Genomic DNA, 72,089 nt, shown 5'->3' on the forward strand with positions numbered 1-72,089 from the left:
CCTGCAGTCTCTATAGATGATGTTAGGATTTTGTCCTAATGCTGAAGTTTCAGGGGCCTGCTGCATTATAGAAGCCTTCCATGAGATACTTATGCTGGTTTTGTTTTACTTTTTTTTTTTTATTAACAAGAATTTTTTTTTTTTTTTTACAACAAATCTGGGCCCATTTTAGCCAACATGGACCCTAGGTAGTTGCCTAGGTTGCCTAGTGCTGGATTTGGCTTTGGTTATAGCTGAGGCTTTCTTTGGAGACACACACACACACACACACACACACACACACACACACACACACACACACACACACACATACACACACACACACACACACACACACACACACACACACACACACACACACACACACACACACACACACACACACACACACACACACACACACACACACACACAGCACCACAACCTCCAGCACATCCCACCACCCACTGAACCTAGCCCTTTCATGCATTAACACCCATCACACAAAGACATTATCACATTACCCCTACCCTTACCTGAAATTTTGGTTTTAGTACACCTCAGCACTGTCACTCAGATTGCAAGCTCAGGAAGAAAGAGAGGGCTTCAGTAATGTCAGGGGTTTATAAAAGGCAGCAAAGGCAAAAAAAATAAATAAAACACAGGAAAATTCATGCATTCTTATACCAGTGCTGGCCAAATCATTTCAAAGCAGCATGACAGGTAATAAGCTAGAAGTTCTTGTTAGACACAGCACAGGGTTTTCAGACCAGGCATTGCCAGGCAGTGAGGATCAGATCTAATGCAGCACAGGGTTTTCAGACCAGGCATTGCCAGGCAGTGAGCATCCGATCTATAACTCTTTGTTACATAGAAGTTCTTGTTAGATGCAGCACAGGGTTTTCATGCCAGGCATTGCCAGTCAGTGAGCATCAGATCTAACGCAGCACAGGGTTTTCAGACCAGGCATTGCCAGTCAGTGAGCATCCGATCTATAACTCTTTGTTACATAGAAGTTCTTGTTAGATGCAGCACAGGGTTTTCAGACCAGGCATTGCCAGTCAGTGAGCATCCGATCTATAACTCTTTGTTACATAGAAGTTCTTGTTAGACGCAGCACAGGGTTTTCAGACCAGGAATTGCCAGTCAGTGAGCATCCGATCTATAACTCTTTGTTACATAGAAGTTCTTGTTAGATGCAGCACAGGGTTTTCATGCCAGGCACTGCCAGTCAGTGAGCATCCGATCTATAACTCTTTGTTACAGTTTAGGAAAGTTATTTTATCAGTGTGAAGACTTTTTTAGTCCTCAACACTCTCTCTGAGGTTGTCTTTCTTGGTCCTGAACTTTGAGGACTTTTGTTTTTTGTCTATCTGGTGTGCCAAATAGGGACATGCTGGGGGTGTAAAACTGCCATGCTACAGCTCTATCTTCAAACAGTTGTGTCAGTAAAACCCTTATTCTAACAACAAGGGGGTCTTGGGACAATAAACTGCTATTGAAATATTAGGGTTACCAGGACTAGGTGAAGTGGGTAACCAAAAGCAAATAAACAAACAAATAAATAAGCTTATATATTCACAACTAGTTACTAGATTTGCAGTCCAGGGGACCATTAAGGAGCATCACTCAAAACTGCACTTGTCCCCAAATATTGTCTAGTTAAGTGACTTGCTCAAGGTTACATAGTAGGCAAAGTATATCACAGATCAGGTGCTCTCGGATATATATCTGTGATATATAGCAATACGTAGTCTGTTTTTTTTTTTTTTTTTTTGCTTATTTGTAGTAGTTATTGCTTATTATACAATGCCTCCTCTAAAACGTGCACGCTGATTGGCCAGCCCAACCAGCGTGCCCGTTGTAAATCCCTCAATATACTAACGGAAAAAGGTCCGGTCGCCCGGACTTTTTCCGTTAGTATAAAATTGTCTCGCTATGTTAAAAGAGTTTAACATAGCGACACAGGTTTAAAAAAAGCAACGCAGATCTCCGTTGCTTTTTTTAAAGCTGTCTCGCTATGTTAAACTCCTTTAACATAGCGACACAGTGTGTAAAAAGTAACGGAGATCTTGCGATCTCCGTTGCTTTTTTTTTAACCTGTCTCACTATGTTAAATGAGTTTAACATAGCGAGACAGCTTTAAAATAAGCAACGGAGATCTCCGTTGCTTATTTTAAAGCTGTCTCGCTATGTTAAACCCATTTAACATAGCGAGACAGTAAAAAGCAACAGAGATCTTGCGTTCTCCGTTGCTTTTGCCCACAGCTCTGATGTACTGCGTAGGCATGCGCAGTACATCAGAACTGCCGCGGAACACCAGACAGCTGTGGAAGGGCAGCAAAGAGGCATTATACAATGTCATTATTTAAGAAAAGTAATTATTTCTTTTCTTAAATAATGTCATTGTATAATAGCAATAACCCACTTCTGGGTGTGGGTAATGCTGGATTTACCCATGGTTGTCTTTGTTTGGTCCCTCGGGCTTCGCCCTGAGGACCAAACCACGCCAACCGTAGGTAAATCCAGCATTACCCACACCCAGGCGTGGGTTATTGCTATATTCTAGATATTTATAGCAATTTTATTGTATACTGCGTATTGGCTCACTTGTGATAAACATTTCTATAGTGTTTTCTGCCTAAAATAGTTTAGGTCGTAGCTGTAATATTGTCCATATTCCTGATTGTGTTTGTGATAAACATTTCTGTAGCGTGTTCTGCCTAAAATAGTTTTGGTAGTAGCTGTAATATTCTCCATATTCCTGATTGTATTGTGAGCCTAGTTGTTTCTTAGAGGCTGTTTTCTGAGCTCATTGTCCAGGCCATCATAGCAAAGACCATCCCCCACTTCAGTGAGAGTTTAGTGGTTATGGTCATTGTCTAGTTGGGTTGCCAGGTCTACGGCTTGAAGAAAGCACCTCATTGGTTCTTTTGTGCTTTTTTTAAAGTTGTTTCAGGTTTCAACTTTATGTTAAGACGTTAACTTGAGTGTTTCAGCCATTACACACAGAGCTATCTGAGGAGGAGCACCTGATCTGTGATATATAGCAATAAGTAGCCTGTTTTTTTTTTTTTTTTTTTGCTTATTTGTAGTAGTTTTTGCATATTCTAGATATTTATATTAATTTTATTGTATACTGCATACTTGTACTGCATTTCATAGCTATTGACTCACTTGTGATAAACATTTCTGTAATATTTTCTGCCTAAAATAACTTCCTACCCTCCGTCCCTACTGGCATCTTGTCTTTATACCTGCTGGCCTTGCAGTTTTCCGCCCCTACTCTAAATTTGATCTTGGACACTCCTCCCAGTCAATTGTCATTAGTTCATTCTGCTTAATACAGAGATAACATCTGACAAGGCCAACCCACTTAGTTTCTATCCATCTGTTCCTCCTTTCTCTCTTTCTTAAAAAAAAAAAAAATGCCTGAATTTCCTTGTGTTCTGACTGTGCTTCTCAAACATTTTGGAAATATAGAGTATATTTTAGTGCATTTATTAAAACTGTATTTGCCTTAATATTGCTACAACTCAAGTGCTTAAGGATGCACTGCATCTGAATTGTTTTAGTGTGTTTTAGCTGCTTTTCTGTATATATAGACATTTCTGTATATGTAGACTAGCTATTTATTCTACTGTATTACTGCCTCTTAAATCATTTTTTAGTTGTGCACTTGCCTTGCTTCATTTAAAAAGTTTTAAATTGCTAATTTTGTAGAGTTTTAATTGTATTTACTGTTTAGGGCTATATACTCATGTGTTAGCCTTCTCTGTGTTTATTTAGTGTATTATTGCATTGTTTAGCCTGTTTTAACCAAAAAAAATGTATATATAGTATCTTGTTTGCTCGTTTCCCACCTTTCCTAGCTAGTATAGTCCAGATCCTAGGCTTTGCTGGTTTCAGGACTTTATTTTCTGTGTTCAGAGCTATCCAGACCTTGCTGTGGTAGAGGGAAGTCCTACCAGGCTTTGCTGGTTTCAGGACTTTATTTTCTGCGTTCATAGCTATCCAGACCTTGCTGTGGTAGAGGGAAGTCCTACTGCTTACCAGTGGGAGTGGTGAGCATTGTACTGCCTACCTAACACTAGAGGAGTGGTTTCCAGCTCTGATAATGTAATTTTATTAGCCATTTAGGGCTGATTTCTATCCCTTTCAACTTTCTAGCTTAAAAACGTGCATGTTTGCACATTTTTCACATCATGCAGCACCGTGGGGCTATGGTTAAACTATTCCAGGTGCCAGAAAGTCTGCTCTTCAAATTTTTCCTTAGAACTAGCTGGTTTGTCAGTAGTAGCACTAAAATCTGAACCCCTGTGACCAGCACTTGCTCTAGAACTTGCTGGAAAGCACTAGGAAGCCTTAAACTGATACAAGCACTCAACTCTCCTTGTTAATAAGGAGAAGTTAATCATAGGCACTAAACAGCCTATAATTGCAAAGAACCTTGCAAAGGTAAGGGAAAACAGCTCTTGTACATTACAACAAAGCACCTAAACAGGCATGCCCAAGGGCCAGCTTCCAGTGATTTCTCTTGTCCACCTGGTGAATCTGGGCATACTAGGGCAATGCAGCAACTGCTCATGTACACAGACAACCCTCTCCTCCTACCACCCAACACTACAACCTGCGAGAGATGCACTTACATAGCCAAACTGAAAGCAAAGCTTTCTCCAGCCAAGATTGTGCTAGACAGTCAAGAGAAGAAGGTTAACACCTGCACTACACCTCAAGCAACACATAGCCCTTCAAAACCCACACCATCAACACCCACATATAGCAACACTAAACCCAAAAATGCGGAGGCCCTTAACATTAACCTGCCCAAGCAACAAGGACCTCCGAGGCTGAAACGCAAACACCAGTCACAACGAAAGTGACACATAGCTCATAACATCAGTGTGCCACCCAACAACAGCCCCTAAGGCAAGACAACGTACACAACACTTTAGTCATAGGTGACTCTATAGTCAGGCACACTGATGTCCCACTCACCAGGCTGAACAAGGAGAAAATTACAGTCAGCTGCCAGGATCCACCACATAATGCATGCACACAAGTCACTCCACAACAAGTACAAATATGACTCTGTCATTGTCCATGTTGGAGTGAATGACTTGAGACGTACCTCCCTGGACTACATGAAAAGAGACATAGAAGAGCTCTCTGATCATGTGGCCCAGGCAGGTATGACCCTAGCCCTGAGTAGCATCCTGCCTTCACCCAGAATGATACCACAGTATAAGGACAAAATGATTGACTTCAACAATTGGCTATGCTTCTGGTGTCATTCAAAGGTGATCCAGTATCTGTCTGCATGGGACGACATGATCGACAAACCACAATGCTTTGCCAGAGATCGTCTGCACCTGTCACCCCTGGGATTCAAGTTACTGGCTAAAGCTTTTGCCACCCCTATAGTGCCTTTTTTAGGCAAGGTTCAAAGGACAAAACCACTACTGTAACATATACAAGCATGCAAAATCTTAAGGTAATGCTACTCAATGCTAGAAGTCTAAACTTCAAAATGCATTCTCTCGAGGCACTCCTAAAAATGGAGAACATTGATATCTGTGCAGTAACTGAGACATGGTTCAAGGATCCGGAGAGCACTCCTGCAATACTAGGCTACAAATCTTACCACACGTTTCAGCCACCAAACCAAGACCTAAACACTAAAGGTGGAGGAGTGTCCATATTCACCAAGGATATTCACACCTCCAGGCTAGTTGCCCAACACAATGCATCTGACATTCTCCAGGTGCAACTAACACTAGGTAAGACTGCAATCCAAATTGTAGCTTGCTACAGATCCCCCACTATGCCCCAAGATTCTCACTGCACCTTTCTAAACATACTGAAAATATTAAGATACAACCAAATACCTTAATACTGGGTGATTTCAACTACCCTGCCATTAACTGGGAAAACTACTCGGATACCAACACCTTTTCCCAATGGTTCTTGCCATTCATAAATTCCAATGCCCTGGCTCAACTAATCCATTGTCCCACCAGAGGCTCCAATATCTTAAATCTGGTCATTACCAACATGGGAGATAGATGCTCCACACCAGTGGTCACCCCCTCATTGGTCAGGTCTGACCATAAGCAAATCACCCTTGACATCCACATCCCACCCTCACCCCCCAGTAAGGAAACCTCTGCAAAAAACTTTTTCAAAGTCAGCTTCATGCTACTCAAGTCAGCAGTGACACACCTCGTGACACCCATGCAGACGGGAGCTGAAAGTTCGACTGCTGAATCCTACACTAAGGCACTGTACGAACACATCCACTCGTGCATGAATCGTGCCATCCCAAATAGAACTAAGATGCTCTCCTCCAAAAAAGGAAGCCAATCTGTCAGTCCCCTGCCATAAACAAACTATACAACAGAAGGAAGAAACTGTTGCAGAAAAGAGGAAAATCCCAGGATGCAAAAAACTCCCTTACCAACCTCAGTAAGAAGCTGAGATCCCTCATAAAATCCTCCAAAGCTAGTTATGAAAATAAAATTGCCAAAGATTCCAAAGACAACCACAAGGCATTCTATAGTTATGTCAAGAATCTAAATGGCAATGCTCAGATATGCTCTGAGCTACAACAGAATGGCATTAAATGTACTGATCCCAAGGATATTGACAATGTCCTGGCAGATCGTTTAGTGCTAACTTCACCCCACTCTCACCCCCTACAGGGCCATCTCAATACCAAAAGATTGCCAAATTCCAGTAATCACGGCCACACAGTTAGAAACCGCACTCTCCAAAGCTAAGAATACAGCATCCATGGGACCAGATGACATCCCGGGCTGTGTACTACATGAACTACAAAATGAACTGGCACCTCACCTAAGTGTCATCTTTAATCATAGCCTCACTTCAGGCTTCATGCCCACTGAGTGGAGCACAGTTACAGTTATCCCACTCCACAAGGGGGAATCCACCTTGGATCCCAGGAACTACCGTCCCATCAGTCATATGAGCCTGATCTGTAAGGGCATGGAACACATTATCATGGAACTTATAAACAAAGACATTGGCAACCTTCAAACACTGGACCCCCCCCCCCCCCAGTTTGGGTTTGTGAAGTGCCGATCTTTTCTCCTGAACCTGACTGACTTCTTCGAATCAGTCTCCAGAGCTGTGGACGAGGGTAAGGCTGTCCACACAGCCTATCTGGACCTCGCCAAAGCCTTCAACACCATCCCACACTCTGGAATCATAGAAAAACTTACTAAGCTGGGCATAAATCCCTACATCACTCGATAGGTTGCCAATGGCTCTACTTCACCCTGTTGAAGGCCAACAATACTGTAGCTGATATTGTCGACACCAAAATGTCGAAAGCGAAAGTCATCGCGTGTGTAAATGGAAATCTCCGTAAGGGGAGATTTCTATTTACTGCAATGTATTGCAATCTCAGAGTTGGTATATTTAAGTAGCAGGGGTGTGCAGGGCGCAGCCCCCCATGTGGAGAGTGCAGGGAGACTTGCCCCCCTACATAGAGCAATTTTTGTTGTGTTTGGGTGTTTTTTTTTTTTTTGTGTGTGTTTTCGATCTTTGGGGGGGGGTTCGACATTTTCATGTTGATTATTACACTGTTGATAGTTTGAGTTTTTGACAGCGTAATATAAATGCATTGCCAACTGGCTTATTGACAGAACCCAGACTGTAAAAGTAACCAACTCCAAATCTAGCTCCAGACTAGTGACAAGTGGAGTACCTCAGCGTTCAGTCCTGGGACCGCTCTTGTTTGGCATCTACTTCTCTGAAGTACAGGCCAACACTAAGGGACTCTGGCTAACAAAGTTCGCAGATGACTGCAAACTGGGAGCCATTACTGAGTCCCCAAATGATGTGGATCTTCTACAAAAGGGCCTTACAGAAACAGATGCTAGGTGCCAGAGCCATGGGCTCAAACTTAATGCCAAGAAATGTATAGTTATCCCTTTGGGAAAAACATGTACCCATGAATTACCACATAGTTGGCAGTACACTAAACACCGAAAGTGTGATGAGATACTTAGGGACATAGATGGACAGTGGTCTCACCTTCGATAGTCACATTGCCACAACAGTCAGGAAATCCTTCTATGTGGCAAACCTCAGCTTTGGCCGGCTAAGAACTTGCTATATTCAACTGGACATATTAGAGAATTTAAGTACCTTTATCTGCTCTTTTTTTTTCAAAAAAATACAGTATTTAAATTGATTTTAACTGTGTGGAAGGAATATTAGCTGAACTGGAAGTTAATCAGTGGTTGCTAAATTTTGTTATTTGCTAGTAATTACAGGTGTGGGGGTAGTCACATTCTTTGATTTCCTGTCCTTGCCTATTTAAGTGGTACAGTGTGAAATATTTTCTGCTTAAAAACCTCAGCTTTGGCCGGCTAAGAACTTGCTATATTCAAATGGACGTATAAGAGAATTTAAGTACCTGTATCTGCTCTTTTTTTCCCCCAAAAAATACAGTATTTAAATTGATTTTAACTGTGTGGAAGGAATATTAGCTGAACTGGAAGTTAGTCAGTGTTTGCTGAATTTTGTTATTTGCTAGTAATTACAGGTGTGGGGGTAGTCACATTCTTTGATTTCCTGTCCTTGCCTATTTAAGTGGTACAGTGTGAAATATTTTCTGCTTAAAAACCTCAGCTTTGGCCGGCTAAGAACTTGCTATATTCAACTGGATGTATAAGAGAATTTAAGTACCTTTATCTGCTCTTTTTTTTTCCAAAAAATACAGTATTTAAATTGATTTTAACTGTGTGGAAGGAATATTAGCTGAACTGGAAGTTAGTCAGTGTTTGCTGAATTTTGTTATTTGCTAGTAATTACAGGTGTGGGTGTAGTCACATTCTTTGATTTCCTGTCCTTGCCTATTTAAGTGGTACAGTGTGAAATATTTTCTGCTTAAAAACCTCAGCTTTGGCCGGCTAAGAACTTGCTATATTCAACTGGACGTATAAGAGAATTTAAGTACCTTTATCTGCTCTTTTTTTTCAAAAAATACAGTATTTAAATTGATTTTAACTGTGTGGAAGGAATATTAGCTGAACTGGAAGTTAGTCAGTGTTTGCTGAATTTTGTTATTTGCTAGTAATTACAGGTGTGGGGGTAGTCACATTCTTTGATTTCCTGTCCTTGCCTATTTAAGTGGTACAGTGTGAAATATTTTCTGCTTAAAAACCTCAGCTTTGGCTGGCTAAGAACTTGCTATATTCAACTGGACGTATAAGAGAATTTAAGTACCTTTATCTGCTCTTTTTAAAAAAAAAAAATACAGTATTTAAATTGATTTTAACTGTGTGTAAGGAATATTAACTGAACTGAAAGTTTTCACTCTGCTCTTCAGTTAGTCCCACGCACCCTCCCTGTTTTTGTTTTGGTGTTAATCTTAGTGGCCTTGCAACTGCCCGCCCCTCTTGTAAATTTGTGTTTGGATACTCCTTCTGGGCCCATCTCATTTGCTCACTCAACTGAGTGCAGTGAGATCATATTCTGATTTCAGGCACTCCTACTGTGTACAAAGAGAGCATCTGGGAAACAGAAAAAAAAAAAAAATTAAGCTTGTTTCCTGCCTTTCCTGTTAAGTGGTATAGACTATTTGTAGGCTTCTGAGCCCCCAAGCCCTTCTGTGTTGGAGGGAAGCCTTCTAGCTTAGTTTTTTTCTTATAACTAGCCAGTTTTCTAGTTTCAGCACTCAAATCTGTTTCTTTGATCTCAGCACTTGTTCAGAAAAAAAAAAAAAAAAAAATTAATCTGCTTTTACTGTACTTGTGTTTCTACCTACTTTTTTACTTTTGCATCATCTTAAAAGTACTCAATTGTATTTATTACTACTTGGTGTAACTCATTCTAAGCCTTTTGGTTTAAACACTTGGGCTTCGGACCAGTTGTTTTGCACTGAGGGGGTTTGTGGTCTGCACTGTAGTGGCAGAACAGGTAGCTTACATCCTTCTAGGTTGGCAACTGCTGATTGAGGGCTCAGTGTCTGTTATTCTAAAAGTGTATTAATTCTGGTTTAAGCACTTGGGCTTTCAGGCCAGTTATTTTACATTAAGAGGGTTCGTGGTCTGCACTCTTGTGGGAGGAGAGGCTGGACTCTGCCCTTCTGAGCTGGGAATTTCTGGTTGAAGGCTTATAGTGCATGCATATCTGAACTGCTTCTTACTGAAGTTGGTGCCTTGTTTGCTGTGGCATAGACTGGATTCGGGCCTGCTGGATCTAGCTTTGTTTGTGGAACTTGAGCACTAATCCAGGCATTCTCTAAAGTATTCAATTGTATTTATTACTGCTTGGTAGTAACTTGATTAAAGTGTAGCTATCATTCTAAGTCTTTTGGATTAAGCACTTGGGCTTCAGACCAGTTGTTTTACATTAGGAAGGTTTGTGGCATGCACTGTGGTGGCAGGACAGGTAGCTTTCATCCTTCTAAGTTGGGAACTGCTGATTGAGAGCCCAGTGTCTGTTATTCTTAAAGTGTATTAGTTCTGGTTTAAGCACTTGGGCTTCAGGCCAGTTATTTTACATTAAGAAGGTTTGTGGTCTGCACTCTTGTGGGAGAAGAGGCTGGACTCTGCCCTTCTGAGCTGGGAATTTCTGGTTAAAGGTTTATAGTGCCTGAATATTTGAACTGTATCTTACTGAAATTGGTACACCTTGTTTGCCGTAGCATAGACTAGATCCAGGCCTGCTGAATATAGCTTTGTTTATATGCTTGTTGTTTGTTTGCTTGTTATTTCCCTGGAACGCTAATTCCACCTAATACGTGGCTTCTCAGCACTTCTGTGGATCACTAGTGATATCTGCATTGCTTACTGTACTTATTTCCTTGTTTCACTTGAAAGAAATTTACTGTTTGTCGTTTTTGCATTTAAGTTACCTGTAACACATTGCACTTAAGTTACCTGGCACTTGCTCACTAAAGCAATTATATAAGTCAGCACTAAAAATTAAAAGCCCTACACCCTCACTCCCCACTGGCCCTGGTTTTCAATTATTAAGGAATTCCCAATATTATTCTAGCATGTCCAAAGGTCAGTTGTCAATCTCCTTTCCGGTCCAGCTGGTGAATCTGGGAATCTTGAGGCAATGTTACAACTGCCTCATGTACACAGACAACCCTCTCCTCCTCCCAACAAATTCCAACACATGTGAGAGATGCAACCATATAGCCAAACTCTCAACTCAGTACTGGCATAACCAGTCAGGAGGAGAAGGAAACCACACTCACTACAATTCCAGTCTCACATAGACCTACCACGACAGCAAACCAAACACATAATCACACAAAAACATACACGGAGGCTCTAAATAAAGATCTGCCAAAGCAGCAGAGACCTTCAAAGCAGACACCCAAGCAACCGCTACCCCAAAACAAAACACGTGCAACACATATCTCACAAAGCCAGCGTGCCGAACAGTCACAGCCCTTAAGACTAAACACACCTGATGCACTTGTAATAGGTGACTATCATCAGGCACACTGACGTCCCTCTCACCAGGCTGAACAAGGAGAGGGTCACGGTGAGCAGCCTGTCGGGTGCTAGGATCCGCCACATAACACAAGCACTCAGGTCACTCCAAGGCAAGTACAAATATGACTCAGTCATTGTCCATGCTGGTGTGAATGACCTGAGACGTACCTCCCTGGACTACATGAAAAGAGACATAAAGGAGCTCTCTGAGCATGTAGCCCAGGCCGGTATGACCCTGACCTTGAGTAGCATCTTACCCTCACCAAGAATGATGCCACAATATGAAGACAAGATGATCAATTTCAACAATTGGCTTAAGTACTGGTGTCATTCAAAGGGGATCCAATGCCTTTCAGCTTGGGATGATATGCTCGACAAGCCACGATGCTTCGCTAGGGACGGCTTGCACCTGTCACCCCTGGGCTTTCGGATATTGGCAAAGGCTCTTGCTAGCCCCATAGTGCCTTTTTTAGGCAAGGCTCAAAAGACAAACCCACCTCCATAGGTATCACAAGGGATAAGAAACTAAGAGTAATGCTACTCAATGCCAGAAGTCTAAACCTCAAGATGCACGCACTCGAAACTCTCCTTAGCATGGAGAACATCGATATCTGTGCAGTAACAGAAACCTGGTTCAGGGCTCCCGAGAGCACCCCAGCACTACCAGGTTATACCTCATACCATGCTTTTTGGCCCCAAAACTTGGACCGAACCACACAAGGAGGGGGAGTATCGATATTCATTAAAGATACCCACACCTCCAGGTTGGTGGCAAAGCACGAAACATCAGAGACTATCCATGTGCAACTAACAGGGGGTAAAACTGCCTTCCAGTTTATAGCCTGCTAAAGACCACCCTCCCAAACCCAGGAATCCCACTCGGCCTTCCTGAGAACACTGGAAAATATGAAGGTCTCTCCAAACACCATTATATTGGGCGACTTCAACTATCCAAACATAGACTGGGAGCATTACTCTAGCTCCAACACCCTAGCCCAAAGGTTCCTAGAATTTATAAACTCAAATGCTATGGAACAACTTGTTACCACTCCCACAAGAGGGGAAAACATACTGGACCTGATCATCACCAACATGGGGACTCTATGCTCCAGACCAGAAGTGTATCCCTCACTGGTAAGATCAGACCATAAACTAATCTCACTGGATATTCACATCCCGACCCCACCCCTGCCCAGAAAACCACAGTGAAAAACTTCTCTAAAGCAAATTTCACACTCCTCAAAACTGAGTGGAATCCTTCAAAGCCCCCGGGCCTGTGGAAAATACGGCCCAGACCGCAGAATCCTTTATAAACGCATTCTATGAACACCTTCAGGAATGCATGGATCATGCGATCCCAAATAAAACCAAGACCCAATCCTCTAAAGGAAGACGTCCTGTCTGGTGGACCCCAGCCATAAACAAACTATACAATAGAAGGAGGAAGCTACTAAATGATAGAGCAAAATCCCAAAAAGGGAAGGCATCACTGATCAGTATTAGCAAAAAACTACGGGCACACATAAAATTGTCTAAGGCCAGCTTCGAGAGAAAAATTGCACAGGACACTAAGGATAATCACAAGGCTTTCTTTAGATATGTTAGGAACCTGGGTGGTAATTCCCAGATATGCTCAGAATTAGTCCAAAATGACAAAAAATACACCAAACCCACAGACATTGCCAACATCCTAGCTGACAGGTACAGCGCAAACTTCTCCCCGCCCTCCCCACCAAAAGGGCAAATATCTATCCCAGCAGAGTGCTGCCCCCCTGACATCTCAGATGCTTAGGTAAGAGCCGCCTCTCCAAAGCAAAAACACAGCATCAATGGGACCAGATGGTGTCCCGGGCTGCGTCCTACATAAACTCCAAGAAGAGCTAAACCCAAACATAAAACTACTGTTCAATCTCAGCCTTACTACAGGATATGTGCCCAAAGAGTGGCGTACAGCAACAGTGGTCCCTCTCCATAAAGGTGGTGCCTCAACGGATCCTGGAATCTATCGCCCCATAAGCCTGACTAGCTTGGTCTGCAAAGCTATGGAAAGGATCATCATGGACCTCATAAATAAAGATATTGGGGACCTACAAACACTGGATCCTACCCAGTTCAGCTTTGTTAAGAGCAGATCCTGCCTCTTAAACTTGGTTGATTTCTTTGAAATGGTCACCAAGGCCATTGACGAGGGGAAGGTGGTCCACACAGCTTACCTGGACCTCGCAAAAGCCTTCAATACAATATCCCACTCGGGCATTATAGATAAGCTCACCAGCTTAAATATAAACCCCTATGTCACTAGATGGATTGCAAACTGGCTCAAGGACAGAACCCACATGGTTAGAATTGCTGGAGCCATGTCAGACTCCAAACCAGTTACAAGTGGTGTCCCACAAGGCTCAGTCCTGGGACCTCTCTTGTTCGGTATATATTTCTCGGAGGTACAGGCCAACACGGAAGGACTGTGGCTGACCAAGTTTGCAGATGACTGCAAACTGGGCGCCATAATCGACTCTCCAGCCGACACAAGCATCCTCCAAAAGGGCCTCATAGAAACAGACAACTGGTGCCAGAGCCATGGCCTCAAGCTAAATGCCAAAAAGTGTATAGTCATCCCCTTTGGCAAAAACAAAGTGCCCACAAATTACCACATAGGTGGTAATCCATTAAGTACGGAAGGCGATCTGTGCCTGATGTATAAAGCCATGTCCAACCCGGAATTAATGGACATGCTGCACCTCAGAAAATCCAAATCCCATTGAGCTACGCTCGAGAGACTTGAACCTCAGCACTGAAATAAATAGGACATGCTGGAGGGACAGATTCATAACCCAGAGGCTCCCTTCACTCTGGAATAAAATCCCAGTCCAGGTTAGGCAGAGTCCCTCATTGACTCTCTTCAAGAGGAATCTTGATGAGTGGATGGGAGATCGTAGGTTTACCCCGGGTATCACTTCTGTGTCACTGTTAGACAGAGGCACAGTATACTAACCTCGAAAAAGGGCATAGCAAAATTCATTTAAAATGGGTGGCGAAAGCCAAACATATTCTGGCTAGGCTTATAAATGCCCTAGGGCAGATAGCCTAGTATGAACCTATGAACCTATGAACCTATGAACCTCATCACTAAGGGCTTTTCATTCAGAAAAAAGGAAGTCATTGTCCCACTGTACTCATCCCTCATTAGACCCATTACAGAGTACAATGCCCTGTTTGGTATGTACCTCACAAGTCATCTGCAATGGCTGGAAATGCCGCAAAAATACCTCCCTAAAAGAATCACAGGCTTAAAGCAGATGCCCTGTGCTGACCATCTAAAAAAAAACTCCAGCTATACTCTGTGGCATATTGTCTACTCAGAGGTGATCTCTGCTTAACATACAAGGCCATGTCAAACCCTGAGCTGTTGGACATGCTCCACTTAAAGAAATCCCAATCCCTCAGAGAGACACACTCCAGGGATCTAAACCTTGTCATCACAATGAACAAACCATGCTGGAGGGATAGATTCCTGCCCCAGAGACTTCCCATACTCTGGAATAGACTGCCCATACATGTCAAGCAGAGCGTCTCCTTGGCCCTCTTCAAAAGTAACCTTGACGATTGGATGGGAGAAAGGAAATTCACCCCGGGGATCACATCAGTCACCCTGCTAGACAGGGGTGAGGGAAGTAAATAGTGTGGGAAGAAATAGCCAGGGAATTGTTATGGCTAGTCTTGTATAGGCCCTAGGGATAATAGCCTAGTACCAACCTATGAACCTATGAAATGGGGGCAAAGGGAATCAAACACAAACAGACAAATAAATAAATAAATTAACAAAATACCTCATCTGTCTCTTCAGTCCTTTCCCACTGATGGATAGAATACTGGCCAACTTTAAGTTCTATTAAAATGGCAGTCAACACCACAAAACGGTTGGTAAGTGGCCAGCATTAAAAAATAGATTTGGGTTTTGGTTACTGGCTGAGTGAAGTCTCTGAGGGTCTCTAGCTTTTCTAGCTACAGCTTAATGAGCCCCCCCAACAACAACATATGTAAGATGCAGTGCAAAGAGCACAAATGGGGGGGGGATAATGAGCCACAAGGACTGACTGGGTAGACCCACAAAGGACTGTATTTGGGTCTTCTTTTTTGGCTGATCCCAACCTTTTCACATACTGCTTAGGCACACCCCCACCCACAACATGTCTGAGACACAATACCTTGTTCAGGACAATGAACATTTGACCAAGTTGGCTATTAGCTTGCCAAACCCAATGAAGTTAAGCATTTCCTGTGCTTTAAGTAGGTATGATTCTCAGTCCAGACTGAATCTAAGTATGCTGTTGCATAATGGATATGTGGCCATAGTAGCTTATACTCTCACCACCTAAAGACTGCACAGCATCCAAGTAAACCATACAGGATGGGTGGAAATAGCAGTTTGTACTTCCACCACAGGAATAAAGTATATTGAAAGACTCTGACTAGTATATAAAAATCTTTGTTGATTTGTCTTTGAGATACTGCCGCCAGGAACCATTTGATCGAATCGTTATTGTGATGTAACTGGTAGGACCTCACCTTTTACTTAGTTCATCAGCTGGTGGCATTGAGATAGGAAATTCATTTTAGCTGCCAAGAGTCATCACAAAAGCATATAACCCTCATGTCACTTGAACAACAGCAGAATCGAATTACTGCATTCTCTAGTGAAGTTTTGAGTTACTCCTAGAGCAAGTATTTTATTTTCTTCAGCACCACTATTGTCACAGTCAGCCTCACAGGTCCTGTAATTCTGGAACTTTGTCTATATTCTTTTCTCATTCACTATATGACTTGGTGAAGTAGTTTATTCTGATGAGGAAAAAACATATTTATATTTATGGATAAACTATTTTATCTTCCCTATCTGGTGAAAAGATAATGTTTCCCTTACAATTGTAATTCTGCATCAAACCCTATCAACTGTCCCACATAGTGAGCACCACACTCTCCCTGTCATACAAGTACTTTAGAATATTCATTTGGTAGATATACATATATATGTGTGTCTGTACATATATATATATATATATATATATATATATATATATATATACACACACACACACACACACACACACACACACACACACACACACACACACACACACACACACACACACATTTATTTTATTTATTTATTTTACATTTGTTGACCAGGCTAGTCCAACTGGATACATGTCCATTTTCAGTAGAGGCCCGGGGAGAAAAGCTCCAGAAAAAAAAACGTGCAAAAAAATTAATAGTAACACAGGTCTACAAAAGGCATCAATATACAATATTACAACAATCGGTTAAGGTTTACATTAAAAAAAAAAAATTGTAGAAACAAATTAAACAGTCAAATATGGAAAATAGTACTTGAGACTCATAAGCATTAGTATTTAAGTAAAAAAAAATAAGTTAGTTTATAGAGTGTAGGATATAGAGGATTTATAGGTAGGAATATAGTGGTTATAGAGTGAAGCAGTCAGTGAAAGGATAACAGTTAGTCAGGATTGGTACAAGAACATAACCAGTGGTTGGTGAGAAAAAGTTTTAGATTAGTTTTGAATTGTGGGAGAGAGGTCTGAGAAGTAAGATCATGTGGTAGTTGATTCCATACTTTACCGACAGAGTTAGAGAACAAGGAGTCACCTGCAAAGTTTTTTGATAAGGTAGTATTAATCCACATTTTGTTTGAGGAACGTAGATTCTTTAGGCTATTATATGGTATTATGAGGGCAGCAAGAATTGGAGTGTTGCTGGGTTGGTATAGGGCTTTATGGGCTATTGTAAGTTGGTTAAATCATAGTTGGTTAAGGAGTTCAAGCCAGCCCAGTAGTTTTAGATTCAAACAGTGATGAGTCCTGAAAGGTGAATTTGTTGCAAATCTAGCAATATTGTTATATGATATAGCTAGTTTGTTGAGATTATTTTTAGAAGGGTTAGTATATATGGGGGAAGCACAAAATAGGGTAGAGATTAAGTGGGTTCTAGCTATTGCGGTCCTGGCTTCTGGTGTAAGGAAAGGTTTGATTCTGTAAAGGGATCCTAGTTTTCTGTTAATTGATTTTATTGTAGTATTTATGTGGGTGTCATAGTTTAGGTGATTATCAATTGTAATTCCTAGGAGTTTGGTGGTGGGGTCAGGAGAAATAAGGGTGCTGTTATTCAATGTAAGAGTGAAGTGTAGAGGTGTAGACATATGGGTAGGAGTAAAGAGCAAAAGTTTGCTTTTTTGGGGGTTAAGGAGAAGACAACAGTTAGAGAACCATAGTTCTACAGTGCTGAATGCTTTTTGTGTAAGATAATGAAGTTCGGTTTGGGATGTGGCTGAACAAATTATAGTAGAGTCATCTGCATATTGAATGCAGGTGGAGAGTGAAGTGGATAGATGAAGGTCATTTATAAAAATGGAAAACAGTAGAGGGCCTAATATGGAACTCCGAGGAACACCTAGAGAGATGGGGAGGAGATTTGAAAGATGATTTTGCCAGAGAACTGCCTGTTGTCTGTTTTCAAGGTAGGATGTGAAATAGTTCATAGCAAGGCTGTCAAGTGAGAGGGACTTCAATAGGTGTAGGAGGAGTTGGTGGTTAACCATGTCGAAGGCTTTCAATAGGTCAACAAAGAAAGCAGAAGAAAGCATATTATTGTTGCGATTTTTATTGATGCAGTTAGTGAAGGATAACAAGGCTGTAGTGGTACTATGGAATGGGCGAAAACCATGTTGACAGTTAGCTAGTAGATTGTGATGGAGAAGGTGGTTAAGTAATTGTTTGTGGATATATTTCTCCATTATTTTAGCAAGTGAAGAGAGTAGAGCTATGGGGCGAAAGTTGGAGAAATCATTGCAGTTTCCACCTTTGTGAAGAGGAATTATGTAAGAAATTTTCCAAATAGATGGGATAGTGCTTTCTTTTATGGTTCTATTGATCAATATGGAGATGGGATAAGCAATAGCCTTAGCTCCTTTTTGCAGGAATTCTGCTGGGAGTTTATCAGCTGAGGGGGTAGTAGGTTTTAGTTTTTGGATTAGGGAACAGATATAGGATGTGGGTATTGGTTCCAGGTGGAATAATGGGGGAGGAATGGAAGTAGGAATAGGCAGATTAGAGGTGTCAGGGGATAGATGGTTTGCAAGATTCAGTATAGAAGTAGTAAAGAAAGAGCTGAAGGCGTTTGCTGTTTGTGTTGGGCAGTCAGGGTTGGAGCCTAGAGGATTGGGTGTGGCAGTTTTGCCTGGATATAGAAGTTTGTTAATACTAGTCCAAAACAGAAAAGGACAATAAAAGGAGAGAAGACATATTTCAATCGACTGATACAATATATTCATCCAAAAATTAGGGAAAAAGTTCAATAAATCTAAATATATATATATATATATATATATATATATATATATATATATATATATATATATATATATAAAATATCAGGCTTTAAGATATTAAAGCTAGCCTTTCCCACATTTTCTATTACTTCATAAGTCCCCTTCCAATAGGTCACTGTTGAACCTGATGAAGATGGCAGCTTAATCCATTTTCTTAAGCCATTAGCAGAGATTTATTGAACTTTTTCCTTAATTTTTGGATGAATATATTGTATCAGTCGATTGAAATATGTCTTCTCTCCTTTTATTGTCCTTTTCTGTGTCTCCCAGTATTCATGACTCAATGGAATCTACTCTGATGTCATAGCTTCATGTCATCAAATGTGACACAGAAACATGGGAGGAATCTTTTATACATGTGTGCAACATGGCGATGAAAGAGTAATTTTAGCTGCAGCAGGGACATTCAAAAACGGTCTGAAAATAAGGCTAGCTCTGTTTTTTCTCTATAATGTAAATGGAGATAAAGAAGGAGTGACAGCAGAAATTTTGCAAGTGACGTAGGTTACAGGGAGGATGACAAAACAACTTGTGGGGGACTCTAATGTAATGCCAGATGCTGAGTTAAGCAGGCAGTATTTATCAGATATATTCTTCAGGAGTGGCAGAGACAGTTTAGGATAGCATTAGCTAGGGCTACATGAGTAAATTTGTGTAGGTCAGCTACAGTGATGGCTGAATACTTGACATTTTTGAGGGACCTTAGAAGGCAGGTAAACAGTTTAGGTTGCAAACTGAGTAGATCAACAGGTAGCATGCTCATCTTTGATATAGAAGGCCGCGGGTTGCATTCTTTACATTATGTATTCCGTGTGTAGTTGCATTCCGTGTGTAGTTGTATTCTTTGTGTAGTTGCATTCCTTGTGTAGTTGTATTCTTTGTGTTGTTGCATTCCTTGTGTAGTTGCATTCCTTGTGTAGTTGCATTCTTTGTGTAGTTGTATTCTTTGTGTAGTTGCATTCCTTTTCCACTGTTGACACCGTAGTACAGTGTACTGCACACATGAATATGCCATCCTTCAGATGAAACATTAAACCTAGGCACCGTTTGCTTGATTGGTTGCTCAAGTGAATGGAAAAGATCTCATACTGTTTATCAAACAAGAGTAGGAGAAGTGCCCCAGTGTCCTGGCCAGTTTTTTTCTTGTCAGCATGAATTCCACATTGGGCCTCTCCTGAAAAGAAGCCATTGGCTTACTGGGAGTAACTTGGTTAATAAAAATTAAATTAATAAATTGTTTTACTTTGTGGAGGATTAGTAGTGCTAGAAGCACAAACCCAAAACAGAAAATTCCCAAAGGACAAGCATAACAAACAAACCAAACTAAAAATCACAGGCACATGCAAAGAATGAACAGAACCGTTAAAGTCAGTTCTGTTTGTTCTTTGTAGCTGCCAGTGATTTTTACAGTTTAGTGCTAGAAGCAGTAGCTAGGTGCTTAGATGATGATGGAGGGGGGCCATTCAAAAAGGAGGTGGAATCCATAACACTGGAATATGCTGAGAGACAAGGAAATGGTTGGAATAAGAGAAAAACTTGGAGTTATTCTGTTCAACCTATTCAGAAACGGATGGTAAGCTATTGTTTTATTTCTTTATTTATCTTTGTTTACTGGGAAACTCTGATATGGTAAAGTGATTTTTCAGAGGTGGCCCTCAGTGAAAAACTCCACCTTACATCAATTTGTACAATGAATTAACAGAACTAACATATATTTTAACAAACATGTAGATACCTTTTAACATGCAAGCTTTATATTTTATAAACTATGTAGATTATTCAGGATGTTTTAAGAGAATGCACATTCTGCATGGCCTAGCAATCGTTCATCATTATCATCATCAACCTGCTTTTTTCTCATTTTTGCATGGATAGTGGGTGTCATATTAACATTAATCAATGTGACCAAATTACCTAGGGCCAATGTAATATTGCACATACACTTAACAATATAAGAAATGGATTATATGGTTTTGTAGATAATTTTGTTTTAATTGCACATACCCTAAATTTTAAGCTTTCACTTATAGCATCTACATAAAGAGAATAATTGTAGGCTTTTGGTAGTATATGCTACAGACAGTCCAGTTATATAGAGGAGACAGGATTTGGAACTATAGATGTGTACACATATTTTTTGCACACATAAAGCAACTATTGTGTCTAGATAATTTTAGGGGAAATGTTGCCTCCTCCTATTCTCGGTAAATATGAATGACAACCATTGCAATGACAGGATCAAGACAAATTAGGGCAGTGAGTGGCTACAGGCTATGTTTGTTAATGGGAGCTGCTAAGTACTGACCAATGGTGGGTGAAGCAGGTTAAATTCATGATGACTACAGAAATGGGTATGGGGGAGGTGATGAAGTAGCAGGAAGCTGTGAGACAGGATGTGATGCTTTTACAAGCATTAAGAGGGCTTGTTAAGGAGAAGGAGTCCCTTTGGGGATCATTACTCTGAGAGTGGATAAAGGGTGGTCTCCTAAGTATGTCATACTTTAAATACTGTATTAAGGAGGATGTGAGAGGAATTAAGAAGGGACTCAGACAGTGATAGAATGCAAAGTGTCAACAGCATATGATTGTAAGCTGGCAGTGTTGCCCGCAGCATAAATAATAAGGGACATTGATAATGACGTGCATGTGTATGTGTGTGTGTGTGTGTGTGTGTGTATACAAGCAGTGTCTCCCAAATATGCATATATTAATTAATATGGTCAGAATTATTGCAACTGTGTTTTAGTCTTTTTTTAATAAAAGAAAAATATTGCAACTGTTATTGCTGTTGTGTGCACCTAGTAAGAAATCTGCATACATACTTGACCATCTGGAAAATCAAATACAAATGTACTTAAAAAGTTACCTTCACAGGACTGCTGCTAACTGACCAGGAATTTCTTTTCATCATTTGGTAAAAGCGCTAGCACACAGTCCCCATAATGAAACTCCATGTAAATGAGGGCTTGAACTTCATGCATTTTGATCATGTGCAGCATTACAAGTGGGCACTATAGCGTCTAGTCTGTCCTTCATCTTGGCCATCTTGCTACACCAGAGATTTGGAGGTATAACAGTTCATTAAATATGAACAAATTGTTAGTCAATACTAGCTCTGATAATTCACAAAGTGCAATTTCTCTAATGGATAGGTCACTGTTATGCTTTAGGAACCCACGTATAGCATCTAAGCCATAGTCATTAGGGATGACTGTAAACAGAGAGCTGATGTCCAACGTAACAAACAGAAAGTCATTATTTCCCTCATTGATATGTTATTGATAGAATTTTGTTAAAAAGTCTTTAGTATCTTTTATATAACTTTCTACTTTAACAAGATATTTACTAAGCACAGACTGCAGGTAAAGAGATAGGGGCTCAGTAATCCATCCCCGCCAGAAACAATAGGGCACATGGGGAGGGGGGTGGGTTGGACTCTTATGAATTTTAGGCAGCCACAGAGGACAGGAATTACAGGACAGGATACAGTAAAAAAAGCTGAATAAATCAATAGTTATATCATTCATAAGCTGTAAGTCATAGATAGTCATGTTGATATTACTTATAAAAATCACCACACTAGAAAATTCAATTCTCTTAAAAAGTTCTCTCTTCTGCTAGGAACTCATTCATGAAAGATATATAGTAATTTTTATCGAGAATGACAACAGCACCCCCTTATCGGCCTGTTTAATAACGATGTTAGTGTTATTTTGTAATTTAATAAGAGCTTCATATAGGTTCATAGGTGTGTACTAGGCTAATGGCCTTGGGGCCTTTAGAAGCCTAGCCCATAGAAGTGCCCTGGCATTGTGCCGCCCATTGTTAGTTCCCACTGTCTCTGTTGAGTAAAGCCACTGGAGTGATCCCCAGGGTGTGAACTTTCTATTTCCCATCCACTCATCAAGATTTCTTTTGAAGAGGGCCAGTGAGGTGCTCATTAGTAATAATTCGCAAGGTGTTTCAGCTTCTCTATTGGATAGGTATCCATTGGATAATATTCAGCATGTGTCAAGTTGTAAAATCTGTCTTTGGAGCCTTGTTCATACAGTTCTTGTTCATGTGTTCACGACTATGTATCTTTCATGGATGTGTTCCTAGCAGATGAGAAAACGTTTAAGAGAATTGAACTTACACTATTTACAAATACTTACTCTGCGATTTTGTATCTCAGGGAAGGGGGAACTTCTCTGAAATACAGCTATCTCATGCCTCCTACATATCCTCCCAAAGGCACTTAAATTTTCACTACTCTGATCAGTGTACTTAACCTTCATGAACTTAAAGTAGGAACCCACCTGAAATAATTACTGTGGCATCAAGGGGAAGTTAAGGTTGTATAGCAAAATGTCCTTGATGCTGAGTCATAATCAAACCTATAGCTTCATAGGTAAATACTAAGCTAACTGCCCTTGTGGGCCATTTTAAGGTTACCCAATTTCCCTTTTAGTGCTGGAATTAGCCTATCTTATTTGGTTAAAGACTGGCCTTCCCTCATCCCATGGTCGATAATTTGATATTAGCCCTAATGATTATAACTGAGATTTATTTATTTTTTATTTATTCATTTTTTTGACCGGTTTAGTCCCACTAGGTTAGTAGTATCATTTCAGGGGAGACCTAAGGTGGTATTTATACTACTAGGGACATTTGGCGAAAGCATCAGGGAACTTCTGCCACTACGACACTTGCAGAGTTTGCGGTGGATGAGTGAGACTACACAATCCCTAGTGCAGTCATGGCCAAGAGAATGGCATGCAAACATGGTGAAGGAAGACTGAAGATTAGAGATGAATGCCAACTCTTTGGAATTTTTTTGGATAAGGAGGTGGAAATATATGCCACACAAGTTCATGACAGTGACCAGATAGAGGATTCTGAAGATATTTTTCAGTGTAATTTGTTTAAGGAATTGATTACAGGAAGATGTAATTATTGCAACACTCCAGTTGGGAGGGTTGTAGGATGATTTATTAGTGCATCTAGTTGATCAGAATGAGCCAGAGATGGGGAAGGATATATCCTGGGGTAAAATGATGGACATAATTCATAAAGAGCAGGGACAAGAATTTAAGAAAAAAAGAGACTTATTGTGGCATTTACTTTGAGACTGCTGCAGTATGTTGAACTTTTTTGGGGAGAATATGAAAAAAGAAAAGAAATGTATCCATGAGATAAATGTATTATGAAGACTTTCTTTTGTGAAACACAAAAAAGTTAATATACAATTTCAGACATAAACTGAAAGTGAAACTGTTAAAAGTATTTTATTAAAGAACTTCTGGAAAGAAGTGAAAGACATTTCTAAAGTATTTGATTACAGAGGACTTTGGATACAGACTTGGGATTGTAATGGGATTTTGAAAATGAAAAAATGGAAAAATCACACATATTCTTAACATGATTAATGCTGAAAGTCATATAGCTGGTGTTAAGTATTGGGGGCAACTGAAAATATGATTTTTTTGTGGGAGGGAGGGATATTTTGTAAGTAATTGTGATAAGAAGAAATGTTATTTATGCAGGGAAATCGGTTATGATATAAGAAAATGTGAAAAGAAATGTTATAAATGCAAACAAATATGACATTTATGGAGAGATTGTGAAAAAGAGAAAAGTTTAGGACTAAAGCAGAGTGACATATTAGAGAAGGGGTACAAAAAGAAGAATTGCAACAAGAACAACAAAAAGATTAAAAGGAGAGTAATACATTAATACACAAGACATAAATGAGATTGATTAACAAAAAGGGAAAAGGAAGATAAACTGCATCAGAGATTAGAGATGGAGAAGATGTAGAGTAGAAAATGGTTTAAAATAATTCCATTGAATTCCATTGGAAATGGGGTTAAAGATAGGACAAGGAGAGTCAAGTGTGCAGGTATAAAAGTAAAAAAGAAAGGAAATGGATTAATAAATAATTTATTGCAAATCAAGGAGTAGGGAAGCAAATAATCTTAGAATTTTATACAGTAATGTTAATAGCATAACATATATAGTAAGAAGGATCACAGTATATAATAAGTGTGAGGTAGATTTAATAGTATTAGAGGATATTAGGAGGTTAAATAAAAATGAAAGAGAACTTTTGTGGATGGGAGGTATAACATGGAATTTGGGTAGAGAAACATGTTCAGGAATAGCTATATTATATAATATGGGAATAAAAAAATCAGATTATACTTTAGTTAGACTAGGCAGATTAATGGCAGTTGATTTTAAGTGGGAAGGGAAAGTTGATACACTAATAGCAATATATGCTTATGTAATATGAAAAGAAAAAGAAAAAAATATTTCAAGAATTGTTGAACTCTGTTATAGTAAATATGGCTACTATAATAACAGGTGATTCAATCTGTGATTTAAGATATAAAAAGCAAAAATCAGATAAGAAAATAATGGAAGAAATAATTTCAAAAGAATTTAAAGTTATGGAATATATATAAAAGTACATATAGAAGAGGAAAACTGAAAACAGAAATGCATTTATTTTTGGTATCTAAAACTTGAAAAATAATGGTAGAAGCAGTAGAAACCATAATTTTCAGATCATTTAGCTGTATGGAATGGATAGAAATAGAAATAGAGAAAATAAAGAACATATAAAACTGGGAGAGGAATGAAGAGAATAAATAAAAAAGAGTGGAATGAGAAAGGTTAAAAAGACAGGTCCCTATCAGTTCAGTGAAAAATCAGCTCAGTGAATAGCATTTTCAGTGCCCTTACATTGAACATGCAGTTAGTTTAACTGTTCATACTGAGATCACTGTATGGTGAGGACCGGGTAATTTGCCCTTTCTCCAAGGTAGAGTGATCTCAGAGTTGGTATATATAATTAGTACAGGGGGGATTGAAATAAAAAGGAATATTTTAGAAAAAAATATTTTATCAATTTAATTTCTTCTTATACCTCTTATGTGCATATAACTTTTGTCTAACTAACTGTAAGTTTTGGCTCAACTTTCTTGTCACCTCTCCATCTTTTCCCAGCAGTCGTATCTACTCCAATCTATATCTCTGATGTACATATAACCCTCAACAAGTTAACTGTAAGTTTCTTAAATTTAATTTCCAAGCATTCATCTAATTGTTTTTCCATTGTATATAATACATAATTTATGCTCTGCACAATTGTCTCTGACCTGCTATTTTTTGTAATGTGTTACTATGTGATGTCATGATGTTTTATGAGGAGCTCCCTGGTAAATAAATATTAAATAAATAAATAAATAAGTAAATAAATAAAATAAGAATAGATTTACCAAAAGGATCAAGAAAAAAATTAAGGATATTTTATATAAACAAAAATACTTTTTACAAGGAGAAAAGAAGTATTGCCTCATTTGAGTAAAAAAAAAAGTAAAGGAAGACAGTGCTATAATGAGAGAAATGCAAAAAAAGATGGTGAAGTTGAAAGAGAACAAAGAAATATTATGAATATGGTAGTGCAGTATGTTAAAGAGATGGTATAAAGGGAGTTAAAGAAAAATAATAATTGGAGAATGAAGCAGTCTACAGAATAAATGAATAAAGAATCAGAAAATTACAATTATGAATTTAGACAATTATAGATTTAGATGTGGTAATGAGGGAAAATAAATATAAATTCAGCAGCAGGACGACATGGTATAGGATATTTAATATAAAAGAATTTGACATGATGGCAGAATGAAAGTTTGGTGGAAATGTTTAATGAATGGCTAAATTATGGTATTTGTTATACAGAGATATGTAGAAAAGTTATGAGACTTAAATGGAAAAAAGGAGAGGAGAATAAAATAAAAAAATGGAGACCAGTAATGTTGACTAACAATGATTATAAGATATTTATGAAAATAATACAAAAAAGATGAGAACATAATTGAAACATGTTATAGAAGAAGGTATTTATAGGGTTAAAGGAAAACAAAGTCAAGAATTATTAATGATAATTAGGGAAATGGTGGATGATGTAAAAAAGAAAAAAGGAAGCAAAATTAATGGTGGCTGATAGAAATAAAGCATTTGATTCAATAGTTCCTGAAACTTTATAGCAAATAATGGAAGGATATAGTTGAAGTATACAAATAAAAAAGTATGTGAGTCAGTGTATAAAATACTAATATCAGGATCTTAGTAAATGGTTGGTTAAGTGAAAAAAATGAGATGAATAGAGGTTTAAAACAAATATGTCAACTGAATAGTATTTGATTTATAATGGTTATGAATTGTGTAGTAAAAGAAATAAATTAAAAAATGGAAATAAGTAAATGTGTACAGGAAATGTGTATTTCACATCAAATTGCTTTGTATCATGCTAATGATATAATACAAATGCCTTAAAACAGAGAGAAAATGAAAGAGGTAATTATACATGTGCATAACAAATTGCAAGAAGTTAGGTTAATAATGAATAGGAAAAAATGCAAGGATTTCTAGATGATGAACATTTAGAAGGAATACAATCTGGAAGAGAAGAGACACAAATATCAGGAAATGTGGTGATGGCTCAATAATAAATGAACAATAGGAGAAAACTTTGAAAAAATTAAAATAACTTAGTGTTATGTGGAACAAACACAGAATATCTTATAAGAACAAAGTACATTTAATCAATACACTACACATGGGAAAATATTGTACATACCTAGTGTGTATATGATACCAAGAGAACTGGACAAGCAATTTCTTGAAATGATCCTTAAATTTATATGGGGATACAGGTTAAACCCAGTTAAAAGAGGAGTGTTATATATGAATAAGGAGGATGTGTGGCTGGATTTGTTGAATCATATAATATGCTGGGCTTCATTGAATTTATATAGGCTACTAAAATGGATAAATGAAAAAGAAGACAAGTTGGTAGTAAGACTATTTAAGAAAACATATGGAAGTGAATGGAATTTTATAAAATTAAATAAAAGCGAGAGAGAATGGAGAAGTGAAGAAATAAAGATGTATCAAGACAAAATAAAAATCTGGAAGTCAAATATAGAGGAAATAGGAGAACATAGGAAAATGTGGTATAAGAATATAATGATACAAAATTACCATATGACTCCACAAGGATATCTAGCAGAAGAAAAAGTATAAATCAAGAATATAAATGGGGTATGAAGAATGTTGAACATCAAGATTTATTATGGAGAATACAATTTAATAGATTACTTGTAAAAGGAAATATGCTTTATAAAAAGTAAATGAAAGAACATATCATTTTTATGGTGAATTAGAAACTACAGAAAGTTTTTTAAACATGTAAAAGAGTATGAAACTCATGGGGAAAAATAAGACAAAAAAATATCATGATAGAAATAAGAGATCATAAACAGATAAATATGGATATGATTGAATATGGATTTTATGAGAAATGTACTAAGGAACATGTCAAAAATATGGATAGAAAAAAGTTTTGTATTATATCAATAATATGGAATGAAAGATTGGATGAAATTAAGTTTGATGGAAATTGGATGATACCAAATATAATATGGAAAATCAAATGGTGGTCATGGAAAAATAAGTGGAGGTCTATACAAATGTGAAACAAAAAGTTGTAAATGATAGAGAAATGTAAATTAAGTTTTTTGTAAATATGTCATTTGTTTATATAGTTGTATATAAAAAAGGACCTCTACTCTTTGGGATAGGTGCCATGGGATCTTTTACATCCACCTGGGCTACAACCAACTCAAGCAGATGGGGTGCTGATTTAATGTCTCATCAGAAGGATGGCACACTCAGGTGTGCAGCACCCCCTTACGCTGCACTGCAGTGTCAGCAAGCAATCTACCTGGTGTGAGAATAGCACCCACATAGGGATCATACCATAGGTAATTTGAGGGGACCCATGCATGGGATAAAGCATTTAGGAACTCCCTCTGTCCATCAGTAGTACAGATGGCAGTTCTGGGGTAAATGTTCTCTTTCCTATCCATAGATCTAAGTTGCACTTGAATATGGGCAGAGATGAATTTTGTTTTAAGTGGATGGGGAGTCTGTTCCAGAGTGTTTTTATCCTCTGTGAGATATAACTGTCCCTTCAGACTGTTTTGGTGATGTTGCAGAAGAGGTTTAGATCCCTAGTCCAAGTATTTATGATGCCATTTGACTTGCTGATGTGCACTAAATTCATTAGTATTGGGTCACAGGATGCCTTGTAAGCCAGCCGCAGCAGCAGTCAGTATGAAACTGAGTATAGCTACAGGATTTTGAGTCAGCCCATGTAGGACATGCTGTTTAGGCCTTGTATCCTATTAGTACAGTATCTCTGTAGGCATTCCAGTTGTTGCATATGACTGGACAGGTACATGCCAAAGGAGACATTATATTCAATAAGTGGCCTAATGTGAGCTGAGTAAAGGGGGACAGTAACATCTTTAGAGCTAGACACAATCCTTTTGTTTATAAACTGTGCAATATAGCAGGGCTTTTTTACAACAATGGACATACATTGGTCAAATATTAGGTCATTGTCTACATAAGTTCTTCACCCTTCATTCACTGGGGAAAGAATGGACAAGAAGGACAAGATTGTGGAAGTTGGTCAGATGAGCAGATAAAAATGTTTAAAAGATGCAAACACACAGTAAGTATATATATATATATATATATATATAAGAGAGAGAGAGAGAGATATGGATCTACTTCTAAAGCTCAAGGTTGCAAAACTTCAAACGTCAAACAGCTGAGACCAGAATATATATCAATGATGTGGAAGAGACAATTAACCAGCATGAGTGGTAGGAGGAAACCACAGTACAAAGAGAAAACTCATGTCAACATCAGAGGAACATGCAACATGTCATACAGAAAGTGATTACAGGCTAGGATTCGAGTTCAAATCCTGGAACCGTAAGCTAAATAAACAAGCAAGCAAGTAAGCAACATATGGCTAAGGTCTCAAAAGCTGTTTGGCAACCTCTTTCATTGTTTTAGTCACTTTGTAAATTAAATTGTTGCATGTGACTCAAAATACGGAAAATGTGATTTAGCTTCTTAAATACATTGGGAGTTAATTGTGTATCTTTTGTTTGTTCATCTATCTCAGAAAGTCTGTGTTACCAAATTTCAAATCCTTTCTAGTTTATGTATGACTACTTCATGCCCCATTCTATAATTCATCCACCATTCGTACCCATAATTCCAACAGTGCCATTCTGTCCCCTTTGTACTCTCCGTATTAGCATTGTTATTCTTCCCATCTTCCTGATTAAATCCCTTTGTCAACATTTCCACTCATCTCCTGGATTGTGGGCATCTACATTTTCTTTTGTTCTTCTCCAGACAACAACCTATGTGAAACGTCATTGGTTGGTTTATGGTCACCTGTATATTTACAGCAGAAGGAAGGTAAATGAAAATCCAGTAGATGAAATTCAACGAACAAATTTATTTGATAAAAACCACACAGTAACAAATCCCTCAAGCGCTTTCGCTCAGTGCAATACTGAGCTTTATCAAGATGAACACCATGTAACAACTGCTCCTATTTAAATACTAAAAAATCATGTGATTAATTAAGTTAAAAAACTAATTGATAAAATATCACCTGCAAGTGCTTGGTATTAAAAGGGCTACATGTAAAACCAGTTAAATAGCCTTGATATAATATTTCTCATATACATAAAGGCTCGAAACATAAACTTCTTGCTAAACATTGTTCAACAACAATAAAACATTAAATGAATCATATTGCGATCAAGATAATAAATGATAATGAATACTAAATAAGTGTAAAGAAAAAAATAAATAAAAAATAATGAATAAATATAAAAAATCAAAATAATAAAAAATGTATGAATCAATTCTTTGGGAGTGTATTAAGTATGTGAATATACCAATTTTATGTTGTGTTATTATAATTTGGCTCTTCTTAATTTCAAAACACTGCTCAAGTTCATGTTGTCATTAAGCCCTGGCCATTTTGCAGCGCCCAACCTTAGTTGCCATATAAGCTCTTTATATTCCAGTTTACTCTCCCAATCACCCCCTCTACCATCCGGTGTAAGCTGTTCTAAAACAATAAACCTAAGCTCCATGTTGGGACAGGACAATGAATGCTTATAAAAAGCATTAGATTCCTTCTTCTTTGTGATGTCATATAAATGTTCATAAATTCTTCTTTTTAATGTCCTTTCTGTTTTCCCTACATAGAAGCTTTGGCATTTTAAACAAAAACCTAAATAAACAACATATTTCGTGTTGCGATTAAAATACCCACTTGCCCGACATATAAATTTCCTTGATGGAATATGTAAAGTGTCACCATTGAAAATGTTTGGGCACTGTTTACACATTCCACACTTAAAAGTTCCTTTCTTGCATCTAATTTTAAATGTTTCTATTGTATGCTTTCTTTCAAACAATTCTTTCAAATTAGTGTCCCTTCGCCTAACAAATTTGGGTTGCTTTGAAACCATCTCTGTTAATCCTTCATGTAATGAAAGTACGGGCCAAAACCTTAGTACTGCTTCCTCTATTAACCTAGAATTACTGGAAAAAGTGTGTGTGTATACATTTTGCTCAAACTTTTGGGGGTTGGTATTCAGCTCATCCACTAACGTGGTGGTAGACCCTAATAAAGGTGGATATCTATCTTCCCTATGCGTACATACTTCTAAGGCCAGAGTGTTGACCAATGTGACAGGATAACCTCTTTCGTAAAACCTCTCTTTCAAGAAGTTCACCTCTTCTAAAAAATTTTTTGTAGTACTGGTCATTCTGGATGCACGTATGAGCTGCCCTTTAACAATCCCTTTCTTTTGATAAAAAGGGTGGCTGCTCTCAAAGTGCAGGTATGAGTTGGAATATGCTGGTTTCCTAAATACCTTTGAACCAAACCTGTTGTTGATAGTGTCTTTGAACAGGGTAATGTCCAAATAATTTAAATTTTGGTCACTGACAGAATGTGTGAAAACCAAAAATGAGGTGGTAGAGTTGATGTAACCAATGAAATTCAAAAACTCTTCTGTTGTTCCGCACCATAAAAGTCATATGTCATCCAGGTACCTAACATAATGTTTGATATGCTTCGCCCATGCCGTCGCAAATATAAAAGTCTGCTCCCATTTGTGCAGTACAATGTTCGTGTAGGTAGAAGCACACGGAGCACCCATTGCCACACCCAGCTTTTCTTTATAAATTTCACCATTGAAACAAAGGAAATTGTTACTTAACATGATTTCCATAAGTTCTACCAGTAAATTGGAAACGTTTGCACCAAGATTAGCCTCGTTTGCCAACACCTCATTAAACCAACTCAAACCCGTTGAATGGGGTATGTTCGGAAATAATTGTACAATGTCAATAGTTGCCATCAAAAGGTCAGGGTGATACAATTGAAATCCTATGCCTTTAAGGAAGTCCCAGGAGTCTTTACAAATGTACTTCAAAGCTGTAACAAATCCCTTGAGCACATGATCTATAAATTTGCCTAAAGGTTCTAGGATACCTCCTTTACCAGAAACTATTGGTCTAAATTGCAATGGGTCCAACCCTTTGTGGGTTTTTGGAATACCAAAAATCACTGGGGTTCTTGGTTTGGCTACAAATAAATAGTTGTATAACTTTTCATTGAAAGTACCTTGCAGCAAATGATCCATCAACATGTAGTTTATTTTTGAGTATGCTATGTGTAACTCATTTCTAGATACTATGTCATATTGTTCGGAGTCCTGTAGCATGCAATGAATGTGTGTGTCATAATCCGTGTTATACATCAAGACCAAACCACCCCCTTTATCTGGCTTCATCACCCTACAGCCCTCCTTGGTAAGAAATTTAATTAAATTAGCCTCGTTTGAACCAAGGTTGTTGGAAGCCATGACGGGTTTTCTGGTATTAATGACTCTCATCTCTCTTTCCACTAACTCCTCAAACACCTTGGTGGTAGGGTGTACTGAAGGGTTGAAGGTACTCTTTCTTGAGAGTGCTGTGTCAGAATGGGGTTGTCCTTTAAAATGCAGTAATAAGTTCAACTGTCTAATGAACATTTTGAGATCTATTAACTCTGCTTCTAAATTAAATGGTCATGCTGGTACAAAGTGCATACCTCTTGTAAACAAAACAAAGTGCTCTTCACTAATGTGTATGTCCGTAAAATTATATACAGAAAAGTTATTCTCAGTTATCACAGTGAATTTCTCGGAAAGGTTGGGAAACTTGTCTGAATTCACATGAAAATCTGGGTCCAACTGTGAATGGACATTCACAATCATTTGTTCCATCTCCTCGGGGAAATCTGGTCCCCCTCCCCCCTGATTTGTCTGGGGGAAATGTAAAATCCTGGTGTGAGTTTTTTCTTTCTTTTTCTGCCAACTTCTCACTCCTTCTGGGTACCTCAACATTTGTATCAGTGTCATTATTGTTATGGACACTAAACAGCTACGAGTGGTTGTGATTAGCCCATCTGGTCTTCATTGGAAGTGGGTAGGCTATACCTTCATTGTATTCCCTATGGTCTCTTTCAAGTTTGTGTACTTTACGGTTCAACACTTTGTTACAAAATTGGTCTACCTCATCAAAAATGTTGTCATAATTTCATTTTACTGAAGAGAAATTAACATCCTTAACCATTGTGTTGTTTAAACCATTCAACTGCTTAAGCAGAGTATCAGCCTTCGCTTCATACTCTGATATCATAACCTCTAACATCTCAATCCCCGCTCGGTTAAAAATGCTACATAACTTCTTATAGTAGGCAGACCCCTTCTGTACATTATTTGGAAATTTAAAACATCTCAATCCTTTTGGGACCCTCTCAACTTTTACACATTTTTTTAAGTAATCAATTTCTAATTGATTAGATTTGAAAGCATATAGTTTGTCCCGTAAAGTATTAAAGTCCTGCTCAATATGAGCGTTGTTGTTAGAATTTACAGTACCTTGTTGGAACCAGAACTGCTGGCCCGCCCATACGTTGAAATCAAATACATTGGCCTGTCCACTTGCGTCTCCAGTCAACTGGTTGTTAGGTTTATTAGTCCGTTTCGTGATTGCCTGCTGGTTAGTAGTACTAGATTGAATGCCACTACTCGTGGGAGAACGTTCGCCAGAAACACGTCTTCTTTTACGTTCCAGGCCTTGTTGCTGGTTGCCTGGAAACATGAAGACTGAATCTGAGTTACTTACTGAAAGTTTGTTTGTAAGTTGTGTCAGCATCTCCAACACTTTGTTAAATTCAGAACGAGTGACTGGACCGTTGTCTTCAGATGTTCTTAACATTTGTGGAGTATCCATGAAGTCGCATTGCACATCTTCTTCTGCCATGGAACAACACAAAAACGAAGAAAGTGAACACAAACGACCAACTGAAGCCAAGAAACCAAAAAATGTAGTCCACAGCAGAAGGATGGGCGAAGCATATAAAACATTATGTTAGGTACCTGGACGACATATGCCTTTTACGGTGTGGAACAACAGAAGAGTTTTTGAATTTCATTGGTTACATCAACTCTACCACCTCATTTTTGGTTTTCACACATTCTGTCAGTGACCAAAGTTTAAATTATTTGGACATTACACTGTTCAAAGACACTATCAACGACAGGTTTGGTTCAAAGGTATTTAGGAAACCAACATATTCTAACTCATACCTGCACTTTGAGACCAGCCACCTTTTTATCAAAAGAAAGGGATTGTTAAAGGGCAGCTCATACGTGCATCCAGAATGACCAGTACTACAAAAAATTTTATAGAAGAGGTGAACTTCTTGAAAGAGAGGTTTTACGAAAGAGGTTATCCTGTCACATTGGTCAACACTCTGGCCTTAGAAGTATGTAAGCATAGGGAAGATAGATATCCACCTTTATTAGGGTCTACCACCACGTTAGTGGATGAGCTGAATACCAACCCCCAAAAGTTTGAGCAAAATGTATACACTCACACTTTTTCCAGTAATTCTAGGTTAATAGAGGAAGCAGTACTAAGGTTTTGGCCCGTACTTTCATTACATGAAGGATTAACAAAGATGGTTTCAAAGCAACCCAAATTTGTTAGGCGAAGGGACACTAATTTGAAAAAATTGTTTGAAAGAAAGCATACAATAGAAACATTTAAAATTAGATGCAAGAAAGGAACTTTTAAGTGTGGAATGTGTAAACAGTGCCCAAACATTTTCAATGGTGACACTTTACATATTCCATCAAGGAAATTTATATGTCGGGCAAGTGGGTATTTTAATTGCAACACGAAATATGTTGTTTATTTAGGTTTTTGTTTAAAATGCCAAAGCTTCTATGTAGGGAAAACAGAAAGGACATTAAAAAGAAGAATTTATGAACATTTATATGACATCACAAAGAAGAAGGAATCTAATGCTTTTTATAAGCATTCATTGCCCTGTCCCAACATGGAGCTTAGGTTTATTGTTTTAGAGCAGCTTACACCGGATGGTAGAGAGGGTGATTGGGAGAGTAAACTGGAATATAAAGAGCTTATATGGCAACTAAGGTTGGACGCTGCAAAATGGCCAGGGCTTAATGACAACATGAACTTGAGCAGTGTTTTGAAATTAAGAAGAGCCAAATTATAATAACACAACGTAAATTGGTATATTCACATACTTAATAAACTCCCAAAGAATTGATTCATACATTTTTTATTATTTTGATTTTTTTATATTTATTCATTATTTTTTATTTATTTTTTTTTCTTTACACTTATTTAGTATTCATTAGCATTTATTATCTTGATCGCAATATGATTCATTTAATGTTTTATTGTTGTTGAACAATGTTTAGCAAGAAGTTTATGTTTCGAGCCTTTATGTATATGAGAAATATTATATCAAGGCTATTTAACTGGTTTTACATGTAGCCCTTTTAATACCAAGCACTTGCAGGTGATATTTTATCAATTAGTTTTTTAACTTAATTAATCACATGATTTTTTAGTATTTAAATAGGAGCAGTTGTTACATGGTGTTCATGTTGATAAAGCTCAGTATTGCACTGAGCGAAAGCGCTTGAGGGATTTGTTACTGTGTGGTTTTTATCCAATAAATTTGTTCGTTGAATTTCATCTACTGGATTTTCATTTACCTTCCTTCTGCTGTGGACTACATTTTTTGGTTTCTTGGCTTCAGTTGGTCGTTTGTGTTCACTTTCACCTGTATATTTGCTATCACTCTTGTCCACACATCCACCAGTGATGAAACAATTCTCCCCATTATGGTCAGCATTTTCCACAACTACCTGCTTTTTCTTCTAAGAAATACTACCTCCTAAAAATCCTTGACTTTAACATAATTAATTAAGATATTCTGTCCCTTCTCTTGTCTTCATCTGCTTTTGGTCAAATGTTCAATGTCAACGAGCCCATGTCAGTTTTGTTATTTATTCATCTTTATACTTGAATATATATATACATGACCTTCTCTTATTTCCTATTGCTCTCTAAAAGACATTACAAAAAGAAAGTGACCAGACTAAGATATCACTATGTTAGCAATTTACCAAAAATCATCATCATAGAAGCTATTATTCCATTGGCGTTCTAAGTGCTAAAAGGACTCTAGGTAATTGTATCACCATCTCTGCGTGCGTAAAGTGAATAACAATAAGATCTAGAACCCCTGTTTGTGTTCAAATCACCTAAATGTGTAGGATGTTTATTTTCAATGTGATTTCTGTTCTCTTGCCTCAGCTTATATATGAATAAGGATTGAATCGTAGAAAATAGGATGAAATGTCAGCTTTGTAATATATAAATGCAAAAATAAATCTTTGTCTGAACGGGTGTTTGGGGGGAGTAGAAGGATGTCTTAATCCACATTCTTCTTCATAAACAGCCAGACTTGCATGTGAAATTCCCATTCATGGGTCTCTTCCTAGTCATTTCATTTTTATAACTAATAACATCTCTGACACAATCTGCTGTTTTTAATAACCCCTGTTATACAGGCTGATCCCACTAGAACCAGGATTTCATTTTTGTAACATGCTTACATTAGCTAGAATATTATCAGAATGTTACCAGCCTAAAAAAAACTATCTATATTTACATATGCATGTGTGTGTGTGTGTGTGTGTGTGTGTGTGTGTGTGTGTCTGTGTGTGTGTGTGTGTGCATTTCTCTAGAGCTACCAGATTTGTACTAATTGCAACAGAAATGCCATATGACTTGCACCACTGTAAATATTAACTGATGTAAAAGGCATTTAACTATTCTGTAATGCTCTGCCATGCACATAATTACATGTGCTACCAGTTCTGTAATTTTTCTAAAGATTGACATAGAGTGTCCCACATTGATTCCAACACAGTACCAGGCATATATTTCCTTTCTACTCCTGTGCTATATTAGTTGCTTCCTTGATTAACATCGTGTATGTCTGCCTGTTTAGAACAGAATTAACTGGATTATAAAGTCGATATTCAATGTATATTAAGTACGGAAGAAGTAATTAGGGACCTGGGGACCCAAGTTGATAGCAATCTCTCATTTGACAACCACGTGGCCAAAGTGGTTAGAAAAACATTTTATATAGCCCACCTAATCATGAAGGGATTCACATCTAGATCAGGGGAGGTCACCATGCCTCTTTACTCATCCCTCATCAGGCCCATAATTGAGTACAATGCCCCTTTTGGGATGTACCTTACCAGACACCTGCAGCAACTGGAAAGACCCCAAAAGTACCTCACCAAGAGGATCTAAGGGCTCAAACGGATGCCATATGCTGCTCAGTTAAAGAAACTCCAGCTCTACTCAATGGCATACCACCTGCTCAGAGGCGATCTGTGCCTGACGTATAAAGCCATGTCCAATCCGGAATTAATGGACATGCTGCACCTCAGAAAATCCAAATCCCATCGAGCTACGTGCTCGAGAGACTTGAACCTCAGCACTGAAATAAATAGGACATGCTGGAGGGACAGATTCATAACCCAGAGGCTCCCTTCACTCTGGAATAAAATCCCAGTCCAGGTTAGGCAGAGTCACTCATTGACTCTCTTCAAGAGGAATCTTGATGAGTGGATGGGGGATAGTAGGTTTACCCCGGGTATCACTTCTGTGTCACTGTTAGACAGAGGCACAGTATATTAACCTCGAAAAAGGGCATAGCAAAATTAATTTAAAATGGGTGGCGAAAGCCAAACACACTCTGGCTAGGCTTATAAATGCCCTAGGGCAGATAGCCTAGTATGAACCTATGAACCTATGAACCTATATGCTCTGTAATAATGTTCAATGAAAATATTCTGGAAAGTTATTTAAGTTAACTGTACCCGGTTACTGGAACAAATTTGCTTGCTCAAGTAATTGATAGCCAACATGCCAACAATTGCTACATTCATGGGGCATGAGGCAACTGTCCAGTATTGTGCCTCTCCTGACTGTATCAGCTATGACTATGCAAGTGTCCAACTGCATGGTGAACAATCAAAGACCAGGCTTGCACAGATAGCCCACACATAGCATATCTATTACTCTTGTTCATGGCAATCACTACATCTAGACATCACCTATCTTATGTTCATGGATAACAGCACTTATCCAGTTCTCTCCCTGAGATATGTCTTCAGGCTGGCTGCTCTGGTTCCTTACAAATTGTTGGCCATCAGACTATCTGTAGCCATAGCTATTCTTAGTGTCATGGGCACCATCCATCTATAGTCTCCCACCATGGTGGGGGCTACATTAGAGTTCCCATACACATTTCTGAACTGTTACACCATCTCTCATACAGAAATACAGAAAGCATTCAACCCTGAAACTGCAGTGCTGCACAGTATACCTGGGCAGTGTTCATAATATGGAAGCTCTACCCAACATTGGAGGATGTAGTCCCCAACTTACTTCTCCAACCTGCTACCCCCACAAGTGACTTTTGCACCTGCCTCCCATAACCCTTACCCATGTGATAGCTTTGCTGTCAAAAGTCACCTTGTCTCACCGCACATCTTCAAATGATTATAATGATATGCCCTGATCACATATCTGGTCTGTGCGGGTAGGGTACTGTCTTGTGGATAATGTGGCCAGTCAATGTACTGTAATACATAGCCTGTGTATGTTAATGTATTCATTTTATTCTCTGTTGTCCTTATTGTGGTTCCATAGCTGAAAACAAAAGGTCCCCTGTTTGACAGTGCTGGGATGTATTGTGCTTGCCTCTACCCTGCATGGGATGTCATTGCAGCTGATTTCTCTGATGATGGTGCACCTGACTCCTCATCCAATAGTGCCACAGGTCTTTCAGGCAACACTGCAATGGTCTGAAAATGCATAGTGATGTATGTTATTTTAGCCATCTGAGGGTCTCAGAATGGGATCAGCATTCATGGTTCCAAGACATAGCCATCATCATGTGCAACATGCAAAAATGGATACCATTATATGTGGCCTGCTGCAAGTGGATACCATTATACGTGGCCTGCTGCCTACTTATGTACGAACTGCATATCCTAGCCTATGCAACAAAATGAAATCTGTGCACCTGCACCTACCAATTAGGTCACCCTGTGCAAAGTCATGTGATAACGATAGACGTCACATGTGTACTAGAAATCAGAATCATTAGAACTACCTGGATGGCACATAGATACATTGTATATACAATCCTCTGCATTTCACAGCACCCTGCAGATGGACTGGAAACATTTGTGGTTCAGGTAGGAGTCTCTATGTGGAGCAGATGGGGTCTTGTTGGCAGTGTAAGTGTAATCAGTGGTCCCTATAACTTTGGAGAAGTGGAATATGTTATAAAATATCTGAATAATGATGGGGGGCTCTCCTCTGCTGTTCGTGTAAACCAAAAAATACGCCTCTACATACTGCAAAATTACTTTGAGGAATACGTATTGGATCTGTGAGACTGATCCCTGCAAAACTCATAATCTGTCATAGATATATAGCTATATTTGTATTATCACCTGGATCAAAGATGGATTTGATTCTGCAATATGATTTAACTATGTTGTTTGCAAACAGAATGAAGTGAGTGTGTGAAATCAAAGCAGAGTTATCTGGATAGACTAAGACATTTTAGGTTGCCTTTGAAATGGAGACCAGAAAAGTGTGGAAGAAACACAGCATTTGAGTATATGCCTCATGTCCTAGCTGCTGAGATATAGGTGTTGCGCTCAGACAATTGCCTGGAAAGCAGTGTTTCAAAAACAGACTAAATCACACTAAGTGGGACAGTTAGAACTGGTGGAACTGAATCTCTGCAGAAAATGAAAACAACACCGCTACTCACCCGCTACTCACTTACCTGCATTTAATGCCATTATTAGGAAGAGGGGACCTGTAAGCTAACATTGTTTTCTGTTAAATGAAAACACAAAACTGCTTTACGTTCAAATTGTTTAAGGTCAAAAGGTTCCAAGGCTTTCAGTTAATCATTTGTAAAAGCTGAGTTGTGAACAGTTGCAGAACACAGGACTAAAAGCCTCAGGAAAATCAAAGAGGAGCTCCGGGACAAGGCTTGTGACAGATTTCTGTGGACAGAGCAACAAATCTAGAAAACAATGGGTAATAAAAGTTCTTTTACCTACCATAACAAACATGTCTGCAATGAAAGCCAGGACTGGTATAGTGTTAGACCACAGTGTCAGATACGTCACACTAGTAAAGAATAGCAGCAGAAAAGCCACCCCTACAGCACACGTTAACGTTTTGTGACAAGTGTGCTTTTTGTAGCTTGAAGGCACCAGACAGAAATGTTCAGTACTCTTTAAAAGTGAATATTGCAAAAAAGATGCTGAAGGAATTTATTGAGAGAGAACTGAAAAAAATGAAATGTAATTTGGCAAGAGTTGCAAACATACTTCATATTGGCCTACAAAATATAATCTCTGTTTTAAGGAGAAGATGGGAAGATTTAACTTTCAATCAGAACTGTATCGGAAATGAGAAGCTGATTATCTGCCTTCCACTTCAGCAAAAAATTAAGTGAAGGGTATAAGACTCAGACGTTAATACATCAGATATTTGCCTTCTGAAAATAAGACTGTCTCCTGATGTAAAAAAATGGAACTGCTGCTGTAGTCATTAAGAAACAAATAAAACCTGAACAGCTGAGTATTCAGTATATAATTATACATCTGATAATTAGGTTGAATATATGTGACAATCTCCGATATATAAAGAAATGAATGAAGGTGAGAACAGACTTTTCAAAGTGTCTGAATTTGTGAGTGATTAATATCAGACTAAAAGATAAGGCTATAGCATCATGACTAAGGAACGCTGAAAATCTGAATTAAAAGGCAGTAACCATCTCTTCAGAAATTTTAAAAGTTTAAAAGATTTAGTAACTGAGAGTGAAAACCTTAGAAAAAATAAACTAGGAATACTAACTTCCTCAAAAAAAGTTAAGAGTTAAAAACTGCTAAAGGTTATATCAGGTTATGCTATAAACCTTTCAATTAAAAGCAAACTTTTAATAATGATAAATCCAGCTCTGCATTTAGTATACCATGGAGAAGCACATTTTCAGAGTCAACTGAAAAATTGCCTCAAGCCACAGAAGCAAAAACTGACACAAGTTATCCATATATAAAGGATCGCTGAGGTAGTCTGTACGGTACTTTCACAATAGTTGTGATGAACAGCAAGGCAGTTCTGCACCGGACACCGTGGAAATGAAACTTTGAAAATGTGAGTTTAGTGACTAGAAGTCTATAGGCTGATTTTTTGACTAATGAAATAAAAGCAGCTTTGTTTATCTATAGCAATAAAGCAGTTTTGAAATAAGAGTGTAAGGCCTAAAAATCCAGTGCCTGGCATTGTGTTTCATGTGTAAGTATGTATCGCAGAATGCAAACTCATAAATTAGTACTATAAAGTCTGTTGCAATAAATTGTAATGTGAAATAAAACATTCGTACTGTAGAGTTTTTCTCAGCTAATTGTAATGCAGTGAGTGTGTTCAGTACAGGACAGAGTATCCCAACATACTATACAATAAAGCAATAGTTTTGTAATGGAGTGACTGTTTCAGACAAAGGTTCTGTAAGCCAAAATCTAGATACCAGACTTCTAATGACATAATCGAAGCAGTTAATGATCTAGCTACCTGAAACATGAGATGCAATGGATTGTATTACTTATTTTATTTTATCATTTGTTATATGACTAAACAGACTCCTCTATCCGTAGACCTTTTTTTAGCCCAGACACAAGCCACAAAGATAGGGATAACAGTAACATATAATACACAGGCAATTTATTGTAGTCAATTAACTAACAGATTTTGCAAAATAAACCAGTTTGTTCAGGGGAAACCCATGCAAACACGGAGAGAACAGACAAACTCCTCACTGCAGTGACTGGAAGTCAGGATTGAACTGCATACCCTGGAGCTGTGATATAAAGCTGTTTCCCCTCGGTCACATTGTTGCCCAGAACATGGATTATAATGGGGAGGACAAAACTGGTAATCAATTAAATTTATTTTGGAGTAGTCCTATAAATGTTTTAACATATAAGATATTAAATACAAAGATAAAATAGTAACAATTTGTATTATAATGTGATTTCTTTGTAAACTGCCTTAAAATCCATCCTCTTCTGTTAGCCATCTTCCAGCTCAGCATGTGTTCCATTGTCCATCTGAATCAGAAACATACAGTTAGAGGCAGAGAGTCCCTAAAAAGAGTCCCTAAAGTTTCTGACAACCAGCATTACTCACAGTAGTAAGGAACTGTCAGCCTTCAACATTCAGAGTACATCAAAGGCATCAAATAATGGTGTTGAAACAAATACAAACACAGAATATGTAGAATGCTCAGCATCTGATATTCGCATTCACTTAGCAAAAAGCAAGGCAGAGTACTCCTGAAACAAACGGAAAAGTTAAATCCAGGAAAAAAAGTAAACTCTGCACGAGTAAAGTGTGCCATTAGAAAGTATCGTGGGAGATGTTTTCAGAGCCTGAAAGGCAGGTATATAGCTAAGTATTCCACTCTATTTAAAACTATAGAGAGTTAGTACGACTGTGAAATGGAGAGGGCTTTATTGTATCAAATAGTAAGGTATCTTGAATGAAGACATAACTCTAGAAACTCGTGCTTATTTCAGAACATGTTCTGCTTCTGCTGGTGATGGTTTTTAGCAGAATAAACCTGCTTTTCTGCTTTTTTATCTAAACTTCAAAACAAGGGAGTTGACCCTAAGTGGAGGTCTTTCTACAAGTCAATGTGTAATGATGCTATGGTAGGTCAGGTGACGAAAACTGCATATACACAGTCTCTGTCACTGCACTCATAATGTATCACAGAGTGGAATCAAGATGGCAGCCAAACTATAATCACCTCACAACCTGTTCTCCACATTACTCCAACAACCTTTGCAAATAGAACATGGCTTTTCTGGCATTAAATTTTGAAAGTTTGGATTTTATTACCCTACAGAGCCTCACACTTCCATTGGATGATCACTTTAAACAAGTAAGAAATCACAATTTAAAATCACCAGAGTGTAGCAAGTTGAGTCACATGGATATGAAATGGTATTTCCAGCCTGAAACTTAAGAGCACTGTAAGTTTAATCACAAAACCTTAAATTATCATTTTACAAAGTAAAAAAAGAAAAACTGAGCTCTTAAACCTAAGTAAATAAAATAAGATATCTTTGCAAAAACGTTGAATGCTACAGAACAAATGGATACACAAGCTACCAAAACTAAACTCTTGGCAGTGGCATCTCGCGAGAAAGAAATCATTTCTAAGTTTGCCTAAACTTCAAAACAACAGGAAGATAAACAACCTACAAGTAAGATTAAAACCAACCAGCTTTTTGCAGTAGAGGACATAAAGGAAATATAGCAGGCGATTCAGCAGCTTTCTGACCAGGTGAAAGCATTTGGCACTACATTAAATCAAACTGCAACAAGACTTGAAATTGCAGAAGTAAAGATTATGGAAAATTAAATAAAAATCAAACATCTGCAAAATACACACTCATTCTGACAATTGAAGTATGCAGGACATACAACATAAATTACTTGATCTTGAGGCAAGAAGCAAATATAATAACATACTTATTTGTGGACTATCAGAAAAATACAAACAGCCAAAGTTAATGGAAACTTTACATCAACTCTCCAAAAGTCTCTTAGAAAATCAAGATGAAGCCAACAGCATTATTATTGAAAGAGCCTACCAAGCCGCTGAACCTCCACTGCTGATAGACCATGGCAGTTATATGTTAAACTTTTAAATTATCAGGATGTTTTCAAGATTCTCACTGCAGCTAATAAGAAAGGTATCCTTAACTGGAATAATAATAAAATCACCTTTGCACAAGACTTACCTATACAAATTAAGCAAGACCAACCAAAACTGACACCATTTTGTTCTCACTTAATATCTAATAAAATTAAATTCCAAATGAAATATCCATCAACTCTAACTTTTCAAAATAAAGGTATTAAATATATGATCTGTTCACTGAAAGAAGGCAAACAGACATTTATAAGTGTCTTCAACTACTCCCCTGGTATAAATGGGTGAGTGTGACGTATTTGAAACCAACATGCATGTATACCACCATTTCTGTCAATGATCATACATGGTAAGAGGTATAAGTGGGAAACAGTTGCTAGGCTACATAAACATAGGTAATAGATTAAGAAAAAAAAGAATAACGTTAAATATTGATGGCTTTTTTTGCCTAACATGCAAACAAATAAAATATTTGATTTATTTCTACTGTTGACCCTGACATTTACCACAGGACAGCTCTCAGTTGCAAGTAGCAGTTTAGGTTGGTAACTTCTTTTTGGTTAAGGAAGTTGTTTTTTTTCAGTGATGGTTCACCATAGAAGTTTTGTGAATAAGTCTTAAGTAACAAATATATATTTCATTTTTTTAAGATATATCCTGATAATAATTGTTTGCCTGTTCCCACCATTTTCAGTGTTCAGTAAGGCTATAACTACCTAAGTTTTAAACAAATTATTATACGTTAGTTTTTCCTTTTCGGTAACTGCAGCACTAGCTGCACCATGTATTATAGCAGCAGAGCAGGGAAAAGCGCAGTGATGTAGGACAGATACTTTTTCCTTATCCCAAGTGATAGCATTTTTTTATCTTGATAGTTATTATTACTTTCTTAGTGTGTAAATGATATATGCTAGTTCAATGTGTTATGTTAACCTTTAAACTTAGTTCTTTACATAATCTTGTTCTTACCTCTTCCTGGTGTCAGATAGATGTGGTTCGGTACAGTTTGTTCATAGGGAGACTTAAATGCCATTTGCCTACATTGCTTATTTTATTATCATTTAGCCATTTAAGGTTCACAATAAATCTCCTGCTTTCTTTCGATATCTAAGACTCTAACTGTGAATAATTAACTCATGGAATGTTAAGGGCCTTCAAACAAATAAGAGGAATTTATTTTTTTTCATCTATTTTTTCAAATGAGAAGTAGAAATCATGTTTGTGTAGGCAACACATATGATTTCTAGACAATAGGCTCAGATTACAAAGAAAACATGGATTGGTGCTATTGTAGAATCAGATAGCAAATCAAATAACTCAGGTGTAGCCATTATAATAAAAAATATTTCAAAGATTCAATAATGCAGTATAACTCAGATTCTGCAGAAAGGTGGTGCTACATAATTATAACAACCTCCTGTTTGAATAAACCAGTACTGCTGCTAAATATTTATGCACCCTGTACTATGCAGCACCATTTTATATTGACCATATATAAAATATTAAATGATTTTCCTAATCACTACTATAGTGTTGGAGGAGACTGGAATGCAGTAGCTGACCCTAGTATAGACAGAACTAGAAAAAATAAATCATACGATAATCTCACTTCTATAGCATTTGCAGATTTGAAGTTAGACTTTTCTTTACTTGATACATTTAATTTTCAGAAAAACTAATTCTTCTGTATTAACGTTTACCTACTACTGACATTGCTATAAATCTTAGGCTAGGTTAGACTTTTTTCTGATATCTAAAATCTTCCTAAAAGCTGAATATGCTTTAGAATAGAACCCAGATGTTTCTCTGATCACTCTAAAAATACTCTGACCATTAACTGGTCTAATTTTAATATAACAAGTAATATGGCCTACAACTGGGAATTATATTCTAATTTAGTTCTAAAAGAGGACATTAAAATGAAATTAATTAACTACTGGATACTTTCATAGAAAATGTCTCTGAATCTTAAATTCCAATTGATGTTTAATGGGCTCCCCTTTAAACCCAGGTCAGAGGCATTTTTATAAGTAAAGCGAGTTAGTATAAGAAAATATATAATTTGAAAGAATGCATCCTAAAAGGGAAAATTGCTAAGTTGGAACAAGATCTTTGCCCTAATAATATGGATGATATAGGAAGAAAAACTAGCTGACCTCCAAAATGAACTTTAATTAGTAAACATAAAGCAATATTCATTTTATGAAATTAAAACTATAGCAAAATATTTGGAATGGGCACAGACTCAGTCAAAAATTTTAGCAAGACTCATAAATATAAATAAACGTGCTCCCTTAATAACCAAAACCATGTTTCAGGACAAACATTATAAAACCAGAGAGGAAATTATGAAGATCTTTGTTCAAATATACACAAATTTATATGGATAACACAACCTTACTTATTCTCCTCAAGAGTTGAATCAAAGGTTGAACAGTCTAACTTTCCCCAAAATCCCACAGGATCAGTAGAATATGCTTACTCTGGTAGCTAACCAACAAGACATTTTACAAATAATCAAAAATCTCAGCACTGGTAAATCACCTGGATCGGATGGCCTCATTGTGGAGTTCTATAAAACCTTTGCTCAAACTATCTCAGAAATTCTACTGTATATATTCAAATATGTTGGTGATAATGGCATATTAGATCTTTATCTTAAGAACTCTAAAACTATTTTATTCCAAAAAAACCCAGATTTTAAGAATCTTTTAAATTGTAGACCAATATGTCTTATAAATGTTGATATTAAAATATTTGCCCTGATTCTAGTGAATAAATTAAAAGTCAATCTACCAAATATAATTTCTCCTTACCAATCTGGCTTTATGCAAGCTAGACAAACTTGCAACAATACAGTAACACAATATATCTTAATGACTCTAAACACTATAACTCATAATTCTTCTCTCTTGAGTTGATTGGTGTAAAAATTAATTTATGTTACTGCAACTGATCCATCTAAATCCTAATTTAAAAATGAACAATCAAATGCTAAACCTTTCCAGTTTCCTGCATCTTAATGATGAATGTATCCTAGATCTTTATCTTTATAGAAATCTATCAATTAGTGAAGTAAAGAAAACTTTGAATTTACCAAATAGCAATACTGTCATACTAAGGCAAACAAGAGAACTAAAATCAACATTTTTGAATGAACCTAGTATTAACAACGATAATATATCATTATGTAAACAGTTATGGAAGGCCTTTGTATTAAGAGAGATGATATCCAATACTTACAAATTAATCTCATCTGTAAAATATCAAAATTACATTTTTTTTTTCTAATTATTGGTGTAAACTAAATCCATCGGTTATATGCAATCAACAAATCCAGTCTTTCACACTAACTTCAAAATTATTACCTATGAAAAGCTCCTATACACACAGCTTATGACAGTTAATAATGCCTATCTAACTCCAGTCATTCTTAATAAGCTCTATGTTTCAGTAACACCGGGTTACTCCCTTTGTAGATTTCACAAAGATGATTTATTACATATACTATGGAGCTGTATAAGTACTAACAAATTATGGTGTTCCCTGAAAGTTAAATTAGAGAAGATGGGTTATGAGAAATCTACTCTGTCTTGGTAATTTTCAGCATTATATATCCCTCCACCTAGTTTAAACCAACAAGAAATCCCCAAATTAATTGTATATTTTTTGTTGATTAAACTTTTTGTTACCCAAAATTGGCTGGATAGATCAAAGGGTTTCAAGAAAATGGATGTTAAATATATAACAACAGACAAACTGCATTTAGACAGTCACATCAAATGATTATATTGTCCGCGGTGGTGGTGCTGCTTTTATAAGCTGTTACTGCATAAAAGAGAGATCCTAAACAGCTGATCCCATCACCCCATCACTGTGTTTAGGGCAGTTGCCCCTTTGGCCTTGCCCTAGCAACTAGTGGCTGCCATTTCACCTTCACAGCTGTGAGAGGCACAGAATAAAATAAGAACAGGAATGGAGAGAACAAAAATAAACAAAATATAAAAAGGAAAAAAAAACAAAGGAACAAATAAAAAATACAAAGGGGCATATAAAAAGGAAAGCGATAAAGACAGACAGAAAAACACAAATAATTGTCACTAGTGTTAACTGCTATCACAATAAAATAAAAATAATGACAAATACTTCCTAAAATCTGTTTTATTCCCCTGGTACCACAATACAAGCCTTCCAGGGAGGGTAGCATTCACAAATACAAAAATAAAACACTCGTATACATATCACTAACAGTAATCTGATTGCAACTAATCAATAAAAATGGCTGCAATAAAAAAAATAACTCAATAAATTTCAATTAAGGAAAAACATTTTGGTTGCAGTCTGAGTTATGACCATTAAGTACTAATTTATTATTTTAAAGAATAAATAAAATTCCTTATAATGCAGCAAATGTTTTATCCTCTTACCATCTCTATGTCATTTTTTACAAAATAGATGCCTGCAGTATCTTTAAGAATTGATTTGCAAGAAAACTAAAAAAGAAAGCATTATTTTAATATTTCAAACATGTTCTTCATTCTGTTTTTTTTTAATTATCAGTAACCTGAACAACACAGTGGGCCAGATTCAAGAAGGCTTACACGGAGTTCAAGAGTAGTGTAAGCCTCCGTGTAAGCCTCCTGATTCAGGAACAGCCCAAATCTCCGTGTAAGAGACAGCTAACACGTCTCTTACACTGACTGGGTGTGGAAATGCTCAATACCTCATTTGCAGCTCAAAGATATGTAAATGAGGTATCTGAGCGATCCACGAAGCAGAAACCAGTCCGTGTAATGGACGTGTTAGCTGCAGAAATGTACTCAGCTGACAACTGAGTACATGTCTGCAAAATTAAAAACGGAGCTATGTCAGCTCCAAATAAAGGGTGCATATGTTGCATTAAGCATGCCAATGGCCAAATATGTGGCCATTGGCATGAAAAACTGTTGCAAAAATAAGTTATATAACTTTTTTTTTTTCACGGGATTTTTGGGTTTAACTGCAGCGCACACCCGCGCAAATGGGGTGCGCTACCTAAAACTGAAAACCGAAGCTTATAAGCCCACAATTGTGGGATTTATGTATTACATTGAATGTCAATGGAGGGACTTGCAGACCAAAAACAATATGGCCTCCGTTTAGTGGTTGTCAAGGGGGGGAAGCTCCGTGTAAGACATGTAACTAGTCATTACTAGGCAATCCTATGTAAATGAGGGTTACAATACTGAATCACACTGTCACATAGGTAATGAGCACTGTCTGAGTAGTGTAAGAGTTAGAGAAGGGGGAGGAACAGAGTAAGAGGTAGGTGACATCAAGGGGGGGAATGATAGCAATAAATGCACCAGATTGGAGGGCAATGTAAGGTAACAGATGACAGACAGACATCAGGGAGGGAGGTGTGTCCCAACAGAACACTAGGAAAGTCAAGAAATTGAGGGTATATGCTATCCCTACACTCAAAGTTTCTTGAAATACGTGCATGCGTGCGTGTGCGTGCGTGTAAGGCAGGTTCAACATGTGGGAGCGTGTTGCAAACCGTTTACAACGGTTTGTGTGGGCGTGCACATGTGTAAGGCAGTGTGTGCATGTTTTAGCATGAATCAGCCTAGTTCACACCGTGTAAGGATGTGTGCGCGTGTGTAACACCGTCTAGGGATGTGTGCGCGTGTTTAAGTGACTGTGAGCGTGTTTAAGCTGGTGTGCACATTGCTCCCCCTCAGGAAACAGAAAGGAAACAGGAAACAACTAAAATCCAGGGAAACTGCCAGAAGATACTACTGGAGTTAATTGGTGGAAACAATTAGAAGCAGGCAATTACACAGGCAGACTAGAAGCCCAACCCAACACTTAAAACACTGCAAAGAGCAGTGCAGGCTGTTTCTCACAACAGATACTGCCAGAAACTAAGCTATCAGAATTGAAAACTGAAAAAAGCTGAACTCAGAGCAGAAATGCTAGGGGCTGCCATAGCTATTATAATCAGGCATAGGCGAATTGCTGAGGGTGGTGACAATGCAGATGCTGACAGACAACCCAGAGTGAGGAGAAGGAGAAGAGTATACAGGCCCAGGGTCACCTACCATGGGTTACATGAGCTGGAGATAGTAGAGCGCTACAGAGTGGACAGAGACCTTCTGCAGTAGATTGTTGAGCTGTGCAGGCCACATCTCACACACAGAACCAACAGAGGGGAACCCATCCCAGTAGAAACCAAGGTATGTGTTGGCCTAAGAATACTAGCAACAGGTACCTTCCAGAGACCAACTGGTGATATGATGGGGATATCACAGGCATCAGCCTCCAGAGTACTGCACCAGTTCCTGGATGCCATGTCAGCACATGTCAGTGATCATATATATGTCCCTAATGACCGTGAGGTTGTGGCCAGCAATATGCGTCTCTTCCAGCAAATAGCGGGATACCCTGAGGTGCTGGGTGCAATAGACTGCACGCACATACGCATCAAAGCACCAGCCGGTGAGCGGGGTAGAGCCTACATTAACCGCAAGGGATACCCCTCCATCAACTGCCAGGTCGTGTGTGATGCCCAGGGCATAATAATGAATGTGTGTGCTGGCTGCCCTGGGAGCTACCACGATTCCAAACACTGGGTAGAGTGAAAGAAGGCACACACTGAGACCAAAAAGTATAAATTAAGCACTTGAAATGTGTTGTATTGTCTGAAGAAGTTTATGAATTAACATAAACGAAAAGCGCTTAATTTATACTTTTTGGTCTCAGTGTGTGCCTTCTTTCACTCTACCCAGTGTTTGGATTCGTCAGTTTGTTTAATATTTTGTGTTTCAGCTACCACGATTCCCATATCTGGCATCTGACGCAGCTGTACCAATCATTTGCCAATGGGGACTTCCCACACGGACACCTAGTGGGGGATGCAGGTTATGCACTTGAGCCGTGGCTGATGACACCCATCAGAAATGCACACACACCTGAACAGGAACGCCATAATGAGGCACACGCACAAACACGTAATATCATAGAGCGTGTGTTTGGGCTGCTCAAGTCACGGTTCCGGTGTCTGGACACATCTGGTGGAGCCTTGCAGTACACACCAACTACATGTACCCAAATGATCATGATATGTGCTATGCTACATAATATGATCCTGCGGAAACAGCTGCAGCAGGACCCGCACAGGGCTGGGCCAAGCATCCCCACCATTGCCAAGGCCACCACAGGCAGGGGTGACTCGGAGGAGGAACAACCTGACCTTGTCCCAGTAGGCAGAAGGAGGCGTGCCCAGTATGCCCTGGCCTTGGCAAAGAGGCAACGCATAGCACATACGCTTGGTCAGTAGGAACACTGGGACTGATACCCGCTCTGACTCACTCATACAGTAACAGGGATGCCTAACATGACACAACCTGCTTCCAAACATGTACAGGAGTGTAGTATGTGTATCCGACAGAGGTGGCCCTGCAGCACCACCTGAGGCATGAATGCCATGTGTTAAGTAATGTAATATCATGTACCATATGCACACCTGAGGACCCCAACTAACATCCACCCTCAAGAATCATAAACCACAAAAACACAAACCCACCTCATGGGTGCCACAACGGATAGGAACCTAGATGTAATGCTACCCAATGCCAGAAGTATAAACATCAAGATGTGTGCAGTGTAAACACACACAGTATAGAGAATGTAGATATCAATGCTGTAATAGAAAACAGGGTCAAAGCCCACATCAGCACCCTGACACTACCAGGTCACACGTCATACAGTGATGTACATGTGCAAAAACATGGAACAAGATACAAAATGAGGGTGACTAGCAATAAATAGCATGGATAACCACACACCCATGTTTGTACCACAACAAAAAGCAACATGGAATAGCCATGGTCAAAAACCAATGGCTAAAACCGACTACTACTATATAGCTTGCTGCAGACCACTGTCCTAATAGCAGGAACTGCCCCAGGCCTATGTTCATAGGTTCATAGGTTCATACTAGGCTATCTGCCCTAGGGCATTAATAAGCCTAGCCCAGAGTTTTGTGGCTTCTGCCACCCCTTCAAGCTGATGGATAATATGCCCATTATTTTGCTGTGCCTCTGTCAAGCAGTGATACTGAGGTTATCCCTGGGGTATACCTGCAATCTCCCATCCATTGGTCAAGATCTCACTTGAACAAAGCCAGTGAGGTGCTCAGCCTCACATGTACCAGGATGTTGTTCCACAGCATAGGGACTCTCTGGGTGATGAATCTGTCCCTCCAGCACATCCTATTAATATCTGTGTTGAGGTTTAGGTCTCCTGCCCTTGTAGTTCTGATGGATGTAGAGGTCTTGAGGTGAAGCATGTTCAATAATTCTGGGTTGGACATAGCCTTGTATGTCAGGCACAGGTCACCTCTGAGCAGACGGTAAGTGACTGAATACAGCTGGAATTCCTTCAGTCGGGCAGCATAAGAAATATGTTTGAGACCCTTTCACCTCCTGTTGAGGAATTTGTGGGCCCATCCAATTGCCGCAGGTGTTGGGTCAGATACATTCTGAATGGGGCATTGTATGCAATCATTGGTCTGATGAGTGATGAGTACAGGGGAACAATGACCTCCCTTGATCTAGATGTGAATCCCTGCATGATGAGGTGGCCAATGTAGAAGGCCTTCCAAACTACCCTGGCAATGTGAGTGTCAAACAAAGGTTACTGTCAACCTGGGTGCCCAGGTCCCTGATAACCTCCTCTGTGCTTAGAGGATTGCCACCTAGATGGGAAGTAGTGGTAACCTTGTTCTTCCTGAAGGGTATGGCTATGCATTGTTTAGTGTTTAATGTAAGGCCATGGCTGTGGCACCAGTTATCCGTGTCTATGAGGCCCTTCTGAAGGATGTCTGTGTCAGATGGGTTTCCAACTATGCTTCCCAGTTTGCAGTCATCTTCAAACTTTGTCAGCCATAATCCTCCTGTGTTTGCTCGTACTTCTGAAAAGTAGATGCTGAACAAATGTGGGCCCAGGACTGAGCCCTGTGGGACACCACTTGTGACAGCTCTGGAGTGTGACATGGCACCAGCAACTTTGACCCAGTGTGTTCCATCACTTAGCTAGTTTGCAACCCATGCTGTGATGTATGGGTTCACAATTAAGCTGGTGATGTTTTCAATGATACCTGAGTGGGGTATTGTGTCGAAAGCCTTTGCCAGGTCAAGGTAGGCTGTGTGGACTGCCTTGCCCACGTCAATGGCCTATGTGACTGTTTTGAAAAAGTCAACCAAGTTTAAAAGGCATGATCTGCCCTTGACAAAGCCAAACTGGATTGGATCCAATGTCTGCAAGTCCCCTATGTCTTCATTTATAATTCCCATTATGATCCTCTCCATAGCTTAGCAGAACAGGCTTGTCAAGCTGATGGGATGGTAGTTTCCGGGGTTGGTGGAGGCACCTCCTTTGTGAAGTGGGTCCACCATTGCCGTATGCCACTCCTTGGGCACATATCCTGAGGTGAGGCTAAGATTAAACAGCTGCCCTAACTGCAGGTGTAATTACTCATTGAGTTCATGGAGCACACAACTGGGGACACCATCTGGTCCCATGGATAAAGTGTTTTCTGCCTTGGATAGAGCAGTTCCCACCCCAGCATTGGAGATGTTTCGAGGGGCTACAATCCTCTGGTGTAGATACCCCTCCAGTTGGGGGGAGGGGGGGAGAAATCTGCAATGAACCTGTCAGCCAGTATGTTGGCAATGTCTGTAGGTGCAGTGATATCTACATCATTCCGAACTAATTCTGAGCATATCTGGGAGTTCCCTCCCAGGTTTCAAACATAGGCAAAAAAGGCCTCATGATTGTCCCTTGAGTCCTGAGTGGGTTTACTCTCAAAACTTGCCTCGGATGATTGTATGGGGGAACCCAGTGTTTTACTCACAATGAGCAGGGGTGTCTTCCCTCCTACGGATTACGCTCTATCTTGTAGTAGCTCCTTCCTTGTGTTGTAGAGCTTGTTTATGGCTAGGGTCCACCAGACTGGATGCTTGCCTGTGGTACAAAGAGTCTTTGCTTTGTTTGGGATTGCCTGATCCATGCAGTCCTGGAGGTGCTGGTAGAAGGCATTTCTAAGTGATGCAGTGGCTTGGGTAATGGTGTCCGCTGGCTTGGGGGCCTTGAAAGAGACCACACCAGCCCTTAGAAATGTGAAGTCGGCATTTGAGAAGGTCTTCACTGTTTGTTTTTCCATCTGGGGTGTGGGTGGGATGTGGACTCCCACTGAGAGTAGTCCATGATCTGATCTCACCAATGATGGGTATACTTCTAGTGTTGAACAGTGTGACCCCATGTTCGTGATGATGAGTTCTAGTATGTTGCCTCCACTTGAGGGGATTGGGACCTGTTGCTCCATGGCATTTCAGTGTATGAACTCTTGGAACCTTTGTGTTAGAGTGTTGTGGCATGATTAGTGATCCCAGTCTATATGTGGATAGTTGGAATCACCCAGTAGGATGGTGTTTGGAGATACATTTATCCCCTTCAGTGTTTGCAGGATAGCTGTGTGAGGTACCTGAGTTTGAGAGGGTGGCATGTAACATGCTACAAACTGCAGAGCAGTCTTGCCTACAGTCACTGGCACCTGCATGGTCTCCAATGCATCGTGTGTTGCCACCAACTATGAGGTGAGGGTGTCCTTGATGAATATGGACACCCACCATCCTTCTTGGTGTTGTCCGGATGCTGGTGCTGGAATGCATGATATGAGGTAACACCCGATAGTGCCGGGGTGCTGTCAGAAGCTGTGAACCAGGTTTCAGGCACAGCACAGACATCAATGTGCTACATACTGAGAAGGGCATAGAGTGTGTGCAGCTTGAGGTTGAGACCTCTGGCATTGAGCAGCAGTACCCTTAGTGTCTTTCCTTTACTGTGTTCTAGGGTGGTAGGTGTAGAATCTGAATCTTGCATAAAAAAGGCACAATGGGGGTGGCAAGAGCATCATCTGAAATCCGGAAGCCCAGGGGTGACAGGTGCAAGCCGTCCCTTGCAAATCACCGTGGCCTGTCCAGCATGTCATCCCAGGCAGACAGACATTGGACCCCCTTTGAATGACACCATAGTCTAAGCAAAATATTACAGCTGATCATCTTGTCTCTGTTTATGTGGCATCATACTTGGTGAAAGTAGGATACTGCTGAAGGTCAGGGTCATACCTGCCTGGCCTACATAATCAGAGGGATCCTCTATGTCTCTTTCCATGTAGTCCAGGGAGGTACATCTCAGGTCGTTCACACCAGCATGGATAATGACTGGGTCAGACCTGTACTTGCAGTTGAGTGACCTGAGTGCTTGCATTATGTGGTGGATTCCAGTGCCCGATAGGCAGCTTACTGTGACCTCCTCCGACCCGATCTGGTGAGCGGGACGCCAGTGTGTCTGACTATGGAGTCACCTATGACAAGTGTGTCTGGCATTGTGTTTGGCCTTAAGGGCTGTGACTGTTTGGCACACCGACTCTGTGGTCAATGTGTTGCATGTGCTGTGCCCTGTGGAGGCAGTTGTGTGAGTGTCTGCTGTGGTGGCCACTGCCATTCTGGTAGAATTCTGATCAGAGCCTCCGAGAGTGTCTCTGTGTGTCTATGTGTATGATCTTAAGTTGTGATAGTGCCATGTGAGACTGGATTTGTGATGTGTGTGTGGTTACCTTCACCTTCTCTAGTCTTGCTAGTCCTATGTTGAGAGAGCTCAGCCTCCACTTTGGCTAAATAGTTGCATCTCTCACATGTATGTGTGTTTTATGGCAGAAGGAGAGGGTTGTCAGTGTACATGAGGCAAGTGTAACATTGCCTCAATATTCCCAGGTTCACCAGCTGAGCAGGAGAGGACACTAGCAACTGATCTCTAGACATGCTAGAAGGAATAGACAAAACAATGTTGGAATACAGGGAGATATCAAGCCCCCCAAACCACATCATACTGTTTGATTGACAATAGCTACACATACACCGGTGTTTCATAGTGTCATAGTCTACTACTATGCTATCTGCCCTAGTGCATGTATAAGCCTAGCCATAGTGATGTGGCTATTGCCACCCCTTATTCTGGTAATACGTGTACAGAATAGATTCTGAAGATTGTGCCTCTGACTTAGTAGTGACACAGTATGACCCCCTTACGTAATTGAATAACATGACTGTGCCTCTGTCTAGTCTGTGCCTCCGTCTCATATGCAATTGTCCAGATGTCTCCTGAAGAGAGTCAGTGAGGGACTCTGTCAAACATGGACTGGGATACTCTGCTAGAGTGTGAGATGCCTCTGAGTTATGACTCTGTCCCTCCAGCATGTCCTATACATGTATGTGCTGAGGTTCAAATCCTCAGCTCTCATGGCTCTGGTGGATTTGGATTGCTTGCAGTGGAGCATGTCCACCAAATCCTGATTGGACATGGTCTTGTATGTCAGGCATAGGTCACCTGTACGTATGCGGTATGACACTGAACAAAGCTGGATTTCCTCTATTCTGGAAGCATATGGCATGTGTTGAAGAACCCTGATCTTCATGGTAGCTTCTTTTGGGGTGTCTCCAGCTGTTGCAATTGCTGGGCGAGGTACATACCATATGGGGCTTTGTATTCAATCATGGGCCTGATAAGGGATAAGGATAGTGGAACAATGACCTCCTATGATCTTGATGGAAAACCCTCCATGATAAGGTGGACAAGATAGAAAGTCTTCCTAACCACTTTGGCAACAGGGGTGTCAAAAGAGATGTCACTATCTACATGTGTCCCCAGGTGTCTGATTTGTTGTCTGTGCTCAGTGGGTTGCTGTCTATGTATTGATCTGTGGGTACTTTGTTCCTCCCAAAGGGATGAATACACATCAGTTGCATTCAGTTTCAGGCCATGCGTCTGGCACCAGCTATCCACCTTTGTGACGGCATTCTGTAGTATTTGTGTGCCGGCTGATGTATTCACTATGGTGCCTAGGTTGCAGTCATCTGCAAACTTTGTCAGCCACAACCCCCCTATGTTTGCTTTCACATCTGAAAAGTAAATACCAATTAAGAGGGGTCCCAGGACACATCCTTGTGGGACACCACCTGTGACTGGCTTCGAATCTGACAAGGCACCTGCAATGTTGACTTTATGGGTTCTGTTTCTTAGCCATTTTGCAACCTATCCTGCGACATATGCTGTTATATGTCAGCTGTTGAGCTTGGCTATGATGCCTGAGTGTGGTATTGTGTCACAGGCCTTAGCCAAGTGCAGGTAGGCTGTGTGGACTGCGTAGCCCTCATCGATGGCCCTATTGACAGTTTCATAGTAGTCAACTAGGTGCAAAAGGCAGGATCTGCCCTGTACAAAGCTGAACTAGGTGGGAACAAGGGTCCGTAGGTCAGTAATGTGTCTGTGTAAGAGCTCCATAATGACTCTTCCCATATCTTTGCAGACAAGGCTGGTTAAGCTTGTGTGGTGGTAGTTGCCATGGTCTGTGGAGGCATCTCCTTTGTGGAGTGGGACCACTGTTGCCACGCCAGTGTTCAGGTACATATCCTGTAGCAAGACTAAGGTTAAATAGCAGTTGTATATACGGGTCCAGCCCCTTCTGGAGTTCACATAGCATGCAACTGGAGATACCAGCAGGTCCCATGGATGCTGTGTACTTGTCTTTGCTGAGTGTGGCTCTCACATGGACATCCAAGATGACAGTGAGGTTACATACAGCAGTGATAACTATCTTCTTTTGGGGGTGAGGGAGGGGGTAAATCACACTGAAGCTGTCCGCCGGAATGTTGCCAATATCTGTCAGGTCACTGGAATATATGTTGTTGTGTACCAACTCTGAGCATATCCGAGGGTTCACAACCAGGTGTCTGACATAACTGAAGAAATCAGTGTGGTTACCTTCATTGTCTTTGGTGATTTATGTCCCCAAGTTGACCTTGCATGTCTTTATGAGATAATGTAGCTTTCTACTAGTGCTGATCACAGCTGTCTTCCCTTTTGGAGATGTAGCTCTGTCTTGCATTAGTAACCCTCATCTGTCATACAGTTTGTTTATGGCTGGGGTCCACCAGACAGGACACTTTCCCTTTGTGTAGAGGGTCCTGTTTTTATTTGTGATTGCATGGTCCATGCTGTCTGACATCTAGCTAAGGGGAGGTCATTGTGGTTCTGCAGTTATCTTTCATCAGCATTAGAAATGACCACAACAGCCCCTGTGGGTGTACCTCATGCAGACACATCCAGCACCTGTAAAGTCCACAACAGTACCTCACCAGGAGTATGACAGAGCTGGAACACATGTAATGTGTAGTCTGATTAAACAGAGTGCAGCTCCACACACTGCCATGCTGTCCACCCAGATGCAAGCTGTGCCTGATGTAGAAAGCCATGTCCAAGCTGGAATCAATGCACATGCTGCACCTTGTACAATCTGAATGGCCAGGAGCTATGCACATGAGGGACCTGAACCCCAGCACTGACATATATAGGACAGGCTGTACTGCATTATCCAAAACACAGAAGCCACCCCCACACATGAGTAAACTACCAGTACAGGTTGTCCGTAGAGACACTCGTTGAGTCCCCTCAACAGGAATCCTAATGAGTGGATGGGAGATGGGAGGTTTACCCTGGGTATCAATGTTATGTCACAGGTAGACAGAGGCACAGTATACTAAACAAGACATATGTCATGGCAAACTTCACTTACAATGTGTTGATGGACAAACACACTCTCCGACTAGCATTAGAAATGGCCTAGGGCACATCAGTAGTGTTCGCCAATGTACACCCATGTTGTGGAATACACTACTGATGTTGGATGAGGCTGTTGTAAGTAGTTCACATCTGAACATAATGCAACATAGTCAGATAGGTTCATAGGTACATAGGTTTATAGTAGGCTATCTTCCCTAAGGCAGGTATAAGCCTAGCACAGAGTTCATTGGCATACACCACTCCTTATATGGAAATAGTACTGTGCCCATTATTGTGTCATGCCTCTCTCCAGCAGTGACACCGTGACGATTCCCGGGTTAAACGTATGACCTTCCATCCACAGGTCAAGATACCTCTTGAACACAGCCAGCAAGGTGCTCTGCCTCACATGGACCGGGATTGTATTACACAGCATAGGGAGTCTCTGGGTGATAACTGCATCCCTCCAACATGTCCAACATACATCCCTGCTAAGGTGTAAGTCACCTGCACTAGTGGTTCAGGTGGATCTGCCGATTCTGAGGTGGAGCATGTCCATTAATCCCTGTTTGGACATGGCCTCGCATGTCAGGCACATGTCACCACTAAGCAGACGGTATGTGAGTGAATAGAGTGGGAGTGTCTTCAATCTGGCAGCATATGACAGCTGTTGGGGTTCCTTGATCCTTTAGGTGGGGACATTCAGGGTGTCTGCAATTGCTGCAGATGTTGGGTGACATACAGCCAGAATAGGGCATTCGACTCGATCACCGGTCTGATAAGTGAAGAGTACAGGGAACAATGACCCACTAGATCTGGATGTGAATCCCATCCTGATCAGGTGGGCAATGTAGAAGGTCTTTCTAGCCACTTTAGCAATGTGAGTCTCAGAAGAATGGCGACTGTCAACCTGGGTCCCCAGGTCCATGATAACCTCCTCTGTGCTTAGAGGATTGCCACCTATATGGCAGCTTGGGGTCACCTTGCTTTTCCTGAAGGGTATGTCTACACATGTTGTGCACTTTGACTTCAGGCCATGGCCCTGGCACCAGCTATCAGTTACTGTGAGTCCCTTCTGAAGGATATCCGTGTGTGATGCACTGTCCACCATGGTGCCCAGTGTGCAGTCATCTGCAAACATTGTCAGCCAAAGTCCTCCCATGTTGGCCTGTACTTCTGGGAAGTACATGACAAACAATGGGGGCCAAGGACTGAGCCCTGTGTGACACCACCTGTGACCAGCCTGGAGTCTAACATAGTGCCAGCAACTCTAACCCTGTTGGTCCCGTCCTTAAGCCAGTTTGCAACCCATCTTGTGACATATGGGTTTACATTTCAGTTGTTAGGGTTTTCCACAATACCTGAGTGGGGTATTGTGTTGAAAGTGTTTGCAAGGCCAAGGTAGGCTGTATGGACTGCCTTTCCCCAACAATGGCCTAAGTGACCAATTTGAAGATGTCAACCCAGTACAAAAGGCATGATCTGCCCCTGACCAAGCCAAAATGGGATGGGTACAATGTCTGCATGTCCCCTATATCTTTGTTTATGAGCTCAATTATGATCCTCTCCATAGATTTGCAGACTACACTTGTTAAGCTTATGGGGCAGTAATTACCAGGGTCTGTAGAGGCACTGCCTTTGTGCAGATGTGCACAACTGGACCCTAACCAGGCTGTTGTGCACACTATGGAAATGTAAAGTGGTGATAGGACTAAAGCCCAGGATACTGACCACCACAATGAAAGTACTGAAACACTACACTATACAGTGCTACAGTGTTAGGTCAGTATGAACGGATGTTGACAATTGTGTGCAAAGTATCCCATGCAAAACCTGCAGGCACAGTATACTCCCTGTTTTGTTCACACAAAAAGCATTTGGACAGTAACTACACAACATGGCACAGAACACACAACCATAAACTGGAGGTATTTGTTGAAGGTCACACTCATCCACAAATGTGATGGGCTGCAGAGTTCAACATATGTAAAGCCCACACTGGGCATGCTCACACACTTAGATAAATGAGACATCTTTCACACAACATGCCATGGGAAGGCTGAACTGGGCATGCTCACACACTTGGTCCAAATGTTACTCCTAGCAACTGTGAAAACACACCAGAGGATGCTAATTCCCCTTTCTAGACACTGATCATGTAAGCACCCTATAAGTATATCGGAGAAAAGGAATCTCTCAGTAATCTAAATAGCGCGCTCTGCTAATGCGTCCATCTGTAGTGTCATAACCTAGTTAGGTAGGGGTTTGATTCCAGCAGGTGGCAAGTGTGTGTGAAGGGGGGTAAGTGTGTATGAAAGAAACATCCCTTTTGGCAACTGGGAAAACACACCACAGGATGATCATTCCACTTTCTAAACTCTGATGATGTCAGCACCCTATAAGTATATCAGGGGAAAGGAAACCTCCCAGTAATGCAAATAGCGCGCTGCGCTAATGCGTCCGTCTCTAGTGTCATAACATAGTTAGGTAGGGGTTTGAATCCAGCAGGTGGCAAGTGTGTGTGAAGGGGGTAAGTGTGTATGAAAGAAACATCCCTTTTGGCAACTGGGAAAACACACCACAGGATGATCATTCCACTTTCTAAACTCTGATGATGTCGGCACCCTATAAGTATATCAGGGGAAAGGAAATCCCCCAGTAATGCACATAGCGCGCTGTGCTAATCCGTCCGTCTCTAATGTCATAACATAGTTAGGTAAGAGTTTGAATCCAGCAGGTGGCAAGTGTGTGTGAAGGGGGGTAAGTGTGTATGAAAGAAACACCCCGTTTTGCAACTGGGAAAATACACCACAGGATGATCATTCCACTTTCTAAACTCTGATGATGTCAGCACCCAATAAGTATATCAGGGGAAAGGAAACCTCCCAATAATGCGAATAGCGCGCTGTGCTAATGCATCGTCTCTAGTGTCATAACATAGTTAGGTAGGGGTTTGAATCTAGCAGGTGGTAAGTGTGTAGGAAGGGGGGTAAGTGTGTGTGTATGAAAAAAACATCCCTTTTGGCAACTGGGAAAATACACCACAGGATGATCATTTCACTTTCTAAACTCTGATGATGTCAGCACCCTATAAGTATATCAGGGGAAATAAAACCTCCCAGTAATGCGAATAGCGTGCTGCGCTAATGCGTCTGTCTCTAGTGTCATAACATAGTTAGGTAGGGGTTTGAATCCAGCAGGTGGCAAGTGTGTGTGAAGGGGTGTAAGTGTGTATGAAAGAAACATCCCTTTTGGCAACTGGGAAAATACACCACAGGATGATCATTCCACTTTCTAAACTCTGATGATGTCAGCACCCTATAAGTATATCAGGGGAAAGGAAACCTCCCAGTAATGCGAATAGCGCGCTGTGCTAATGCGTCCATCTCTAGTGTCATAACCTAGTTAGGTAGGGGTTTGAATCCAGCAGGTGGCACGTGTGTGTGAAGGGGGGTGAGTGTGTATGAAAGAAACATCCCTTTTGGCAACTGGGAAAACACACCACAGGATGCACATGCCCCTTTCTAAACGATATCACAATTATGTATGGCTTTTGATTACAGACATGCCACGTGTGTTTTGCACACACAGAATGCCCATGTGTGTGGGTTGTCACTCACAATAATGCATGACATTGATTAAACCAGTTATGGCAATGCACACATGATGTATGTGTGTACCAAATACACATATGTACCTGTGACCTTCAATAGTTACCATGTGTGATGCCTGCCACATGTGAATACATGGTATTTGCACAGAGTAACATTATGACCGTGGTCTTCTGTGCAGGTGCAGCATGTGGGATGTGTATATACAGTGTGAGATGTAGATGCTATCAGCCTAGTAGTGAGGGATGCACACCTGGTCTGGGGCATATAGTCTACATGTTGTTGATGTACAGGAGCTGCATGTTTTCACCTGTTGTGGGAGTGGTAAGACAGTATTCCATAGCAATGCAGTGACTGCATGCTAAGAACCATTCAGCTAGGGTGTTGTAGCTACACTAAGTCATTAGCATTCAGTAATTTGTCAGAATCCCTGGTGAGGGTCTGATGCCAACCAAGGTCAGGGGTCTACCAGCCTGTGTCACTTGCTCAGTGATCCCTTCCATGTTCCCTATCATGTATCCCAGTGAGGGACATCCCACATCAGCTGTGGTGGCATGGACAATGACTGAGTCATATGTGTCCATGCATCTGACTGACTTGTATGTTTGTGTTATGTGGTGAACCATAGTGCCCCATGAGCATATCACTGTGACCTACACCTTTTCCAGCCTGGTGAGCATTGTCTCACTGTACTGGACAATAAAAGTACTTAACACAACTGTGGCAGTAGTGTTGTATAGCTGTACAGACTGTGCTTGTTTGACACACAGGATTTGTGTGCTATGTGTTATGCGTGCTGTGTGCAGGCCTAATGTATGCCTGTGTGCCAGCTGCAGAGATGTCTGCCAGTCATGCAGGATGCTATCCTTAGGCTTCACAACTGACCTATTGTGTTTCCATGCTTGTATTGCTGTCCGTGTAGGTCCACATCAGATTGGTATTGCTGTCACTGTAGTATTTCATGCCACCAGACAGGTTATGCCAGTACTGGGTTCAGAGTGCTTAGTCCACAGTTTGGCCATGTGTTTCCATCTCATACATGTGATGTACATCCATGGGTAGGGATAGGGTTGACTGTGTACATGTGGCAGCTGTGACATTACTACATGACACACATATTCCACAACTGTACCATAGAGGTGACTGACAACTGACCTTTGCACATGCTACCATAGTATTGAGATTACATTGGTGATTAACAGCACATAGGGACAATGGTGATAAAGATACATAGGTCCATAGGTTCGTACAGGGATGTCTGCCCAGGGCATGTATCCACCTAGCCAGAATGTGTGTGCCTTTCAACATGCATTGTGAATCTGTCTTGCTATGCCCTTTTCCAAGGTTAGTATACTGTGCCTCTGTCTCACAGTGACACATAAGTGATACCCAGGGTAACCCTACAATGTCACATCCTGTCATTAATATCACTCTTGAAGATAGTCACTGAGTCAGTCTGCCTAACCTCTATTGGGATAATATTCAGGAATGAAGGGAGCCTCTGCGTTGTGAATGTGCCCCTCCAGCATGTCCTGTGTATATCACTCCTGGGGTTCAAGTATTTCCAGTGTGTATCCTGGTGGGATCTGGATATTCTGAGATGCAGCATGGCCATTAACTGAGGGTATGACCTGGCCTTCTATGTCAGGCACAGATTGCCTATGAAGAGGCAGTATGTCACTGAGTAGAGCTGCTGTTACTTTAACCAGTCAGTATGTGGCATCTGTTTGAGCCCTTTGATCCCCTTGTCGAGGTACATATGTGGTATCTCCAGTTGCTGCAGGTGTCTGGTAAGGTGCATGCTGACAGGTTCATCATAGTCAATTATGGGCATGATGAGGGATGAGTAAAGGGGCACAATGTCCACCCCTGATCTACATATGGATCCCATGATGATGTGGCCCATATAACATGCTTACCTAACCACTTTGTCCATGTTGTTGTCAAATGGTAGAATGCTATCAACCTGTGTACCCCAAGGTCCATAATTCCTTCGTCTGCACTTAATGGATTAACACATATGTGGTACGTTGTGGTCACTCTGTGTTTGACAAAGGGGATGACTATACGCTTTCTGTCATTCACGTTGAGGCCATGGCTGTGGCACAAGTCGTGTGTTTGCAAGAGTCCCTTTTGGAGGGTGCGTGTGTTAGCTGGTGAGTTGATTATGGTGTCCGGTTTGCAGTCACCTGCGACTTGCTGAGCCACAGTACTTCCATGTTGGCCTGTACCTATGATAAATATATAATGAAGATGACAGCTCCCAGGGCTGTGCCTTGTGGGACACCACTTGTACCAGGTTGGAGGCTGACATGGCTCCAGCAATTCTACCATGTGTGTTCTGCCCTTGAGCCACTGTGCAATACCCATAGTGACATAGGGGTTAATATGTACACTGGTGAGCTTCCTAGAATGCACAACTGGGGTATTGTATCCAAGGCTTATGCAAGGTTCAGGTAGGCTGTGTAGACCTCCTTCCCTTGACAGTGGCCTTGGTGACTGTTTCAAAGAAATCAAACTGGTTGGAGAGGCAGGATTTGCCATTGACAAAGCCAAACTGTGTATGGTGACATGTCTGTAGGTCCACAATATCTAGATATGTGAGGTTCATGATGATCCTTGCCATAGCTTTGCAGACAAAGCTAGTCAGACATATGGGTCGAGTAGTGTCCAGGATCCGTGAAGGCACCACCTGAATGTTGAGGGACCACTGTTGCTGTATGCCACTCTCTGGCCACATATCGTGTATTAAGGCTGGGATTGAACAGTGGTGTTATGTCTGGGTGTAGCTCTTCTCGTGGTTCATGTAGGACACAGCCTGGGACACTGTCTGGTCCCATTGATGCAGTGTTTATTGCTTTGTGAAGGGCATCTCTTACCTGAGCATCTGTGATGTCAGGAGGAGCAGCACTGTGCCGCGAGACATATTTGCCCTTTTGGTGTGGTGGGGGGAGAAGGCAGCATTGAATCTGCCCACTAGGATGATGGCAATGTCTGCATGTTTTGTATTTTGTGTGACATCTTGGATTACCTCTGAGCATATCTGGGTAGTACCACCCAGGTTACTAACATAACTACAGGCAGCCTTGTGATTATCCTCAGTGGCTTGTGGAACCCTCTCTCAAAGATGGCCTTAGACAATCATATGGGTGCCTGTAGTTGTCTTCCAATACTCATCAGTGGTGCCTTCACATTTTGGGAGGTTGTTGTATCATGTAGTGGCATCATCCTTCTATTGTATAGTGTGTTTATGGCTGGTGTCCGGCACCCAGGACATCTGCCTTTGGAGAATTGGGTCATGCTTTCATATGTGGCTTCATGATCCATGCATTCCTGAATGTGTCCATAGAATGCCTTTATACAGGTATCTGCAGTCTGGTCCATATTGTCAACAGGCCTTGGGCCTTTGAAGGTTTCCGCATCATTTATGAGGGGTGTGAACTTGCTTGACATGAGCTGTTGACAGACGTGCCGCCCTCCGGACAGAGCAAGGTGAGGGTCACAGTTAGCTACTTGTCGGGTGATAGCATGTGCCACATAACACAGGCACACAGGTCACTCCACAGCAAGTACAGCTATGAGGCAGACATTGTCCATGCTGGTACAAACAACCTGAGATGTACCTCCCTGGACCACATGGCAAGAGACACAGAGGAGCTCTTACAGCACCCTCTCAAACTCAGGACTCCCACACAGCCTTCATGCTGACACAGGACAGTTTAGATTACTCTGCAAACACCATCATACTGGGTGACGTCAGCTACCCAAACATAGACTGTGAACATTACACAAGCCACAATACCCAAGCTCTAGGGTTGCCATAGATCAGACATTCTTTGGCTATGGAACAGGTAACCAACCTTCCTACAAGAGGGGCAGATATACTAGACCTGATCATCACAACCATGAGTACAAACTGCGCACCACTGGGAGTATATCCCTCATTGTTGCAATCAAACCATATACTCAACACACTGGAGTACTGGATCCCCCACATATGCAAACCTCAAACACATCAATGTGTGTGTTGGAAATGTCCCTATTAGCAACTGTGACAGTACAGTACAGGATGCAGATTCCCCTTTTGAAACACTGATGATGTCAGGACTGTATAACTATATTGCCTGTAGTAAAGTCCTCCAGTAATTCGCATAGCGCGCTCTGCTAATGCGTCTTTCTCCAGTGTCATAATGTAGTTAGGTAGGGGTTTGAATCCTGCAAAAGGAATGTATGTGTGTTAGTATGAGTGGGGTTTATGTGTGTGCACTATGCTGGGAGGGTTAACTGCCTTTTGACAACTGGGAGAACACACTACAGGGTGCACATCCCTCCTCCTACACACAGATGATGTCAGCACCTTCTAAGTACAGCGTTAGTAAGGATTTCTCTAACTACTGCAAATAGCACACTCTGCTAATGTGTCTGTTTCTACTGTCATAACACAGTTAGGTATGGGTTTGAATCTTGCAAATGGAAAGTATGTGTTTTACTGTTGGTGGGGTTAGTGTGTGTGCACAATGATGGGGTGGGATGTGGCTTTTGCCACATGGGGCTATGCACTGCAGGGTGGTCATTACCCTTAACAAGCAGTGATGTTGATAGCACCCTATACAAACAAAACTACAAAAGAGAAGGTGGTGGTACCAATAACACATATAAGGTAACACTTCTTCAAGTAATGTCCACAAAACGGAGTAGGATAATCAAACAATTCTTTTATTCTATACAGACAACATGACAACAGACAACTGCCAGTACTCAGTATAGTGTTACATGCTACTGTAACACGCACATGTACCCAACTATACCTAGATAGTGCTCTGAAGCCTGAATGTGGCAAGTGTGTGGATGTGGGATGTGTCTGTGTGTGCATTTCCATATGGGAAACATGTTTGATGTGGCAATCAGGGTACTACAGTACCTGATGCACATTACATCTTTCAACCGATGAGGTTGCCTGCACCCTGTGAGTACAGGTAAAGAAGGGGACAGTAGTAAACAACATAGTGCACTTCTCAAATGTGTACCTGTCATGTATCAACAGCTACTCATGTAGGGTGATAAATAATGGGAATGGCAGGTGAGCGTGTGCATGTGTGTGGGTAGCAGGGTGTGTATAAATGCATGTGTGACAGAACAGTTACATATAGCTGAATCTACGTAACAGCACAAGATGCGCATTGCCATAGTCAATGTTAGCATGTGATGGTGTGCAGCTGGTACACTTTGGTAAGTAGTATGGGTGCATATAACAATTGAGGACAGTCATACAGTTACTGCAGCAGGACTGCTGGGATATACACACAATTATACTGGAACAGTGAACAGTTACCAACATGTTACTACTTATACACATCTATGTAGTCACCCTGTGCATCAGCAACGTGTTTACCTTTACCTGCACCGATGTTGTAGTATGCAGGAGGTGGCACAGTGTCATCATATGCACAGGGTGTGGGTTAGGTATGCCCAAGCCAGCCACTGGTAACACCAATTGACATGTGTGTGTATGTGTGTTTGTGAGGGGCAGCAGTACAGGGTGGACCGGTGTTGGTGCAGTGTGTGTGTGCATGTGTTTGCCCTAGGTGTTAGGTTTCTGCATGTGTGTAAGCACGCACACAGTCCCACATAATGGCTGCCATGTACAGGGTTTTGTGGACAGCCACAGACTGCACCTGTCAGGTCATCCAGATCAGTGTCTGTGGGCACGGACACGGTACCTGTGCCTGGCAGGGGTGCTACGGGCCGTATCCGGTACTAACCCAGACTGGGTACTGTCATCGAAAGCAGGGGTGTGTTGACTGGACACAGTTCCCTGTTGGGACTGTCCAGAGCCACGTGCACGTGGTCTCCTGGGGCGTCTTGATGACAGCACAGACCCAGCATTGCTGGGGCTGGTGCTGGCACTTGAGGTGCGCGAGTGGGCCTGTTGTCGTCCGCGGCCACTGCCAGCTGGTGCTGATGCTGGCATACGGCCACATCGACATCGCAAACGCACACCATCGCCCTGGCCCATGGACATCTGGTTGTGGAGCAGCTGTTCTATGCCCCCACAACATCTGTCAACGACATCTGTGAAGTTACGGATAGCATTCGCAACGTCACGCATGCCATCTGTCATGGCTGTGCGACATGCTCTCAGCTCCCTCAGACCCTGTCTGGTGTACCTTTCCATACGTGCCTGTGCCTGCATGACAGTTCGAAACATAGTGGAGGTTGACATACCTCCTTGGGCACGCCGCCAGAGGCAGTACGGCCACGGATGCCCCCACGAGAACCCATGGGCGACTGTCTGCGTGGTACCATTGGAGGCCCCTGCTCATGGGCTGCCTTGTGGAGATGCATGTACCACAGGTACCACATTACCCTGATCTATGCCCACTGCAGACTGTCCATCACCTAGGGACAATGGTGACAAAGGATGTAACGGCAGGATGACTGTGCGCATTGACAGGGTTGAAAGCTGTGTACTGTCAATTGGCTGATCAATGGTGGACCCAGACACACCTTCCTGCACCATTACAGACATTTCATCATCATCAGTACCTGGGGCACAAGATTCAGGTTCCCTGCTGCAGGTCACCAGAGCAGCACCAGAACGTACAGAAGGAAAACATGGAGCACAGATTACAGTCTCCATACATATTTGACAGAGATGCATTTCAATACTAATGCACACATTCAGAAATGGACACATGCACTCATGGACACTAACACACATGCACACTTGGGCACAGGCACGCTTGCACACATGCACACCCCACAGTAAACACAGACATCAGTACCGTCTTACACTACTCAATCTACTACAACTGTATTACAGGTATTGTGAACACAGTCACCAGCAAGTCTACTACAGAGTTACACTACTCTTCCTAGTTTTATAAATTGCTTTACAGATAATGTTAAAAAGACTCACCAGCATGTATGGCCTGCCTCGTTGCTAGATGGGAGGGACCTGGAAGTGTGAAGAGAGTAATGTCAGTGGGCACATGTGTGCCATTTGTTTTGCACATGATACAGTACAGTAGTACACTAGTTCCCTTATACACATCAGCTGCACATAATGTCTGTATATATATCATGATGACAGATACATACCACATGCGCACCTTATGCGTGCATGAAGTAACAGTGTACAGAACAGTCATATGTACATACCAGGGGTTAACTCAAATCTCACCCTTACCTCTCTTCAAACGACACCTCAAACTGTACTTCCGAAACCACTGGCTTTGTTCTTCTTGGAGTACAGGCTAACGTCCCTCTCCCTACCCTCTCTTTACCTTTAACCCCTCATTGTGCATAGAAACTAGCTTCTACCCTGTTTCTTTCACCTTGATGTCCTTCTATGCTCTGACCCACTTCTCCCATCCCTCCCACATCCTCTTGACTGTCTTCCTTCTTTTCCTCACTTCCCTTCTTGACTCCTGCCTCTTCCATATCATTGTATCTTTCATACTCCTTCTACTTCTCTACTCTTCTGAGCCCTAACTATTATGTATCTGGCTTTTCCCTTATTGCATAACCGTTATGCTTTAGGTAGGATTGCTTTTAAACCAACGGTACATTGTGTATGACTCTAAACTGTTTGAGTTCCTTACATGTATGTTGATTTAGTTAACAGGCTGGTGTACAATTCTATCATGTTGGCTGTCTGTATTAACAACTTGTCTGTCTGCCTTTATTACGTTATGTGTGGAGCTTTTCTCCACAGGCCTCTACTGAAAATGGACATATATCCAGCTAGACTATCTGGGTCAACAAATGTAAAAGTAATAACAATAAATGAATATGGCATCTTACCTGCACGCTCGGTGTCTTGCTGCTGTGTGGATCCAACCTCCATCATGATGCATGAGTGTTGCTGTTGTTGTTCTGGGGCTGGATCCACAACACTTAGCAGTAGCCCCTCCTGTCTGGTGAGGGGGGATGTGTGGCCACCCCCCCACCTGTGGCATCCTGTTGCCTGCAGATATCTGCAGCACACTGGCGGACATTTCTTATCAAATCACTGCAGTGATGTCTCACCTGCTCATATGTCCTATCATGCATGCCAACATCATTTATCCTGCTAACGAGGTTTTGCCACAGTGCAGACCTCTCCTGCTGATTCTGGGTGGTGCGTGAGAACAGGATGGCATAGTCACGCACCAGGCTCTGGTGAATCACGTCATCCTCTGCAGCAGAATATGATGGGTTCCTTTTTGGAGCCATGTCAAGCTGGAAAGGTACACAAACAGGTTATCAGCATAGTATCTCAATAATACATGGTACACATTCTATACAGGGAGTATTAACTTCTACTTATTACTGCTTGGTTAAAACTTGATTACAGTGTAGCTGTCATTCTATGTCATTTGTACTAAGCACTTGGCCTTCAGACCAGTTGTTTTACATTAGGGAGGTTGGTGGCAAGCACTGTGGTGGCAGGACACATATCTTTCATCCATTGAAGTTGGGAACTGCTGATTGAGGGCCCAGTGTACAAGTGTATTAGTTCTGGTATGGGCAGTTGGCCTTCAGGCCAGTTATTTAACATTAACAAGGTTTGTGGTCTGCACTCGTGTGTGACAATAGGCTGTACTCTGCCATTCATAGCTGGGGACATCTGGTTTCAGGTTTATAGTGCCTGCATATCTGAGCTGTATCTTACTGACATTGCTACACCTTGTTTGCTGTAGCAACCACTACATCCAGGCCTCCTGGATCTACCTTTGTTTATATGCTTGTTATTTGTTAGCTTGTTATTTCACTGGTATGCTACTTCCACATAGTACACAGCTTGTCAACACGTCTGTGACTCACTACTGATATCTGCATTGCTTACTGTACGTATTTCCATGTTACACATGACAGCAAGTGACTGCTTCTCATTGTTGCATTTACTTAATTGTGACACATTGCACTTAGGTTACCTGGCACTTGCTCACTGACGCTTTTATGTCAGTCAGCAGTTGTAGGTAATGTCAGTACACCCTCACTCCCCACTGGACCTTGTTTTCAATCATTAATTATTACAGAATTCAGAATAGTATTCTAGCATGTCCAGAGGTCAGTTGTCAGTTCCCTCCCCAGTCCAGCTGGTGAGTGTGGTACTCCAGAGACAATGTTGGAACAGATGCATGTACACAGACAACCCCCTCCTTCTAACAACAAATTCAAACTCATGTGAGTGATGCAACCATATACCAAACTGGAGGCTAGGCTCTGTCTACTCAATACCGCCATAACCAGTCAGGTGGCCAAGGAGACCACACACTACACTTCCAGTCTCACATAGACCTACCACAACAGCGGACCTAACACATGATCACACATGAACATACTTGTAGGCTCGACCACAGCTATGCCTATGCAGCAGAGACCTCCTAAGCAGACATCCATGCAACCACTACCACGAAACGAACATGTGCAACACATATCACACAAAGCCAATGTGCTGAACACTCACAGCCATTAACAGTAAACAACACACCTCATACACCTGTACTAGGTGCCTCTATCATCAGGCACACTAACATCACGTTCACCAGGCTTAACGAGGTGAGGGTCATGGTGTGCAGCCTGTCGGCCACTATGACCTGCCACATAACACAAACACTCAGGTAACCCCAAGGCAAGTACAGGTATGACTCAGTCAATGTCCATGCTGGTGTGAATGGCCTGACACATTCCTCCCTGGACTACATGACATGAGACAGTACAGAGCTCTCTGAGCACGTAACCCAAGACAGTTTGACACTGACCTTGAGTAGCATCCTACCCTCACCTAGAACCATGCCACAATATCAAGG

Source organism: Protopterus annectens, chromosome 14.part0 (assembly GCF_019279795.1).
Source record: "Protopterus annectens isolate FY-2018-M chromosome 14.part0, PAN1.0, whole genome shotgun sequence".
NCBI classification, from domain to species: Eukaryota; Metazoa; Chordata; order Ceratodontiformes; family Protopteridae; genus Protopterus; species Protopterus annectens.